This window comes from Lolium rigidum, chromosome 1 (assembly GCF_022539505.1).
Source record: "Lolium rigidum isolate FL_2022 chromosome 1, APGP_CSIRO_Lrig_0.1, whole genome shotgun sequence".
NCBI classification, from domain to species: domain Eukaryota; kingdom Viridiplantae; phylum Streptophyta; class Magnoliopsida; order Poales; family Poaceae; genus Lolium; species Lolium rigidum.
In genome coordinates, this window is record NC_061508.1 from 222,717,500 (window position 1) to 222,789,588 (window position 72,089).

Below are 72,089 nucleotides of genomic sequence, written 5' to 3' on the forward strand. Positions count from 1 at the left end.
TTGACACGTGTGTGCTCAAAAAATAAAAATAAATCCATCTCATGTTTGGTGGATAGTTTGGTCATGGAAGAAAATACCACGTCAAGCTCAATGCTCATGGACTTGTGCATGAATAAAAAAAAAGTCCATTACACGTGGTGGATTTCCTTCTCATTGGTGTGAGCCGATGTTCTCTTTGTTCTTAAAAAAAGCGCGTCAACTGCACGCAGCTTATGCAAATTGCTTAGTCCGGAACAACCACACGAAGGAGTTGCATCATAAGCTCTTTGGTTGGAGAAGAAAAGAAGTGCATACGCCATTCACGCACTACATGTTGTGTCCCATGCACCATGCATATGAGTTTCCCTGAAAACTGAATACTACATACGTGTTGACAAAGAGTAAAAATGGGGGCCCATGTACCCACGTGAGAAATTTATTGTTGTACTTAGAGAGTACTCTGCCTGCTTAGCCTATGTCTACGTTTTGCTCTAGCCAGATCGTATAATACGGCAGTATACTAATACAAGGGATTCCCTTTTTGCTGGTGATTCCTTCCCTATTTTCACCATCGAGCAAGTCATGGGTCATGACAATGCTTCGGCTCTTTTCCAGTTTGGATCGAACTCTCCGGTAGCAGTCATTGAACATGAGGGTAAGAACGACTACCACAAGACATATGATCCGATGTCCGTTCGTACTCCTGGAACCAAGAAGGCCGAGAAGCATGCTGCTGTCAAGGCCAAGGGAGGAATGCCAGGCCTTGCTCACGGAGGCTCGCAATATGCTATCAAAAATATTGATGCCATGCCGAGCCACCTTCGTCAAGCATAGAGAACACTAAAACTAAGCTGATGGAGGGGCTCGACATGGCTGCTTACCACTTGTCTTGGTCCATCCGCGATGGGCAGTCCAAAAAGAAAAATGCTAATCCTTTTCGTCTGAAACATGCCAATCCAAAGAAGCTACAGGCTCAGCTGAGCCGCGTGTTCTGAATTCTGGTACGCCGTCACTTCATGATGATGAGGGGGTACCCGGACCCTGTAAAAGAACATTACATTCTTTCCCCCGCTCAGTGGATCACAAGGCCACATCGGAAGAAAGAGCTTGTAAGCCAAGCAATCATGAACGAGTTTTAGACTCGCACTTTGAAGCGTGTCGCTAACTTTCCAGGATGTGACCCTTCCATTTGTAATACTAGTTAAACCACTTCAATCCATCCCTACTAGTTTCAGCTTGTCACATTATGGCCGGCGATGCAAAGTGAAAACAAGTTTGATGTACTATCTAATGAGGCCCAGTGCCTCGCTCAAATGATATGCAATACCAGCTGCAGCAGCTCCAACAGAGCGCTACAAGAACACGTACAAGGCCGTGAAACATCCTCCTCACAAGCTGGGGGCACACCAACACAACACGGTCCTGATCAATAATCACTCTCGACAGATTGTTCTTGCTGCTACTGCTTATCCAAAGTCGCTCAATTGAGAGCGTGCAGTCCTGCGCGTAGCGCATTAACTACCGACTACTGCATACTCCAATGGAAAAAAAATCATCTCATGGAGTCGTTGATGGTTGACTCTTCTAAGAGTACCACATCATACTCAAAGCACCTGAACTAATCTATGCTAACAAAAAAAAATCTACCACACTTGGTGGATAGTTTACTATTGTAACTTGATACTTGCTATTGGAGTTCTGAAATTCTGTCACATGGCGATGCACAGATTGAAGGATTTCCTGGCACATGTGAGTCCTTTCCAACTATCACTCATGAAGATCGGAGGCCATGAAGCATTTTCCGACTTCGTGTGCCTACTCAGTTCCAAGCACTGCCTCTTTGGCAAGTCTAGAGCAAGCAAATAAACAAATAATATGCGTGCTTCATACATGGATGGGGGTTTGTTCATATAACGGCCTGCTCCATGTCTGATATTAGATACCAAGCGCCGCCTTACTCGCAAAGGTGTCGATGTTACACTTATCTCATTCTCTAGTCGGCAACCATGACTCCAGGCCCGTGATCGCTCGTTTCTTGTTGGCACAGTCACCGACGTCACATGTGTTGCCTGAATTTATATTGCCACTGGCTCACAGGATGCCGACCGCGGCAGCCAGCACGAACTCTCCATCAAGCACGGCCTAGGTGCAGCATGATGCATACATCCACAGTGTTGTGCTAATGCTCATACCTAGAGATCATATATATAGAACTATGAATGAGCCGGATTCTCTCTAGTCTTTCTTTCTCTATGCCTCACGTAAGAAAGTGTATTGAGTTAAGGTAACCAATGACAAATGACAGGCTCAGTTTTGAGATACCGCCATGGTGTTGGCCAGTGCTAGCATATCTTTCCTGGCATGTTACATATAGTTGCCGCCAAGACCACATGATAGCATAGCTATTTGCCTAAGCGTCCTTCTTCTGGCGCTAGCAACATCAACACTTCTTTATGAGAAATGCAAACCCTTTTATTCAACTGGATGGCACCATAGCAGTTAGATGGTTGTTTGATGAAGTGGTACGATCTTTCGCCACACATGCAAACTTACGGGAGCAGTGAAGCATACCATCATGGTTAATATGGAACTGCTAAACACTTGCAATCCGCTGGCTGGCACCGTACAGACGGTCGCAGTGTAATTGATGAATTTACTTGGTGAAGTGCTATAATCCTTCACCATGCATACATATTTATGGCAGCAGTGAAGCAAACCATTGTGGTTAATGTGGAACTGTGAAACCCTTCGATTCACTGGCTAGCACTGTCTCAGTTGAGCGGACGCTATGTAATTAAAAAAATTATCCGGTGAAGAGGCAATACCTTCATCGCTGAAAAAAATTTGTGACGGCTTGAAGAAGACCACCATGGTTCATTTGGAACCGTGAAATCCCTGCTCAGTATATTGACCGGCGCATAATGGTGTAGGCTTTCACCGCAGATGCAAAGCTTTAGGTTCATGGAGTGGCAGTGTATCTGCAGCATGGACTCCTCACATGTAGCATGGTCTTTCGCTACAAACTTTCTTCATTGCAAATACAGCTGCTACAGTCCGCACTATTCCCTTTGTGGTGAATATTTGTGGTACAACCTTCAACATCGTTGTTGTGGCATGAGTTCACTCTACAACTACACGATATTTCTCTTGTGGCATTGTTTTTTGGCTGCAAATAATATCTACTCGTGGCTAACTCTTCTATGATAATATTCCACCTCCCAAAGTTGTGAAATATTTATGAAAAAAAAAGTCTCATCTATATAGGTTGGTCCGCTGGATCCTATACAGTGTGCCTCCCAAACCTGAACATGGATACTTCAGCCGTGTCCGCTCAATGGTCCCCAAGGATGGGTTCCCTTTACCCTCTAACGTTGCTAAAAATCAGCGCTCTGATCCAGTAACAATTTGCCGGCCTCGTCCAGCGTAAGCATTTGGCAACTCGGGCCATGAAATCGTATGTGGCACCCTGTACTGAAATTTCATCATCTGCCATGGATGTTTCTTGCTCAATTCTCAATGAATAAAAAAATTGAAGTCCTCACACGAGAGTAGCACTTCTTCATTTGACTCTTTTGGCGCCTCTATGGCTGGCCCGCTATACATGTATGTATGGATCTCCCTATGTTCGGGGCTCTCATGAAAGTAAGCTAGGTACATATATGTGCTTTAAAAGAGCATAATAATGTAGCAATGAGTCACACTACCTCGAGTTTCTTCTTATCTAAATTCCCCAAGGGGGCATGTCCTTGAGTACCGGCAGCTATATACAGTGTCTATTTTAATTCTTCTGCGACATGAGGATTGTGAATACCACATGTAGCCTTTGAGCTTATGTGTAGTGTCGCGGATACAATCCCATCTCACGTGCCAAACCCATTAAAAAAAACTGGTTAAAGGCCAAGCATTGGCTGATTTTCTTTTAATGAATCCAGTACCGTACCTGACGACTTCCCATTAATCGTCGAGTTGTCGACTTGTCTAATGAGGAAGTATTTACCATCGACATTGAGTCCCAATGGGATCTATATTTTGATGGAGCCTCTCGCACAGAGATGGATCCTGATGGTGAAACAAAATGAAGAGCGGGGGCAGGATTGGTATTCAAAACGCCCCGAGGAACCATACATCACTCTTTCTCCCTTCTTAAAGAAGAATGCTCCAATAACGAAACAGAATATGAGGCTCTTCTTTTCGTCCTTCTCCTTGCACTTTCTATGGATGTGCGTAACCTAATAGTATATGGCGATTCTCAGCTTATTGTTCGCCAAGTGAATAACATATATGAAGTAGGCAAACCAGAACTGGTGCCATATCACACGGCAGCCCAAATCCTCATGAAGAAATTTGAGCACATCCATTTATTGCATGTTCCACGAAGTAAGAATTCTCCGGAGGGTGCATTAGCTAAACTAGCAGCAGCGTTAGTGCTCCCATAAGGTGAGCCCGCTCAAATAAAAATTGAAGAAAGATGGCTCCTTCCTGCGGTGCTGGAGCTAATTCCCCATGAATATGAAGTGCACCTCGTTGTGGCCAACACTTGCGACGACGATGACTGGCACAAGCCGTTCATGGATTACTTTAATCATGGAACGCTTCCAGATGATGTAGTGGACCGGCGCAGGCTACAACACCGTCTGCCTTCCTATGTGATTAAAGCAAGGACGTTGTACCGACGCTCTTCTGGACAGGAGGTATTGTTGCGGTGCATGTTCAGAAGCGAAGCGGATCAAGTTTTGCAAGAAGTCTATCATGGTGTGTGCGGTGGGCATCAAAGTGGACCAAAAATGTATCATAGCATCAAGTTAAGCGGCTACTATTGGCCAGGGGTCATGGCAGACTGCCTTACGGTAGCGAGGTCATGTCATAGTTGTCAAATTCATGGCGTTATAAAACACCAAGCACCCGTTCCACTACATCTGACCGTACCTTCATGGCCTTTTGATGCATGGGGTATTGAGGTAGTCGGTCCATTTGAGCCTCCATCCTCTAGGGGGCACAAATTCATACTTGCAGCGACAGACCATTTCTCTAGGTGGGCTAAAGCAGTACCCTTAAGAGAAGTAAAAAGTGACAATGTTATAAACTTCCTTGAACGCAATATCATATATCGCTTTGGAGTTCCACATTGCATTACCTCCGGTAATGCCAAAGCCTTTAAGTCACATAAAATGGTGAAATTTATGTCCAAGTATAAAATCCAGTGGAATTACTCCACTGGATACTATCGTCAAGCCAATGGGTTGATTGAAGCTTTCAATAAGACCCTTGGACAAATACTGAAGAAAACGGTCCACAAGCATCATCGTGATTGGCATGATCGCCTCTACGAGGCCTTATGGGCATACCGTGTCACTGTTCGAACGCCTACCCAAGCAACACCATACTCACTGGTGTTCGGGACTGAGGCGGTTCTCCCTCTTGAACTAGAGCTACCATCTCTAAGAGTGGCTATCCATGATGAAATTACCCAAGACGAGTAAATCCGGCTGCAATACCAAGAGTTAGATTCCTTGGAAGAAGATCGCCTTAATGCGCTCCAAAATCTTGAACTGTATCGACAAAACATGGTTCGAGCATATGATAAACTTGTTAAGCCCCGAGTTTTTCGGAAAGGCGAACTGGTTCTTGTACTTAGGCGCCCCATTGTGGTAACAGGCAAAGCCAAAGGGAAACTTGAGCTTAAATGGGAAGGGCCTTTTGTTATTGAACAAGTGTACGATGGCGGTGCTTATCAGTTGATCAATCAAGAAGGAGAACGTCCAATGCCACCCATTAATGGGAGGTTTCTAAAGAAATACTACGTGTGACCATCTCCGCAAGTTTATTTTTCTCTTCCCTGTTGATTTTTTTTTCATTCTTTTCTTTTCTTTTTAAGAAAATCTTTTGAAAAATATGGACTCACGTCCTACAATAAACGGCTTCCCCTAAAACACACCATGCTAGTGATTGAAGACTTGGTCGCCGTAGGGTTAGTCTGAAGGTGACACATGTGTCATGTATTAAGTGGAGCGACATCTATACCTACTACACACGACACATGCCAAAGTGTATGCTTTCAGAAGGAATGGTGAAGATTACTTGGGCTACTTCTGTGCATTGAGGTCCCATACTCTTCATGTTTCTTGCCATGTTTCAGGCTCTCAGAGGCAGGACACCTCGGGGTAAACCATAGGACAAAAAGAGCAAGAAAGGCATACCTGGTCAACACAAGTTGAGTCCAGTGTGAGCGTCTTGACACCCCCAGGGTGTTTCTTCCACCACAGCCAAAATGCCTATGAGGGTCTATGTAGTCCACAGAGGTGTGCGTCTGCTCTTCGAATTCTGAAGATGGGTCCCCTAGCAACTGCCGAAGAAGGTCCTTCAAGAAGTCCAATCAAATCCTCTCAAAATAATGAGGAAACTACGTTAAAATTTCACGAAGTCCAAGCAATTCTCCAATAAAAAAAGCAAAGGAGAAAGAAAAGGAAAATAAGCCAATCAAAGAAGCAAGTCTCCATCAAGAAGTCGTGATCCGTAGGGGACTCATTGGAAAGGAGGAGGGAAGTAGTCGTGCACCACCCCTCAACAAGGCCGTGAAAAATAGCCAAGCCATTTATCCCATAACCATTTACGCAAGTCATCCTCTCCTACGTCTCTGCGTTTTTGAGACATGTGCAAGGGGCATGATGAAGTTGTGGGGCTACTCAGTCGCACGAACTCTAGAGTAAGAATTCCCATCCTTCTGAAAGCATCATGGAAGCATGCGGTCTTTCACATACACTCACGAAAACTAGATTATCAAGTTGCAACTGTCATGGTCCTTCGACGGTTCCTGATGATTAGCCCTTCGGTTACCTTTTCCGAGATCGCGTCCATAGCTGGTGTTCCAAGGGAAAGTCAACATCCCAAACAAAATAAAACAAAACCTTTTTTTTCTTTCTACTTGGTTTTCTTTTGCCGTGTTTCTTATTTTTTCTCATATTCTTAGGGAAAATGCTCTTTTCCTTGATATTTGTGGCGCGGATGTTATGTGTCACTTCTACATGGAAGCAACGCCATCCGTCGTGCATAATGTTGCTGCTAGTTGTACAGCAACTCAATTCCTACATGAATCTGTGCATCATGACTGGGGGCATCATCCCTCAAGCGATTATACACCGGCACTGGGGGGTCATCCCTCTATGATCGTATCAGCGACGCTGAGGGAATTATCCATCTGGCGATCATATCACTGTCACTGGGGGTGTCATCCCTTTTGTGATCATATCAGCGACACTGGGGGTGTCATCCCTCTGGTGATCATATCAGCGGCGTTGGGGGAATTATCCATCTGGCGATCATACCACTGTCACTGGGGGCATCATCCCTCTAGTGATCATATCAGTGACATTGGGGGAAGTATTCATCTAGCGATCATATCACCGTACATCACTTGGGGCATCATCCCTCAGGCGATTATATCACCGACACAGGGAGCATCATCCCTCTGGTGATCATATAAAAAACACTGGGGAATCATCCCTCTGGTGATCATACCAACACATTGGGGGCACTACCATCTCCTAGTCCATCAACATCGTCGATGACATTCCGACACTTGGCATATTGGGAGCAGCAAGGTGCGCCAGTGCGGTCAGTGCCAAGCTGTGAAACCCTTCGAGTCTGATGGCTGGCATCGTTCATTTTTGCGATCGCACCAAACTCGGAAAAGTAAATTATGGGAGCAGGAAGGCACACCAGTGCGGTCAGTGTCAACCTGTGAAACATTTCAAGTCCGATGGTTGGCACCGCATAACTTTTTATGCTCGCATTGGACTTGATAAACTATTTCTATGCAAGTGTCAATTTCCTGGCAAATAGGAGACTTGCACCATCGGCTGGCACCATGTTGCATTGGTCGCGATGGAAATAAATAAAAGTGAGATTTCTCTTTTAGCATATGTGGCATGAGTATTTCGCCGTATTCCATTGTAAGTGTATTTGCTCTTATGGATGTTTATTAACAAATAGCATGGATATGCACTATTGCAAGAAATATTATGCTTCTCATATTTTCATTGATATTTATGGTATGAGTTTTTCGCCATAGATCGGCATAATCTCCACATGTCAGTTCACATTGTGGCATCAACTTACACTACAATTTAGCTCTTGGTCGGGCCAAGGCTCTATCTGGGCCTGATAATTAAATCTCCCAACTGCAGTCTTGACGGATCAATGTCATAGGTTGCTATATGATGGCCATATTTTTGTTGAAGATATACTTGGGCATTTGCCTCCACTGTTTCTTGATACGCGGCAAGGACGCTAAAACATGGTCTGATGCCCAAACACAGTTTCTTTTCCCCCGAGTATAGTCCGGTACCTTCGCTACACGCACTACACTCGGCGGGGGGGATTTGTTTGATGAATTTTTGTACCAAAAGTTTCATATGATATAATTTAAATATAAATTAGTACAAGCTTTGTCTATGACATGTGGGCGCCACGAGATACAAAATATTTATAAAATATTATATATTTCATATTGGACTCATTTTGTAGACGTCGTTGTCTACATCATGATGGTACAAATGGATTCCAATTTGAACAATCTGTTTGAGAAATATAATCTTGAGACGGATTGAAACTGCAAATTAGCTAGCTAGCTAGTTAAATTTAGAGCACCACATTGATCGGACTCGATGCATGCAATCTTATAATATTCAGCTCAATGGCAGCAAAGATTGGACTACTACTATAGTCGTTAGCTTCCATGCAGGAGGAATGCATATACACAAGCCATTAGCTTGCCTGCACGCTGGTGGACACACGGCTTGACGTTTTTTACGTACATTCGGGCCGGTCTTCGCGACATGTACGCTGCTAGATATACGGATGACATCATAGATTGCGTCGGCGGCCAGCCATGCGAAGATAAGCACAATTTAAACGGTCACGCGGTTGAACCGAGCGGACGTGATTTGCAAGCCAGCGTCGGCCTATATAAGGCATACCGTCGCTCAGCCTCGAGGAGAAAAAGGAGGACGCGCAGGGAGGCTAGGGAGAGCAACACCGACGTCCTGTTTCCGAGCGCGCGCAAGCCTCTTTCACAACGCCGTAACCCCATCCTCATAGCATCATCTCGCCCATCCACACGCCGGATCGTGACGTGCCGGAGATCGCGCCGAGCTTCATCAGCATGCCGGTCGAATTACCGCCGGGGGTGCATGGTAAGTTTTATTAGATCAGATCGCTTTACCCATCTTTTCGTTAGCGAAGAGAAAATCAATCTATGGATGTCTACTCCTCTAGATGTTTCAATATGGAATCTAGAGGGTTCGTCATATATACACAACCATGGCGCGACTGCTCCATCAAAGTCGGCCGTGTGGATCGGTATTAACACCATGGTTCGACTGCTCCATCAATGTCGATCATGTGGTCCCAACGCTACTGTTTAAAACCATGGCTCGGCCGCCTTATCAAAGTCGGCCATGCGAAGTTTACAAGATCATAAACCATGGCTCGACCGCACCACCAACGTCGGCCATGTGGGATTAAAATCATCAACCGCGCTAGCTGTTCTAGATCATCCACATGAGATGCTAGATTCAGTTTTACATCTGTAATACCATCGCTCGACTGTTTCATCTATGTCGGCGATATACAATCTTGTTCCTGGTTAAGGAGCGAGATTGCTAAAACGAGTAAAGACATGCTACATCAATTGTCTAGCTCGGATCTACGGCCCAATCTCTACGAGATAATGATCAAATTATCATACCCATCTTATGTCTAGTGCCGACGAGGCTAGGCTATACCACGGCCAAGTGACGACGAGCGTCGATCACTATGCCATCAACACGTCTTAGTTTTGATGAGATTGTCACACCGTTGCTGGGCACCGACGAGGCAAAAGCAACCATATTTTGGCGAAGTCAGGGCCATATGACTAGGCACCGACGAGGCGAAAGTCACCCTCTTCATCAAATAAATCTCACTCTCAACTAAGCACGTCGCGATAGCATACGTGACCGTGTTTCGCCGTAACAAAGGCACCCCCATCTCATAATGATTATTTCAACGACGACGACCATGACGCAGCTTAATCGGAGGTATTCTGTAGGCTTGATCCTGCGGATGTAATTAACCGGTGGCTTTGCAAAAGCGCCGGGAATCAGCGGACTACACGCAATCTCTTCAGTCAGATCTCCTTAAACATTTTCGCGGAAGACAAAATAGGCAAACTCCTACGGGAGCATGTAACATGTACTTTGTATTCAATACAATGAGCAATAAAATACAGAGTTCCCGTATACCTGTGTGCGTTTGTCATCTATATATTTTGTTGTTACTTTTTCCGTCGAAACAGACGGGAGGTGACATAAGCTTCGGCTAGGCCGTGAATATGATAGTGTGTCAGGTTGGTAGCCATGACGACAATAGCAATGAAACCAATGGCAGCCGCGTGGAAGGGTAGGAGGGAGTGGGAGCTATACCTGGGCATGGGAAGCCCGGCCCGAACGGCCCGACCCGACCCGGCCCGAAAATCCCGGACCGGGCCGGGCTTTTTCTCTCTATCGGGCCGGGCTCGGGCCATCATTCTTCAGCCCGTAATTATATCGGGCCGGGCTCGGGCCACAGAAAAAGGAAATTACCATTAGATCGGGCCGGGCCGTCGGGCCAGCCCGGAAAAAATCGGGCTTTTTCGGGCCACGGGCCGGGCTCGGGCCAAAATTTGCTGAAAGTTGGTCGGGCCGGGCCGGGCTCGGGCCAAGGATTTCCCGTCGGGCTTTTTTCGGGACAGCCCGAAGCCCGGCCCGGCCCGAGAAATGCCCAGGTATAGTGGGAGCTTTCATGGCACCAAAAAAAAATCTTGGATAGTTGTCTCCCTATTTTGTATTTTCCCCTTCATTCTATAAATATAATGGATAGAGGGGTATTTTTTTTAGAGCGACTCACTAGTACGAATCGAGCCTTTTAAGCCCTCCATTTCACATGGAAGGACCTTTCCATGTGTGATGTGGAACAACAGTGATATCCAATAATTTGAGCCATGTGCGGGTTCAAGTAGTCCCCTATGCAGGTACAACACACACATAAGTGCTTTCTAGGCTGTAACATTAACTTTGCACACGGCTTTCTTCAAAATAATCGTCATCGTGAACGCACACCATCACAAGCGATTGGTAGGTGATCCATGATAACCCACAAGTATAGGGGATCGCAGCAGTCTTCACGGGTAGTAAAACCCAATTTATTGATTCGACACAAGGGGAGACAAAGAATACTTGAAAGCCTTAACAGCGGAGTTGTCAATTCAGCTGCACCTGGAAACAGACTTGCTCGCAAGAGTTTATCAGTAGTAACAGTTTTATAGCGATAGCGAGTAGTGAAATAACAGCAGCAGGGTAACGAGACAGCAGTAGTGATTATAGTAAACAGCAGGATTAAAATACTGTAGGCACGGGGACGGATAACGGGCGTTGCATGGATGAGAGAAACTCATGTAACAATCATAGCAGGGCAGTTGCAGATAATAATAAAACGGTGTCTAAGTACAAAGCAATCAATAGGCATGTGTTCCAATTATAGTCGTACGTGCACGCAATGAGAAACTTGCACAACATCTTTTGTCCTACCAGCCGGTGGCAGCCGGGCCTCAAGGGAATCTACTGGATATTAAGGTACACCTTTTAATAGAGTACCGGAGCAAAGCATTAACACTCCGTGAACACATGTGATCCTCACATCACTACCATCCCCTCCGGTTGTCCCGATTTCTGTCACTTCGGGACCATTGGTTCCGGACAGCGACATGTGTATACAACTTGCAGGTAAGACCATAAACAATGAATATCATGATGAAGTAATAACATGTTCAGATCTGAGATCATGGCACTCGGGCCCTAGTGACAAGCATTAAGCATAACAAGTTGCAACAATATCATCAAAGTACCAATTACGGACACTAGGCACTATGCCCTAACAATCTTACACTATTACATGACCAATCTCATCCAATCCCTACCATCCCCTTCAGCCTACAAGCGGGGGAATTACTCACACATGGATGGGGGAAACATGGCTGGTCGATGGAGAGGCGTCGGTGGTGATGATGGCGATGATCTCCTCCAATTCCCCGTCCCGCGGAGTGCCGAACGGAGACTTCGGCTCCCGAGACGGAGTTTCGCGATGTGGCGGCGTTCTGGAGGGTTTCTGGCGACTTCGACTTCTCTCCGTGCGTTTTTAGGTCGAAGGCGATAAGTAGTCCGAAGGAGGGCGTCGGGGGCCGACCGAGGCCGCCACACACTAGGGCCGCGCAGGCCCCTCCTGGGCCGCGCCGGCCTAGTGTGTGGGGCCCTCGGGCCCCCACCTGGCTTGCCCTTCTGGCCCCGTAAGTATTATGGGAAAATAGGACCTTCCGCATAAATTCCGAGGTTTTTCCTGAAAGTTGAATTTCTGCATAAAAACGAGACACTGCAACAGCTTCGTGGAAAACAGTGTTAGTCCGTGTTAGTTGCATCCAAAATACACAAATTAGAGGTAAAACAATAGCAAAAGTGTTCGGGAAAGTAGATACGTTTTGGACGTATAAACTCCCCCCAAGCTTAGCTTATTGCTTGTCCTCAAGCAATTCAGTTAACAACTGAGCGATAAAAGAACTTTCACGAACACATTTGTTCATATGATGTAAATATTCTCATGCTATGGCTAATACTTAGGCAATTCATAATAAGATACATGCAAATAAGATCATCTAATAGCTATGTCAATCATGGAAAGGTACCAACAATTAATAATAAGCATCATGAATCATATATATGAGCAGGATTGCAATGTTCATAAAAGAGTATGATAGAGTGGTATCTCGCTTGCCGATGACCCACAAGTATAGGGGGTGTATCGTAGTATCTTCGATAAGTAAGAATGTCGATCCCAACGAGGAGCAGAAGGTGTTGACAGGCAGTTTTGATGAAGGATTCACTGTAAATGCTCACAGACAAATATTCGGGGGGTTTTGATGTAACAGATAAATAAAGTACGAGTAAGTAAAATGCGAGAGAAATAATTGCAGCGAGTGGCCCAATCCTTTTTAGCACAAAGGACAAGCCGGTTTGTTTACTTATAATGACCAAGCGTTCTCGAGGACACACGGGATTTTAGTCTAGTGCTTTCGCTACATACAGTTGATTAATCTTCATTGTTTTGACAAGTGCTGTGTGGGTGAACCTATGCTAATGTACCGCCCTTCCTAGGACTAATACATACTTGTGATTATACCCCTTGCAAGCATCCGCAACTACAAGAAAGTAATTAAGATAAATCTAACCACAGACCTTAAACTCTGAGATCCTGCGATCCCTCCTGCATCGATATACCAACGGGGGTTTAGGTTTCTGTCACTCCGGCAACCCCGCAATTGGCAAACGAGTACAAGATGCATTCCCCTAGGCCAATAAATGGTGAAGTGTCGTGTAGTCGACGTTCACACGACACCACTAGAAGAATAACACCACAACTTAAATATCATAACATTGAATATTACTCAACCATAATTCACTACTAACATTTAGACTTCACCCATGTCCTCAAGAACTAAACGAACTACTCACGAGACATCATATGGAACATGATCAGAGGTGATATGATGATGAATAACAATCTGAACATAAACCTTGGTTCAATGGTTTCACTCAATAGCATCAATAACAAGTAGAAATCAGCACCGGGAGAGTTTCCCCTATCAAACAATCAAGATCAAACTCAAATTGCTACAGCGGTGACGATGTCCAGCGGTGGAGATGGCGGTGATGATGGTGGAGATGATGATGATGGTGATGGAGATGATGTCCAGCTCGATGACGGTGACGATGGCGTCGATTTCCCCCTCCGGGAGGGAGTTTCCCCGGCGGATTCCTGCCCGCCGGAGAGCTCTTTTCTCTCTGGTGTTCTCCGCCCCGCAGAGGCGGCTGTAACCTTTCGTGAGGATTCCTCCGTGGCTTAGGTCTTCGGGACGAAGGGTTTCGCGAAGAAAAGGAGGCGAAAGAGGCCGAGGGGGCCCAACACCACATGGTGGCGCGGCCAGGCCATGGGCCGCGCCACCCTATGGTGTGGGCCCACCTTGGGTCCAGCTGGCTCCCCCTTCTGGCTTCCTCCGTCATCTGGAAAAATAGGATTTTTGGTAAAACTTGCTTCCACAGTTGATCTTCCGAAATATTGCATCCCGACGGTGCTTTTTCCAGCAGATTCCTGGCTCCGGTGCTCGATCCCCAAATAATCATGAAACATGCAAAATAGATGAAATAACATAAGTATTGTGTCCCAATATGAAATATATCAATGAATAACAGCAAATTATGATATAAAATAGTGATGCAAATTGGACGTATCAACTCCCCCCAAGCTTAGACTTCGCTTGTCCCCAAGCGAAACTGAACTCGGTAAACAGGACCGCATGTTTATGGAGTGAAGAGTCGATAAACAAAATACGGACAAGAAGCATCATATTCATTCACACAAGACATTATAGTAAACAACTTCCTCATATAACTCAACTTGAAACAAGTATAAGGTAATCACAAATAAAGGTGCATAAGAAATCATAATTGGTGATGGCAAACTTTGTTCTTGGTCAGAGAACATTTAACAGATTATATTTATCTATTGAGCAGCGCTCTCATATTAAAGCTTATGGTAAACTTGCATACTCAATCATATTAATCATTGATGACTTTCAAAGCTATATTCATTCAGGGTAAAACTTGTACTAAACAAGAAAGAATAAAGACATGATGAAGCAAATCACAATATAATAGTTTGATCACAACAACTCAAATGCTTGCTTGAGATGGAGGGAAATAGGTTTACTGACTCAACATAAAGTAAAAGACAGACCCTTCACAGAGGGAAGCAGGGATTAAATCATGTGCTAGAGCTTTTCCAGTTTTGAAATCATATAAAGAGAACTAGCAAGATCCGGCACGGCGGCACGCCGTGCCGAATGTGGCTTAGAATAAACGATGGTCTTTTTTACATGGTCTTTTTTTAGAGTGTGTTGCATACTAATATTTAAACTGGCTGTGAGAGAAACCGTGCACGTGGGACCATCTATGATTTGCCAAATTATGTTGAACGTGCATGATTTGCTAATTTTTTTGGTTCCTTAGAATGTTAGTGGTACATTATTGGCTAAGTTGCAGTTGGTTTTTTGGTATATAAGTATATTGGTATCCAATGTGGCAAATTGTTTGTTTTGCTAGTGGAGAGTTCTTCCTCCAAATTCCAACAGAGTTAATTACTCACTAAATGAGGTTGATAAAATGAAGAAAGAAGTTGAGAAGTTCGTATGATTATAGACATCACAGCAATATTCAGTGATAAACAACAGAGAATAACTTAGACAATTATACATAGTCATTTCGTTGTTTAACTTACATCATGAGGATAGCGTGCATGGTTGGTAGATATCTCTTCAGGTAGTTGTTCGCGTTAGGACCAATGGCATTCATACTATTTATATCTCTTTCTTGTATAACAGGATCTGTGCATTATTTTCCTAAGGTTATAATGGTTTCAGCTAATTGCTTTTATAAATGGGGTATCATTAGGAAATCACCCCTTGAGTAGGGTTATTGCATTTTCATGTATGTTCAATTGATTACAACATAACAATGAGGTTGCAACAAAAGTCTCAAACCAGGGCTTAGGGCTCCCAGAATAATTGCATCACAAGAGGCATTTGAAGGTCGGAAACATGTGCATACTACAGTTTGCACAAGCAGCACTAACGAATTGGTTGTAGGGCTTGAGATGTCAACTACCAAAACAGAGGAGAAGGTTCCGTTTCGTCCATCCTTAGGTTGTCCCGAAACTTTGACCCCGCCTCCGCCTCTGCATTCGCCTAACCTCTTGTGCCGCCAGCGCCATCTCCACCTCCGCCGCCCACTCTGTTGCCAGAACGCCCTTGCGTGCATTACTGAGGCCTTTGCGTGCCTACATGCCCTTCACGTCGCCCACAACTCCACCATGCTCCGCCTCTTGGAGACCGCCCGTCTGGGCGATGAGGTGTCGATGCTGCGGGATGGGGACACAGATCCCAAACGCACCTGCTTCATCTTCGGCGGCCGCATGCTCAATGACGACCCTGCCACGTCCTGCAGCAGGCTGGACTCAAGAGCAATGCCAACATGCTCTCCGCCCTTGCCTCCCTTTATTGTGGCAAGGCCATCACCGCCTGCTCAGGAGGAGCATACCAGTAGGCTTGTCAGGATGGGTGGTGTGTGTGTGTGTCAGTCAGCACCAGGGGAATTATCTGCATAGACGAGATTGTTTTAGGTTTTTAAAAATTGGCTATCATGTCTCAACTGCAGTTAAGTATGTGTTCTCTCTTCTACCTTTCGAGGCTGATCTTTCCTCGGTTGTACAGGTTAATTCAAGAGCATCACTTACACTCTCGAGTACGTTTGGACGGATTTGTGTAACCAAGCTAAGGATCACCAAGGTGAGCTTGGTTTTCTTCTCCCGTATGGATGAAATTATGTCGTGTTTGCTGTATTGCTCATAGCACCTGATTACTCTATCCACAGGCTCATGAGAATTTTGCGACGTGATCATATTTGTTCAGTAGCATGATATTTCTGGATGGCATGATTAGTTTCCCCAATTTCTGATTCTAGATCCTATGTTATCTACTACATTAAAATTTTCTTTCGTCCCGCTAAAAACTTAAACTGAAATTCTTCAGTTTGTAGGAAATTTATTTCGTGATATATATAGATTTTTGCTAGGGCTCCGTTTCGTGATATATATATAGATTTTGTAAAAAAAAAGCAGTAATACACAATTGATTGATCGAGTTTGTAATGGGAAGCTGGGAAATTCCGTGCTCTACGAACTGAAGCCGGGTTCGTAAAGTGTTCATTATGAAAAAAGAAGTGTTAGGAGCATTATGTTAGTGTTGACCAACACACACTACTAGGAAAAGGCTTACCGCCGGCGTCCTAAAATGGCTTACCGCCGGCGCCTTCGCATTCGCCGGCGATCACCTCGCCGGTGGTAATGCCTCATCGCCGGCGCCTTCCAATTCGCCGGTGGTAAGTAGCCGTTACCGCCGGCGTTTTACACACTCGCCGGGGTAAGCGTTTCCGCCGGCGCCTTCGCATCTCGCCGGGCTTGGATGTTACCGCCGGCGCTTCCCGTTTCGCCAGCCGATAACACCGACAGGAGCATCAGGTCCTCACCGCCGGCGCTTCCTATTTCGCCTGCGGTAATACCGACAGACCATCAGGTCCTTACCGCCGGCGCCTTCCCATTTCGCCAGCAGTAATATGAACAGGAGCAAAAAAATAAAACTCGAATTAGACAATATATACACCAGAATTCATAGCATATACACGTAATATACATGCAAGTACAAGAATGACAAGCAAGATATACATCAGATGCAAGATAAACATCATTGGCAATACACATCATTAGAAAGTCCCGAAATGTCCACAACATGCATGCATGCATCAATAACACAAGTGTCGACCATATGGTTCAACCATCACGACTCGAAGTAGCACAAGATACACAAATAGATATAAGTCCACTCGACGACCTAGCTAAACAACAATGACATAATAAACTAGAGAGACGGTGGCGGCAAGCATCATCACGATGAAAGGGGTCCTCCACATCTCCCTCCTCTCGTCCCGCTCGAAAGTTGGCGTATCGAGTTTCCGCCTCCTCCAAAGTGGTGTACCCCTTGTAGCTGTTGCCGCTGAAACGGTGGACCTGCCTCCTACAGTCTTCCCAGTCCTCGTAGACTCCAGGAACCCTGCCGTGGTAGACGACATAGTACGTCATCTATGCAAACACAGAAAAAAGAAATGAAAGTTGTTAGTACATTAGTAGAGAGAGATATAACATAGAGTAGTGCAAAGAAAAAGCATGGAAATTACTTAAGTAATTTTATGACTAACATTTGCAAAGGACAAAAGTGTTTGAGTCAAGTCGGCTTCGGCGGGAAGGGACGGATGCCCTCGAGCGTGTTGAATGTTCTATCGTCATATCCATCTTCTAATCGGCCTTCTATCTCGGCCTTAGAAAGTTCGGGACCATAGTGAAACAAGCCACCATTACCGCAGACATCCCTCCACAGCATTGTGCAAATGGTCCGCTGGATGGCACGGAACTCGGCTCTCACGTTTTCATCGGTGGTGTCCGCCATGTTCACGGACATCCGCTGAAGACTGGATGGCAACAAGAGATCGTTCTGAGACCTTACAATCGACCTCATCTGTAGGATGGCAAACCATGCCTCCATCCCATTGTCATGCGCCGATTGCTTGAGGCAGGGGAACTTGGTTATGTGGTTGCACACATAGCAACCTTTCACTTTCTTCTCATGCCTGATTTTGTCGATGCCAACCTCGGCTATGAAGCCGCTGAGGGCTTTATCAAGTGTAGACTTAATGTCGGTGAAGTCCTTGTCCGGATCAAGCCCGGAGTCGAGGTAACCGACATCCGAATGATACGGGTAAAAGAGGAGGAGGGTGCAGTACTTGAATCTGCGCAAAATGGAAATAAACCATCATACTCGATCAACTATGAAGGAAATTCATGAAAGAATGTAATAAAGGGTACTCTAGTAACCAAATACTTACTCGCGGAAATATGGTATGACAAAGCATTTCTTATCCTTGTTTAACACCAAGAAATCCTTGATGTACTTCGCTAGAAACGCTTGTTCGTTCGGACGACAGCTGGAGTCATGTAGAAGGGGTCCATGATAGCGATGTGCGCTGTGTTCTCCATGGCGATATCGTGCGCCATGCCGAGCGATAGGAGGCGGACCAAGTTTCGGTCGAGCTGTTGCATGTTCAAGAGCCCGAAGATGTCTTCATATCGAATGAACATCAAGTCCGCAGGGTATGTGGTGACAAAGCCAAAGCCGTGGGCACCTTCGCCGTCAAAACCGGGTACGAGGGATTTCTATCTCGAAGAAGTAGGTCCTCCTTCATTAGAACAAGTATCATGCAAGCTCCTCATATCCGGCGTCACCTGCTGGACAATGTGTGCCTGGCAGCATAGGCTGGCCTATGTGATGCATCTTCCTCCACGGGGTCGGCAACTTGTCATTAACCACTTTCTTGCTTGCGGCAACATCTCCGGACTTCTTCCGCTTCCTGGCCTTCTTCTTACTGCAATTGGGAGTGGCGTTTTGTTTCATACCCTCCGTGGTCGCACCAAGGAGTGTCCTCGGGGTAAGCCCAACTCGGGGTGGAGCGGTGAAGGCGGTAGTGTCTTCCCTGCTCGGGAGTTTCTTGTGAAAGGAACAACTTCTTCTTTAGCGTACGATCGGCGGGTGGCTTGTAAGGAGAAACCCCGTCGCCCTCCATCTCGGCGATGAACGTATCGATTGGAGCTTGATCGATGTCCAACGCGTTTCCGTGCCGACTCTCGGGCTGACCGTCGGGCTGGCTATCGGGCCCAAAAGGACCACCAGCCGGTGGAGGACTCGGGGCAGCCGTCGCATCCCGAGGAGTGACCATGCCATAGCTTGCCTCCGAACCCGAGGCGGCGTTGTTCAGCCGAATTAGGGCTTTCGGCCATAGAAGGATGTGATTCTTGAGGTCCCCGAGAGTGAGCGGGGTTTCCGTTTCCGGGGTTGATAAGGAGGATGGAGGTCTTGGCATCCCGGTAATGACCGGTTCACGCGAACCCGGCTCAAGCTATCATCCATCCTGACGCAGTGGAAAATCCGCTGTGTTGGCAGGATGACACTGCCGCTCGCTACAGCCTTCAACTTGTTGTCCACATTCAGTAGCAAGGTGCAAGGAGTCGCGTTCGCCCGTGAAAACATGTGTAGGTCGAGAGGGGCGACGACAAAGTAACTAATTTGTAGAGCTTGAGAGACTAAATTAATTACCGTGAGGGCGTCGAGCTCGGCTCGCGTTGAAGGACCGAGGCCAGGCGTGCAGGTGACTGAGGGGCTAGTACCGGGGCCCCCGAGTCCGGCGAATCCTCTCTAGCGCCGACATTGCCGGCGGGTGGAGTCACCAAGTTGGGTGTGCATTGAGCGTGTCTAGTTGGAGGCCGGTTGTCCGAGTTGCCGGCGCCTAGGCCGATAACCGGCATCGGTCCCTTACCGCCGGCGTCGAAGTAATTCTTCATCGACAAGCACAAGATCAGGGATGATTTCATTGACCCCGTTGGCCAGCGCGTCATCGACCTTGCTAGCAACCTCGGCACCGACGCGTTGCTGAACCTCGGCACCGACTCGTTGCTCGAACCTCGGCACCGACGCGTTGCTCCATGGTTGCTTCCAAGTCGGCCACCTTTTTCGAAGAGCCTCGTGCTCCCGGTCCTTCCGCGCCCGCCGCGACTCCCTAGTGCTTGCGGGCACGTCCAAGCCATAGTCGGCAAGCTTGCGACCTCCTCCGGCGCCGGGGACACGGTGGGGCTTGTCCAAAAGCGGCCGCGCCTTCACGGTGTTCGGACCCTCGATAAAAGGCGTGTCCCACGGGACTTTGCCGCCGACGTCCGGGACGAGGAGCCGCCTGATTCGGCGGCTGCTTGTTCCGTCAACCGCCGAAGTAACATGAACAATTTTAGAATGTAATGGACTTGGTGAGCAGTATCAAATTAATAAGCTGGTAAATTGCTTACCACTCGCTTTCTCAAGTGCCATCACCTTCGCGTCGGCGACCAACTCAACTCCCACCACCACATCAGGTTTCGTGACACGTTTCCCACCCAATTCTCGATGGTATCGGGACCTGAGATATGCCCTGAAGAGTGGGTCTTTGTACTTGGCAAAAGGGGGCTCGAGGCCAACATTTATGTAGGCCTGGTCCTCCTTGTCCCATACCGGTTGCTTGCCTTCGAAGCCACGGCAACCGAGATTGTGGTGACCGATGTTCTTATCCGCCAGCCTCCTTCCCCCAGTGTCGATTGTCGTTTGGTGTACTCGAGCTCCTCGTTTTCCAAGAATTTATTATACCGCTCCAGCGTCATCCGCGGGAAGTGGCGCCGGATCTCTTCCCAAGTCTCATTGTCACCAAGCATCCCCTCAGCATGGTTTTATAACCGCCGAGGTTCTTGGAGAACTTAGAGAGGGCTCATCTGTTCACGATGTTATCCTTGGGATCCTCGTTCCCGTATTCCACAGGGAACTCATACCGTGCGTGCAGCCGCGCAAGGAGTTGGGCCTGCGGATGCTCGCTTCTTCTTGGTTCGGAGTTTCGTCTCGTTGACGTCGACGACGTCCCGAAGGATTGCTCCCAGCTTGGAGGCCGTACCCCTTCGCCACGTGCTTGGGCTCGGTAGGAAGACCGGTCTTGGCGTCCACCGTGGTGATTATGTCGCGAGTGGTGCCGACCCCGTTTGGGCGCCGCTGCTTCCGTTTCCTCTTGGCCTCGGTAGTAGTATCCGAGCTACCCCCGGCAACGCCCCTGTCGGTGGTCTCGTCGGCAGCGGCCCTCTCATCCTCACCTTCGTTGTCCATCTCAGCATCCTCCCCCTCCGAGGACTCGTCATCGCTGCCCGGAAGTTCCTCCAGCTCGATCCGAGACCATGAGCTCGTAGTGCTCATCCAACTTCCGCTGAGAAGACCCGTCAACGTCTTCGTTGGGGTCTGCAGAAGACGACATCGCTAGCTATATGTACCTAGCACTGCACAAACTAGCATACAGTAGCATCAAAAGTAATCAATTAAATAGCCAGCCAGTAGCTAAAATAGCCAGTAATTAAACTAGCTAAAACAACCAGTAGCATCAAAAGTACTCAATTAAACAGGCAGTAATTAAACATAATTATAACGGCCTAGGATCTTATGAAGGTAGTTACATAGCACTTGTTCTAAAACACTACTAGGTGGAAATCCACGGTGAAAATTCGGCATGACCTTTGCTAAAATGGTCATGCCGGAGTGCCAGAAATTCGCCGGAAAGGAAGTTAATCGACATTCCGGCGAAACATTGGCACTCAATGTACCTGCAGATCACATTTCTACACTCCAGAATAAATGAACTGAACACCCAGCTTCTCAGGAAATCAACATCACAATTTAGCTCTCATAAGATTCACAGGAAGATGTTCATTCTTGCACAACCACTTTAAGATACTGAAACAGGGGTACCATTAGCAATAAACTGAAACAGGGGTACCATTAGCAATAAACTGAAACAGAATAAATAAACTGAACACATGCCTAGCTAGTTGCAGAGTCACTGGTCATGTTTAATTGATTATGATAGTAATACACAATTAAAACGGCTTAAAATTGGATAGCATAACAAACTGACTGCTGGACTCCATTGGTCAGCACAAGCTACACAGGAGAACATATGGTATGTTTGATAACAAACTGACTGCTGACTGCCTAGCTTATTTTTATTGTTTGGATTGGATGGTTACCAAATTCTGGCATATGCCTGTGCTACCTAGCCTAGTTCTTTTTCTTTGACAACATTGGCCAACCTTAAACAGTAGGGAAAAAACTCCCTACTAGTTCAGTGTGATGGCCAAATCACATACAAAGCAGGAGCATATATTGTTTTTTTTGACACTAAACAGTAGGGAAAAAAACTCCCTACTGTGTCATTTTTCATTTATATATAAGCAAGAGTCAATATATAAGGAGCATATATTGTTGTTCTAACACAACAAAACTTTTCTCTTTAGTGCAAGCATCTAATAGTAGTACTGGCTTTCAAGAACAAAGACCGAAAAAATAATCACGAGACAAGATTATGCAAAGATCATTGGATTAAACTTCGTCTAGAATTCTGCACATGCACAAAACACCCTAACAACAAATAAATTTTCTGGCAACAGATGCAAGCACGACCGAAATGATGTCCAAGTCCAGAGCAACTACCATTTGGAATCAGAGCTATCACACATGCATATGTAGAGAAGGTAGTAAGCACAACTACTCTGGCATGTCAAAACCTTTCTTTTTTCACAAACGAGACAAAAACGTGAGTGAAAATGGAAGCCCCTGGACTACTAGGTTCCAATTCTTCTACAATAGGAGTAGATTATTACAACTAACTTGATTAAGTCTGAAACACTAGAGACAATGATTTCATCAGCTAGAACCAACAGAGTTGCAGCTACATACAGGTAAAGTTTCAAGGAAGATTCAAGAGTGTTCAAGCATCCCGGTAGTAATTATAAATCAAGATCATGATCAATTACACATGTCCAGAGCCATGAAATTAGTACAATGTGAACTCGGAGCACAACTGTAACAGGGGAAAACAGAAATTTTTGCCATCGTGGTTGGCGTCTCCCTGGAGCTCGAGAACGGAACGGAGGAGGATGAGGACCTCCTCATCGAGCTTCTTTGTCGCGCTCGGGGAGAAGTCGGGGAGAAGGGGGGTTAGGGGGTGGGGGAGGGAGCAGAGACGAACCTAGCACGGAGGTGACGGTCGAGCGACCTCCTGCACGACGCGGACGAGCTCGATTGTGAGCAGGCGAGGCAGCCGAGCTCCTAGGTGAGGAAGACGATCCGAGGAGCGGTGGATGCGGAGGCGGAGCGCTGTCCGCGCCGCGTCAGCGAGTGGCTGGGCGTCGCGTAGGCGAGCTGCTAGTGGCCGACGATGGCGGCCTCCTTCCTCCTGCTGGTGGCCGACGAACTGGTGGCACGGAGGCGGAGGTCTGGGGGAGGCGGCGACGGTGAGGAAGGAGGAGAGGGGAACGACGGTAAGGGAGAGAGGGAGGAAGGGGAGAGGGGCGCACCTGCGGTGGAGGGATCGACGACGGCAGGGGCAACGACGGCGGCAGATCGACTGCGGCAGGGGCAACGACGACGGCGGATCGACTGCGCGCGTGGTTGATTTGGCAGTGGGGAACGACGGCCACACGCCTAAGTCCTGGAACGCGTACCCCCGGCGTTTTGCGAAACCGCCGGCGGTAAAGTTTGAGCCACTAACAGGTGGGCCCAAGTGCATTTACCACCGGCGAAATCGACCAATTCGCCGGGGATAACAGGTGACACCGTATTAATTCCGTAAACCCCGTTAGTTATACAAAACCGATTCGCTAGCGCAGTGGTTCCGAGCCGCTTCGCACAGCTGAAGCACCTAGTGGTTCGATTCCTGTGAGTGCAAAAAAGGCACCCTTTTTTTCTTTTCTTAACACCTTTTTTTATTGTTTCTAGTTATTTAGATAAATTGTAAAGTTCTTTGGCAACTTTTTTTTCTTTTCTTAAGACCTTTTTTTTATTGTTTCTAGTTATTTAGATAAATTGTAAAGTCCTTTGGCAACATCCGATAAAATAAAGCAATGAAGGATAAATTGCGAGACATAATTTGATGATTTTAATTCTTGAATGACTTCAAAGTCCTTTCGAGGATATCCGATAAAAAACCAAGACATAAATTTAGGATACACTTGAGAAGGACAAATGGTTGTTCGAGAGATAATTATTATAAATACACAAATGACTTCAAAGTCCCTTCCGCTTGGTCCTTGTGACCCCACCGGTATCGTCGCGACTCCTTGTGTACGGAGGAACACTTGACCTAGGTAGCGTCGTCCTTCTTCTTCTTAGTGTGTAGGTTCTATCGTCTTCATCGGGTTCATCCATCATTGGGTCTCCGACGAGGCCGTCGAAGTCTTGCTCGTCGGCAACTCCATCCATTCCGACGAGGGCCCTTTTTCCTCTCCTTACAACAACACGGCTGGGCCTTGACGGGTCAGTTATGAAGAAGCATTGCTCGACGTGCTTAGCCAATACCCAAGGCTCATTTTGCGCAGTGGGGTTCTTGGTCTTGGATTTGGGGGGCAGTCGCATGGTGGTGACATACGCATCTTCTTTTGTGACGTCCGTAGCCCATCTGACACGAAACATCGGTAGCTTCTCCCCGACGTAGTCGAGCTCCCGCATTTCCTCGATCCTTCCGTAGTACCTTTTCTTCTCTTCACCCGTGTACGATTCCATCGTCACACCCGAGTTCCGATAGTCGCTTCGTTGTCTCTCTCCTCTCGTGGAGAATGTGTAACCATTGATGTCGTATTTCGATAAGTCATAAGGTTGGGGGCGGGCCCACAAGACAAGGCTAATATCATTTTGTCTACGCCGCTTGCCATTGGTGGGGGATTGGCATCAATCTGGTCTTTGAACCAGCTCGCGAAAGAGGAGTTGTGCGCTCTAAATACCTCTTCTTCCGTCATCGGCTTGTCGCCCCGCTCTTGATCATGTTTATGTGCCGATCCACCCAAGGCTCTACCTCGTTCATGTGCCGTAGTGCTACTAAGTGGGCCTATTAAAGTCCTGTTCTCCTATCATCTTGATCCGCGTCGAGTTCCCTCCGCCGCGCGTTGTGGCCTACTCCCTCGAATCTGCCGAGGTGCTTGTTGGCGGGCAATCCAACCGGATGTGGGTCGTCCTCGTTTAAATAATTCTTGCAGAAAGAGATGCACTCCTCGGTGAGAAAGCCCTGGACGATGCTTCCATCCGGATGTGCCCTGTTACGAACGTATCCTTTGATGAAGCCATTCATCCTTTCTAACGCCATCATGTTGTGAAGGAACGCGGGCCCAAGATCCTCGATATCGTCCACTATATGCACCAGCAGATGGACCATGATGTCAAAGAATGCGGGCGGGAAGTACATCTCCATCTCGCATAGGATGGTGACGATCTCTTCCCTGCAGCCTCCCGAGTTTCTTGACGGTTATCGACTTTCGAGTGATGACGTCGAAGACGTTACATAGGTCGGTCAGCGTCGCACGAACGTGCGGTTCCATTATCCCTCGGATAGCAACCGGAAGTATCCGCGTCATCATGACATGACAAGTCATGAGACTTCATCCCGCCGAAGATTTTTTTCGTCGGGTCCAGCCATCCGCGTATCAGCCCCGCGTAGCCTAGAGGAAATTTGACTTCTAGTAGGCACTTGAAGAATTGTTCGAGCTCATCGGGATTTAGAGTGAAGCAGGAGGGGCGAGGAGTTTCGCGCCGCTTGGCCACCCTTTTGCGTTTGCGACCAACCGTTTCCTCCTCCTCGGTTTCCGGTCAACCTCGGGCGAAATGAAGCTCTTTTCCGATATCAAGGGCCATCAGGTCGTGTCTTGCTTTCGACCCGTCTTTGGTCCTCTCCGGCATGTTGAGCACGAGGCCAAGCAAGCTCTCACACACGTTCTTCGTGATATGCATGACATCAAGGCTATGAGGCGTACCGAGGATCTTCCAAGACGGCAAGTCCCAAAACACGGACCTCCTTTTCCATACCCCCAAGAGCGGCCCGGGTTCCTTTTTCTTTCTCTTGTCTCCTTTCTTCCGCTCTCGGATCTTTATCTTACCCGCCGGAGGGCGCTCTTTCCAGCTTTTTCAACGAGTATCTATCTCTTCGCCGCTTCTCCTAGGTGGAGGTCCCTCGACCTCATCCTTCCCATTGAACAGGTCTCCACGCTTCCTCCACGGGTCATTCTTGGGAAGCCACATTCGATGCCTCATGTAGACGGTTTTTGAAGACCCGGATCCTTGCCCAAACTCGTAAAAATGGCGTCTTTTCCATGCACCTCACACATGCCTTGTGTCCGTGGCACACCTGGCACGCGATATATCCGTATCCAAGATAGTCCCGCACCGTCGAAAACAAGTGCGGCTTTCATACGGAAAGTTTCTTGTCCGTAGGCGTCCCAAGTTTCGTCCCTTCCTCCCACAGAGTGACTAGCTCCTCCTTCAATAGCTCCGCATACAGTGTTGATATCGCTCCTCGATCGCGTCGGCCCTTGGATTAGCATACTCATGTGTATGTACTTCTTCTTCGTGCATAGCCATGGAGGGAGGTTGTACATCCATACAAACACGGGCCAGTGTGCCGTGCTTGCTGCTTTGGTTCCCAAACGGATTGAGTCCGTCGGTGCTCGCACCCAACCTCGATGTTCCTTGGTTCTTTCCCGAATTCTTCGTAATACTCATCGTCTAATGTTTTCCACCGGCTTGCATCCGAAGGGTGTGTTAGCACTCGGGTTTTCAACCCGTTCTACATCACGCATCACCGCCTCCTTTCTTTCCGCGTGCCGCCGCATGAGCTTTGCTTCCTTGGGGTCCACGAAGTACCGCTGCAGACGGGGCGTGAGCGGGAAGTACCACACAACTTTTCGAGGAGATTTTCTTGTCCCTCTCTTGTATCGATATTCGCCACACTGTGGGCATTTATCGAGATTGGCATGCTCGTTCCGATATATTACGCAGTCACTGATGCATGCGTGGTATTTCTGGTGCGGTAAATCGAGAGGGCACACGATTTTCTTGGCCTCCCGTAGGCTACCGGCACACGTGTTATCTTTAGGAAAGTGGATCTTCAAGTATCCGAAGAGTTCGTCCACGCTTGTGTCCGTCCATTTGTGCTTTGCCTTCATCTCCATAATATCGAGAGCGTATCTCGGACGGCTCTCCTCCGTCCCACGAGCTGCATCGTACAACGGAGTTCTCGAGTCTACCTCGAGTTGATCTAGCTTAGCCTTCCGTCTACCAGCGATTTTGGGGTCGGTCGATGTGTTGCCGAGAAGAAGTTCCCGAACATGACGGTCCCGCACGGCCGCGGTTAGCGGGGTATTTCTACTCATGTCCTCGTCGGCCGCATGCTCTTCCCGACCTTCTTGATCACCATCAACGTGTGCGCCATCCTCTTCAACCTCGTCTCCATTGTCGTGTGGGGCATCCTCTCCATCACCTTCGTTATCATCATCTCCACCATCATCATCTCCATCATCATCACCATCGATATCATCATCTCCATCATCACTCATCCACCGAGTATGCCCCTCCATGAAACTATACCCGAGCAGGTGTTGATTCACTATGCCCGAGAAGGGGTCAAACAACGATCCTAGCTTGCATCTTCGACAAGGACACATTATATCCTTTCGCTTATTTCGATACATGTCGGCCGTCGCGCGTTCCACGTATCTATCCACGACGCTTTCCCTCATCGCGATGACCATCGCCGCCTACAAGACAAGATAATTGATTACACCGCCGTCTCGGTTTTCACGGAAAAATTCGGCATGACCTTTGCTAAATATTGTCATGCCGGAGTTCCAAAATTCGCCGGAACGGAAGTTAATCAATATTCCGGCAAAACATTGGCAACTCAATGTTCCCGCACGCGTAAACAAATGCAAAACAATGCATTTACATATATGGACCACCTTTTGCCACCACTAGTACTAGTGATATAACCGCGAATTTTCGCCAACATATGAACATTCCACTCATTTAGTTATGTACCTATTAGTTGCCGCGACGTCCAAAAGCACCCGAGAGATGCCACACGTCGACTTTAATGCTTGAGAGATCTAGAGATCTAAGAAATGGAGAGATCTAGCTAGATCTAGTGGAAAAGGTGGTGGGAGGACATAGATCTAGATCTAGATTATGCAAATCATGCTAGAGGGGCTAGGTAGTGCATGATTTGCTCAAATACATCATATTTTATTGGTTGAAATAGCTAAAATGGGTGGGGGAATGAGCTAACTAGTGCTTGGGTTGATTTGCCATCACATATGAGTGTGTGTGGGTGGTGGTAGGTGGCTGGTCGTCCTAAATGGACATGCCCGGGTTACCGCCGGCGCCTACAACACAAAATGCCAGCGGTAGGGCACGTTACCGCCGGCGCCTACAACATAAAACGCCGGCGGTAAGTTAAGGCCAGGTGGCCCACCCTGGCTCGGCAATACCGCCGGCATCTCATCGCGCGCGTTCGCCGGCGGTAGAGCCCGAGATCCCCGGCGCTTTGGGCCCAATACGCCGGCGGTAAGGCTAGGCCCAAATGGGACCCCGCGGCCCATTGCACCCCCGGCGCCTCAATTTTCGTTTCGCCGGCGGTAAAGGAGCTACCCCCGGCGCCGTCCTACGTGTTCGCCGGCGGTACTGTTAGGCCCCCCTGGAAGGTATTACCGCTGGCATCTTCAGCTCGTATTTGCCGGCGGTAAGGAGTGCGGCTATAAGCCTTTCCCTAGTAGTGACAGCAAAAGAAAGTGGTCATTGCAGTCGATACCATACTGATCACTGGATCTGTGTGTTCTCCTTTATAGCTTAGAATGTTATTTGTTCCAGCTGGAGATTAGGTGGAAACGGCTTATTTGTCTCAGGATCACTCTAATATCTTATAAATTTTTCTGTTTTCCTTTTCTAAGCAAGCAAACATTATTGATGCAAGACTGCAGGTTTAATTCTCCTTTGGGGCCCAGTTTAGAGCATTCGGGCAAACAAGGATATCAATTTATTACTTAACGTTAAAAATTGGTGGTATATACTATATGTGAGTATGAGGGGGCTACGAGGTGTGTGCTTTGATTAATAGCATACGTCCAGTACATGTGAGTTTGTTTGGAACTTTCGACTTGGGACACATTTGTTTGGCAGTTTAAATCAAAATAGTTTATTCTCCGTGACAGTTGATGTTTGTTCTTTCAGAGAATGGCACGTTCATATTTCGTCCAGCATATTGTTGTAAACTTTAATATGTAGTCCAAGGCTTAATTCAAAATAGTTCGTTCTCAGTGACAACTTTACGTTTGTTCTTAACAAAATGGTGAGTTCATATTTCTATCCAGGATATTGTCGTAAACTTTAATATGTAGTCCAGGGTACCACTATATATTTCCTATTTGACATACATGAATATAATGCACTATATCATGGCATTGAAGATGTAGCAGCAGGATTGAATCGTAAACATACTGCAATGATTTTTCACCATTCAGGATACAATTTTTATGAATGACCCACATAATGTATTCTGGGATAGAGCAAACATGCAAAGTGATATGGTCAGTTCTTCCTCTGTTCACATTTCTTTACTGTCATCTCTGTTAGATTCTAGAATGAGAAACCTCGTGTTCAGTCGGAGAAAATGACTGCCGGTTTTGGAGCCAAAAAGTTAGCCCATGTGTGTGTGGGTCGTTGCCCCCAGCTGGACTCCGGTAAGATGATCAAACTCCAGCCCTTACATATTGTGATTGATTTTTGATTTTTTTTGTTCGTACTGGTTCTTGATTGTTCCTGGTTTGTTGGCCCTTCGTTTCGTTCGTCCGTACCGTTCGTCTGCCCCGCTAGCAAAAGCTTTCAGTTGTATGCAATAGCATCCTGGTATTAGCTCCTGGCTGTTTGACCAAAAGAGCTTGTAACTTCTGTCAGTTGTGCACACAAAGGGCGCATGTGCTCCTGCGTGTTGGTAAGTGGACACCCCACTATTTCTCCACAACCTCTTTGATTGAAAGACTTTCATGATTTGCAAGTTGTGTAGTGTTGCCAGGGTAGTGTTCGACAAAATTGTTAGCATCACAAACTTAGTTACTAAGTTGTGTGCTCGTACCCATTTATTTTGAGACTTGAGATTCGTTTGATTTTACTGTCCCAGGTTCTTCAGTATAGAGCTTCATGCAAGTGTTTGGTTGTTCTGATCATGTCACTGGAACTGATAAAATTTTCCTTCCATGACTCCATGAGGCTTCACAAGTTTTATGCAAAGTGCAACAAGTTTAGGCTGCACATACCCTGTAGCTATGCACGTCCATATATGTGCTCAATTTGTTGGAAATTCAAGCATTGTTCCCATAGCTAAGCTGAGCAGGAAAAACTAAGCAGCATCACGTTTTGTATAAAATAGTACATCTTTCGTTTTGCGATGTAAAACAGTAGCTAACCGAACTATTGTGCACTAAAAGTTCCAATCTAGCAAGCCACTATTCTTTGTACCAAAAATATGGTATGCACAATGCAACGCGCCAACGCTTGCAGCTGTGTTATGTGCCATCTCCGCAACTTCTGGTCTAGAAGCTCTCGATCTAAGATCAACATTCCTTGCTTAATTTAACAATGACACTAGAAAAGAGGTATGGGGTACATTATACCAATGCTTCTGGTATGCTTCTGGATCAACGCTCTTGATCTAAGATCAACACTTCATGCTTCTTTCTACAAGTTTCAGTAGTTATATGCTTGTAATATACTGAAACTTGTATGTTGAGCTGCAGTTCCAATACTACACACATTTAGTCTTGACTAATTCATGCTTGTTATCAGCCTTCACCTCTCCATTGTAGCTGCACGTACTTGAATCTTGACCGTGAAGCAGCAAGGATGTATCTGGGTTAAAGTTGAGGCTTATTGAAAGAATTGATAATGGGGCATCAATATACTTTGTGAAATGTGGGCATCAATATACTTTGTGCAGTGTGGGCAGTCTGGATGGCCAGAAACAAAAAAGCATGATGAGTATTACAAATGCCTATAAATGGGTGGGAAACATGGCATCAGGTTTGGTGTAGACGGCTAGCTCATGGTCGAAGGAGGAATGACTACCTATAGTCATCAAGTGGAGTCGTTGCCCATGTTAATACATCTTTTAACCCAGAAACACAACAGGGTGACGGGAGTAATTGTACGAGATGAATTAGGTCATGTGATTGATGTAATGAGCAGATGGTATAATGTACTCCCAAATGGCATATCTGGTGAGGCTTATGCTTGCTGAAATGGTATTGACCTGATATGTAGCATGGACATGTTGAAAGTGATAATGGAGACCGGCAACCCGAAGTTAGCTCTTTTGTGGAAGAGTTCGCGGTGTATTAAATTCAGGAGTCAAGTAGAACATGTACTTGTTTTGATGTATGTCATGTAAAGAAGGAGGCTAACATGGCAACTCATTATGGGGCCAAATTAGACTCTCCATCCTAATGTTGTAACCGTTGGATCAAGTGTTGGAGAACTGACGTGAGAAAATCCAACGGCCAATAATTGATTGTGCATCATGGTGATGACTTATCTGATTTCAAAAATAGGCATATTATATAGTGGTAGGTATTATTCTGATTTCAAAAAATGAAGACCATAACAACTTTCAGCAGTTCAGTTCACAGCAACGCACCCCCTCCCTGTAAGGACGTCGATGTCTTTATACACCTGAACCTTTATAGCTTGTATCCAGCATGACTCATGATGAAACGTGTAAAATGAAGTTTTGTCTTTTATCTTCTTAAATACTCCATCCATCACATAAAGGATGTCTCAGATGTATCTGAATAAATTTGCAATTTAGATAAATCTGAGACATCTTTTACGGGACGAGAGAGTAAGAAATATAAGGCCACAAATTTGAGCCTAGCAAGCTCGAAAAGAAGACATTATTTTTAGACATGAGAACGAGACAATGTTGTCTTGTTATTGCGTTCAGTATTATCATGTTGTAGTAAATTATGATATTCCTGATTTATTTTCAATTTTTATAGTGAGTTGTGAATTATATACGTGTATTGAGAAATAAAATTTGAGTACCCGTGGAAAAGCACGGGCATTTGAACTAGTAACATAATAATACTACGGATGATATCTATGGTAATAGGAGTCAGTAAGACAATTTCACCAGTGCGGATATTTCTTTATTTTCGCCAATCAGGTCTGCTATCTGTCAATGGAGATAAAATATAGGTGACACCGGGAAAACAGGAGATTGAAATTAGTGTTTTGGTATGCTGATTTATGGTTTGCTTAATTGACATTTATTTTAGGTGTTTACCTGCCAAGGTGGAGCTTCTTACTTGGGCAGGAATAATTCCTTGTTGGCTTTCTTCTCTTCATGTGCTACATTGCACAGAGTGGACGGGCGATAAGTACATGGCATGAGTGGAATCAATTGTATATTACCACTGAAGAAAATAGATGTGAGAGTGTACCTTTTTTCGGCCCATGTAGCCGTTTGTGCTGAATTTTTTTTCTTGTACTCTCCCGTGGGTCTCATGTCCTGATAGGGCAAATTTAGCGTGTTAGACAAATTTGCGCAAAATTCATGAAATTCATTGCTGGTCCCATATGCTTTACCTCTGCTAAATCTGTGTGGACTATTTCCATGACATCCAAGTCGGTGTATCTTCTGGGGTTCATTCATCTTCTGCCAGTGTAGATCTTTGGTTGTTCGCTCTTGGATCAATAGGCACTATATAGCTGCTGCTGAATGCTATGGCTGGGCATCTTTCCTAATGCCGGAACAACAACGACGACATGCTTTTTTTCCAACATTGCAAGTTATGGCAGGTGGGACATAATCTGCTTGATCTCTAGTAGTCTCCACCATTTAGTATTCTATAACCATGTACTGAAGTAAGACAGAGCTCGTACAGTCTTCACCAATATGCAAGATTATATGCATATGACTAAAATGTATGACTGTGGAAGTCATTTTAGATCATAGAATTGTTTAGATGGATCATTTCATCACGCCTTGGTGGCTAGATCTTGCAATTGTGTAGGGAGAGCAACTAAGAGGACATGTAACATTGTTGGATAAAATCTCTACTATGCATGAATATAATATATTTATATTACTGCTATTATCTCCGATCGGTAATGTTATCATGTATGGGCTTGGAGCCTTTAATTTATAGGAATTCAAATGGAGTGCCTAGATGTTATGGAAAACGCTGAACCATAAGATGGGCCACTTTGCTAGAATTGGTTAACATATATGAATTAATAATTTTTGGGTAAAAATTAATAGTACCAAACATAGTGTTTTTGGTTAATTTTTTTCCTACCTTTTTTCCTAAGTGTTTAATTACCGATGTAAGATAAGGCCAAATCTATATTTCCTGCTGCAGATTATTGCAATTATAGCCACTTTAAGTGATCGTTTCAAGAGGGAACCTGCATGCCGTATTGGAGAGAAGATGTACCAAGTTATTTTTGGTAAATAAGAGATAATATGGAAATATTGTTTCAGTTTAAACACCATTGATCCAGCAACGGAAAATTTGAAAATTGGTAACATTGACACTCTGTGCATAGCGCACTTTCTTATTCAGGCAAACTACAAACAGAAGTCAAGAGAAGCCAAATTCAGAGTACTGTACTTTTGCTTTGTGCATCAATCGATGCATGTCCTCAAGAATAGTGGATGCTATATACTCAGATCTGCCAAAAAAATATTATGTTTTATTCTAACAGGAAGACTGAACACTCAGGCTAAATATGCAAATCACATGTATTTTCCATCATTATAGATTCCTACACTGGCCGTCGATTGGCAGCTATTAAAATTACTTAAAGATGGATGGTTTTTTATTTTTCTAGAAGTTCTAATGATTGCCTTTCTTTGATAAAGGCTCATGTCAGTAAGTCATGTATTAGATTACATCTTCCAAATATAAATGTTTAGTCTGATACCTATATAATCATATATCAGTAGTGTTGACGGCGAAGCTTTCGAAGGCAGTGTCTATTCAAAATGTAGTAGTAGTTATTGGAAGAATTAACTTATGTAGCATCAAAACTATACTGTCAATCTAGGGAACATGAGTCACCAAGGCATGAACATAGTGAGGCACAAAGTTGTTGCAACAATGCACAGATCATCCCTGTTTTTGAGGTGTCCTAATGCATAACTGGAAGACCAAGAAACTAAAGAAATCAAGAATCGATTTTCAAGCGCCACCACCATATGAACATGCATGACCCTCACCTTTGATCATCCAAAGAAGGTGAATCATGATCCTCATCCTTGGCTTTGCCATCATCTGGATTGACAGAAGACGCGACACTGCATATGAACTGAAAGAGCAGAAGCTCAAGGGAATGAACCCACAAGAAGAATAGATCTAATATAAAAGATTAGGCCTAACTGGAAATGAATTCACGATTGCCTCCATTATAATTATAAAGAAAACGTAACATACTGAAGCAGGTGAGAGATCTCTATACATATTCAAATTATTATACCAAAAACTGACTTACAAATACTGGAGGAAATGTGAGGTCTCTGGAAGCGAGATAAGATACTCATATAATTAAATAGAAAGAGATGAAAAATTGAGTCAACTAAGCAAGACATTAACATGTGAACCTATGCATGTTTCTAAAATAACGGGGTACTTTTAGAGAGTGTAGCAAAGTAAATTCAAACATAGAAGAATCTGCATTAGTATGTGATTACTCTTTTACGAACTGATATAGTAGAAAGTTCATACCTCATCAGTACTATGAACTCTAACCTTTGACATGTCAGGTACTGCAATTCGAAAGGAAGAGAAGAAAATGATGGACGAACTGTCTTTCCTGATCCGATCTAAGCATAGCTGTCAACTCTGACAGCCAACGATTATCCCAAAACAGACCAACTGAGGGGTAGGCACCATAGTTTTTTTTTGAATAAAATACAAAGCCAGTAGGATAATCCATAAGAGGAGAGATTAAGCCCATAACTAAAAGAACTTATGAAGAAAAGACAAAGATTCAATAGTCGGGTAAATTTAACCATACAAACACTTCAAAATCATCAAAACGTGTAATAGCTATAGTGGAGACATTTACGACTACTATACTCAAATGCTTTCTTGAACTATGTACACATTCTACTCTTCTGATCTGAATGGAAAATCCAGAGTACAAAATTTAGCGAATATGAAGATTTAATAACTGCACTATAAAAATATACATGGACTGATAGTATGGTTTAGGCAGATAGAAACAGTACTATATAGAACTTGGAACATCAATAATAGAAGAAAATGCTATTGAATACTGGGAACAACTTCTCTAACATTTGAATTGAACAACATAAATAAAACACAGTTAGTTCAAACGAAGGAATCATAAACAGTATGAATGATTTCATTTATATTCTTGCCTAATGCACCTTTGTGGAGAATACTTTACGCAAACAATGTGACAATCATTTAGACTGCAGAAACGAACCCTAAAATAATATTCAGGAGCAACCATACATATCTTCCAATAAAAGAATTACTCCACCTTTAAGAGCATGCCTATTATCACCAAGAAAATGAAGAATTAGAGAGTACCATAGGAATAACCGAAAGCGTGGTTGTCTTGCAAGATGAACCAAACTGACAGGTCCTCAACTGATTACCTTCTCACAAACCCGTGTAGGGGAGATCTCCTGGACAACATTTTTTCTTACCGAAGAAAGAGAAGAAAGGAAATTCTGGACACGCCACCCAACCGCTTGACTCAATTTTACAACAATCAACCTTAGGCAAACTACAATGCTAGAGTCATGCTACAAAATAAATCAGTATCACATATTTGTCAGGTTGTACCTAATAGGAAAATTAGGTCACTCTTGTGATGTTACTCCTACTATTACTCTCAAAACAAAATATGTTGGTTCAAGAGACTAATTACCTGTCCAATCCTTCATTCTTTCTCCGTAGAGAGAAAATTAGAGCAGCAAAAAAATGATCGAGTAGTCAAAAGTTCAGGCTCTATCACCTTATTTGATAGAGGTATGTCTATGTCCTCTATATGACCACACTTCATGAACCAGGGCAACCATGCAGGTTCAGTTCCAAATAATTTGAGTTCATTTGGAATTAAAATAAACCAGAAAAAATGGATTCCTTAAAACAGAGCAACTTGTATAAGCAAAATAGTAAATTAGAAAAGATAAATTCCTAGGACATAAACAGAACGTAATAATGTTTATTTGATGCTTATTTAAATAGTTTCATATGTACTATATATTGCTCTAAAGAATAGTATGCTAAGACACTACGTGGCAATCATATTAGCTTCTCGTTCAAAAATAACCGGAGGTTTTCCTGATTGGCGAACTATTTTTAGGAAAAACCGAATCAGACTAACAGTACGTCTGTACAATGTGATATCCAGATTAGAAATTCCAAGTGTATAATTAACCATGGCGTAGGGAATAAGTCAGATAATTTTTGTTTTGACTCTACCAGGGCACACTTTGATGATTGGGTTGCGTTTCATTTTTCAAAATAATACCAACATGTTCCAACCAAAAACTTGTCTGGAAATGGAGATAGAAGATACCACCTCCTACTATTTTGTACACATGAAACTAATCGTGATCCTTAAGAATGTGCAACATTAGGCTATTATTCTTTTCATCAGTTATTCAAAATATAACAAGAAAGCAAACAACCTCCCACACCTCACCAATTTATCCAAATTCCCAATACATTGTAAGAATACAAGTACTTCAATCAAACAATCATTTTAGAAATGACATGGCAGAAAAAAAAAACCTTAAAATGCTTAAACAATTCTTAGCAGACCATCTGGTTGATGAACCTTCAAATACTCTACCTCCCATCTATTTGGAAGTGGTAAAATTCTGCTAATGAAAATTGAAGAGATAAACAATGATATGTGGATTATGTCCACATTGAATATATATTACTCTGCAGCAAATGAATAAAGGATTGGCAATATTGGATATAAAATTATTCAAGCATGATTAGCTAATCTGATCAACACAACTTCTGCCATGAGAGTATGTAGAGCTCTTAATGAATGGAACACAGAGAAGTAGTCAACATTGATAAAAGGGAGTTTTATCCAACTTAATTTACCAATAACCAGTCGCATAAACTATTGGACTGATTGGTGAGAAGTATGTTGAATGTTGCTTTCCAAGCAAGCTTTGTCTGCTAAGATAACCAAAGTTTTCTTCTACCCACAGATAAGATAATTGTAATCCGAAAGAGATAACATACCTAGTTCGTCAGAACAAGGTACCAGATGTGTGGACTGTGGAGTCTGGATACCTCGTCCTGCAGCCTGGATAAGACGAAACATCCATAGCACTTAAGTGACTGTATAGAAGATTTAAAACTTGAAAATTATCCCTTGAGAAAAATGACACGATGCGTGGACTGTGGAGTCTGGATACCTCGACCTGCAGCCTGGATAACGCATACATATTTCCGTTGAAAATGAAATATCATGACTGAACACTTGTATCATTTGGCTGAACAAACAGCCATAGCCCTTAAGTGACAGTAGAGAAGATTTAAAACCTGAAAAGTATCCCTTGAGAAAAATGACATGATTCATAAAGTCCATGTTTATTCCCCAGCAGTGATTGCAAATCCGTGAATCAAAGACACCTGTAAGAACAGAAAAAACTACTATTGAGCATACCCCCTATTAAAGGGCTAACTACAAAACTGAAGTAGAAAGCAAAAGAGCTGTGTTGTTTAGATAGCTACCAAGAAGAAGACACTAATATAGTCATTCAACATAAGAAATTAAGGCTATTGAAATAGTGAGGATGCTATTAAGAAGTACGTTTTAATAAACTCTACATCCTCGGATTTAATCCGTGTTAGCTGTTTGATCCTAATGGGTGTGCAGATAGTTAAAACTTGGGTAATCAGACAAACAACTACAATAGTAGTATAATAGTTTTTATTACAACGCATCAATCTAGCGCTGCTGTCAAGGTTGTTTGCAACCATACATTCACATGGGAACAAAATTGAAGAATCCATGAGAAGAATGTGAGAAAATAGAAGCGGTGGGAGGGTTTCTAATTGTGTCAGAAATTCGTGAAGGGGTTTTTTGCAAAATGTCCACCACATCATGTAAATCGGGCCGGAGGGAGTAGTAGAAAGCATGTCTATCGATACCCAACAACTTCACAGGTATGGAAGTGCCAATAAAAAAGATGAGGTAAACAAGACCAAGCAATGATCTCCCAAAGTGGAAGACATAATTGTCCCATGGCTCAGCAACTTCAACTCTCATAGAAGTGACGAACTGGTGTCTCTCACACTCGAGCAAATGGCAGAGCAAAAGTAACAATAAAAAAATAATGTTACTTCATCGCAACACAGAGGTCAAAGTAAACTAACTGACCAATTCAACACAAATAAAATAAACATTAGGAAACCCAATTGAGTTTTACCATATATACTATAGGATTCCTTTCTGAAATAAATCTACAATATTCATTGATATTATCAAGTTGAGTGTGAAAGGACGGCAAGAGAGAGAGAGAGAGAGAGAGAGAGAGCAGTCAGATGCATTTAACAATTATCTTTACAACCGTACATGTATATTGAGAAGAAGCAATGACTACTTAACATATAGAAGGACCACTTCCTTCATAGCTCTGCACAAACGCAAATAACAGAAACTACACCTGTGATGGGCCCAACCATCACAGTTAACTTACAGTGCTATGAATCAATTTCATGTACTCAATATTTAACTATCAGACCAAGAAGAAAACTACCTTCCATCGAAGTCATCAATAACAAACTGTCAAACAAATAATGAGGTAACTTGTCCACCCTTATATACTGCAAAAAAATTAAGCATGGGAAGACCGCATGATAAATGAATTAGATTGCAATAACAAAGTAGTAATGTGAGAATCGACCCCCAATTCGGTACTACATACACTATTGCCATTTGCTGCTTGAAGAAGTCACGGAAAATTCATGCTACACAGGTAAATCCGGCATGGAAATATATATGTGCAACACTAAACACGTTCTGACCATCTGAATGTTACCCTTTACTCACTACTGGAACTACATAATCCCAATTGATAAACCTTGGAAAAAAATTGATTCGTAGTGGCAAACATGAGCTTATGAAACTAATGGAACAATCAACAACAGCAAAATTTGCAGGCGAGAGTGATCTACAATAGGCAACTGAACCTACAAAACAGCTCTGTACCTCGAACAAAATAAACCACGTTCTTTTTTTTTTTGAGGAATAATAAACCACGTTCTCTTTATATTTCACTCTCGAGGAGATAAAGATTTCGAGATTCTAGATTTAATGAATATTTGAAACTTTCAAGAGAACACCTGCCCTGCACTCCTGCTCAGTGAAAGCAAAACCTTGGAAAAAGTAGCTAGGAGAAGATGGGCAGTGCCGGCTGAACACAGTGGCCTACTTGAACCCAACCCACAGCCTGGATAGCTAGGTTGATGTTTCAGAGCTTTCCCTGGTTGTATAATTGAGAAAAATCCACATGCATTGAACAAATTTCAGTACAACGAAACTCCAAGAAAACCTTATCAATTCTTTGTTGCCCTCATCAAAGAGATCAGCTGAAAAGAGAAGATCATGTCTCCAGGCCATGATGTAGCAAGAAGAAAACTGCACTGTTAATTAGTATTTGACCAATAGTATAGTCCAAAGACTAAAGGTGGATGCAACTAATTAGTAACTGAGCAATAGTAAACCTCCTGAAAACCCAGCTACTACATTAAGCTCAGACAAAGTTTATTGGATTAGCTAACCTTCTTATGTATCTCTTGTATAAAAAAAGGGGATAAAGATTAGCAAAAAAATTAGAAATAGCAGAAAATAGGTAAGGTCACAAGTTTCAGTGGTTCGAAAACCGCTCTATCGTTTCAATTCTCCATGCTTATTATTCTACGGTCTAACAAAAAACCAAGAAAAAATACCTAATACAATTGTAAGAACAGAGACGGCGTCTCAGAATCAAAATTACAGTACTAAACATTGAGGAATTTGCTCCTTATATAAGATAAAAAATTGTATATCCTTTCCATCCTTATAGAAAGAAGCAGGGAGATTAACCAAAACGAAGAAAATATAAATAAGGAAAAAACAGATTAACAATACTCATATGAAACTTGAAGCAACACAACTATGGCTCTCCTACGGAAACGCTATTAAGAGAAGATAAGAAAATAACTGCTGAGAGATCTCGCCTCAGTAACCAAAGACGTGTATGTCAAATATAATTGAACAGCGAATAATTTTTGGATCTGCCTGTGCTGCTGTGTAAGTCACCTCACTTTCATCTGCCTTCTTGAACCTCGTCAACAATATCCTCGAAGGCCGTGAGGAGATACATAGAGTTAAATAAGAATTAGACATTGAACATCCCGCAAAGCCTACAATTACAAAGATCAATACTCAAGCGACTGTAAAATTTTGATACGCTCACACATGAGACATACATGATTTTTCGGATAGCCTGATACGCTCACACATGAGACAGAGATCATTTTCGGATAGCCTCTAAAACTGTCGATGGATAAGTATATTCCAAATACTCTTGGCTAAAATAGAGAAGAGTGGGACATAACATTATGGAATATGAACTTACTTCTTTGGATATCCTCCTAGATCGTCTTTATTAGGGTTAATTTTCTGTCATCCCCATGCGGAAGCTTCTACCAGAAAACTGAATTCTGCATATAAATTTACACTTAAGCTCCATCTCATAAACCTAAAATAATTTTCAACTTCCTGACATGGTATTAAGAACACAGGAAACACACATGTAAGTGAAAAGTCAACCTCACGGGAAATTAATTGTGGAAGAGACGATCCAGGGAAATTAACAAACCTTGGTGGATTGAGAGAATGAATCATTGCAACTCGTGTTCTTCCTTGCCCATAACTTATTCCACATGTGCAATTCCCTAGTGGATAGTATTGGACGCGGCCGTCAGGGCCAACAGAGGGAGTTTCCCTTGCTGTGCTTGTACAGAGACGTGCAGGTCGGCCGGCCGCGGATCCTCGCGTGGCAGTGCTCTGCTTGTGCACTGCATGTACGCGATCCTCGTCTTCTACCGCAAATCGCGGCTCTCTACCTCGGCACTCCCGTCCGCGCTGACGGAGCGGCTGTGCCCGGTGGCTTCTGGCCATGGCGACGCCGCCATGACTCTCAAGTGCCTCGCCGCGCCGAAGGACCTGCTCACCCGCTCACACTCATCGCCTTCCCTCTAGGCCGCTCCTTCAATGCCGCCTCCTAGGTCGGGTTCTCCGCGCGCCTCCTCGAGGTCCTCTCCCTTCTGCCTAACATCTCCTGCGACGCTGAGAAACTCACCAAGATGGAGCTCCGCCGTGCTGCTCCTTGACGCGGTCCGTGGTGACGGGAAACTGAAGAGGAGGAGGCGGCGACGCTGGAAGTGGAGGGCGCCGCGCCGTTCGCGCCGCCCGACCGCCATCTCGCGCGTCGGCACCGCCCATGTGTGGTCAGCCGCTCGCCGCCCGCGGCCGCCCTCCTGGCCGGCCGCGCTTCGCTGGCCCGTCGACCTCCCGCCGCGCTGTCCTTCCGCGCGCCCCGCCGCCCATCCTCCGCCCTCTCGCGCGTCGGCGCCACCCATGTGTGGTCAGCCGCTCGCCGCCCGCGGCCGCCCTCCCGGCCGTCCCCGCGCTGCGCCGGCCGCGCGTCGCCGTCCTGACGACCTCCCGCCGCGCCGTCCGTCCGCGCGCCGTCCGTCCGCGCGCCCCGCCGCCCATCCTCCGCACTGTTGCGCCGCTCGTGCCCACAGCCCGCCGCGCCGCCTGACCCCCTCCCATCCTCTGCGCCGTCGCATGCAGATAAAACAAGGAGGAGGTGGCCTACATGTTCACAAGAAAAGAATGAATATCGAGTTGAGAACTGAGAAGAGAAAGGAGGCAAGACATCAGAGTCAAAGCGGTGCTGATAAGCTGGCCCACCACAAACAGCAAAAGCCACACTAATAATGCACCAAAGCATGCATAGCAGATGTAGGTAAATGCTAGGGAGCACCAAACCATACCCAGTAAAGAATCTATGTAGATCAAACTAACAAGGAGACATACGTGTCAGCTTAACACTAACCTGAAAAATAATCTAAAATTAGGAGAAAAATCGAAGTTGTTGTACTTTAGTATAGTAGTTATAAAAGTAAAGTTTTGAGAGGTGTTTGTTGTTGTCAACGACTGGTAGCGGGTACTCTAACCCCCTTGCCAAACAGACCTCCAAAGAGCGGCTCCCATGAAGGACGTTATCTCTACCAGCAAGGTAGATCATCCCCCTTCTCTTTTGTTTACACATGTATTTTAGTTTATTTAAGGATGCCACTCCCCCCAACCTTTGCTTACACAAGCCATGGCTAACCGAATCCTCGGGTGTCTTCCAACAATCTCATACCATGGAGGAGTGTCTATTGCAAAATTAAGTTGCTTACTGATGAATCAGGGCAAAACATGTGAAAAGAACTATTAATGAAAGTTGATTAATTGGGGCTGGGAACCCCGTTGCCAGCTCTTATTGCAAAATTATAGGATAAGTGGATGAAGCCACTAGTCCATTAATGGAGGCTGCCTAACAAGGTCGAAAGATAAAACACCACATACTTCCTCATGAGCTATAAAACATTGACACAAATAAGAAGTAATAAATTTTGAATTGTTTAAAGGTAGCACATGAAGTATTTACTTGGAATGGCGAGACAATACCATGCGGTAGGTAGATATGGTGGACACAAATGGCATAGGTTTGGGTTCGAGGTTTGGATGCACGAAGTATTCCTTCTCGGTACGAGGTCTTTGGCTAGCAAGGTTAAATAGCAAGCATAGGAGTTGAGGGAAACAAACAAATATACATGTGATAGAAACAATCATGCATCTTACTTGTAAGCACAAACAGTTTTAACTTCGAATACTAAGCTAAGGAGTCGATAAGAAAGATAATAACATCTTCTACATTTGTTTCCTCTATTCTTCTAAAACTCAAAGTGTTGTTGCTATTGACCATTGCTAAGTTTGCCAAAACCAAATAGATTTACTTAATGCTCCCAGAGTGGTACCAATACTAAAATCAAGATCAATCATATAGTAGAAATTGCAAACTAAAATAAGGTGTGCAATATGTAAATGATAAGACTTCTCATTAATATTCCATAACGATAACTCACACCAAGGGATACATAGACAAACTAAAGGAGAGATACTTCCACATTGCAACTCATCTCATACGATAACTTCCCTACTCATGATATGACACTACTTGATAGTAAAAAGTAAAAGGTAGTGATAATGTGATACCGCGGCACTCCCCCAAGCTTGGAACAAACCAAGGGGATGCCAATACCGATGATGGATTACTCCTTTGGTGATGGTGGTGATGAATTCCCCACAAGCTTCTCCACAAGCTCCTGAAGCTCGTCAATCTTGTACATGAGGTTGCGGATCATCTCCGAATTGTGCTCGACGCGATTGAGAAGTATGTCCGACGGCGAGTCCCAATTCTTGGAGTTATTTCCCCAACCTTCAGCTTCAGGCTTCGTCCTTCCTGCATTGTTAGAACGATCTATATCCCAATTGCTAGGCAATGCTGCCTTGGGAGTCCTTTCAATTTGATTATTGTAGATTAGATTGCGGAAGGGATGGTGAATGCCTGAGGAAGATGTCCTTGGAGCTAGGTAATGACGGGGAAGTCCTCCTCCGGTCCTAATCCGTGCGCTCTTCTTGGTGTTGAACGAGTCTGACACCACTCCGATGCTTGCAATTGTGGTGCGCGGGCGCTCTTGCGGAACTTCTTCGACTTCCTCTTCATCCTCCTTTGCTTCTTCCTTGACGCTCTTGTCCGCTTCTCTCCACTCACGATCTTGATTATCTTCATCCGGAAGCTCCTTGCCCTTGTTCTTGGAGACCATGGTGCTTCTAAACTGAAAACAAATCTCGGCGAAACTGACTCGAAACAAAACACGTCGAGAAAACGATATACGGACCTCCAGGGGTCCGGGGGATTTTATAATAAAAAATTTCAGAACAAACGGAAAGTACCAGATCGAACTAGAGTCGGAAAGGGGCAACGAGGCGGTGCCACCATAGGTCGGCGCGGGCCCAGGCTAGGCCGCGCCGGCCTGTGGTGTCACGCCCTCGTGCGTCCTTTCCACTCCGTTTCGATCTCGTAATTTTTCTTATTTTCCAAAAACAGCAAAAATAATGTTCGGAAAGTAAATCGCGAACTTTTCATTACCGATCACTGTTACCTATTCAAAGTCGAGTTACGGCGGATCTGTCAATTTGTCCTTTGATGAAAGCCTCCGGTGTTTCCACTCGAATAATATCAACATCAACATTATAAGAATCACACGAGATATAATGCTTGAGTCTTTGTCCATTCACCACTTGCGTAGCATTGCCTTGGAGAGAGCTAATTTTAATTTCTCCCGAACGATACACCTCCTCAACAACATATGGTCCTTCCCATTTCGAGAGTAATTTCCCTGCAAAGAATCCGAGACGAGACCGATACAATAGGACTTTATCCCCAATATTAAACTCTCTTTTGATGATCCTTCTATCATGCCATTTTTTAACTTTTTCTTTAAAGAGTTTAGCATTTTCATAAGCTTCACTTCTCCATTCATCTAGAGAACTTAATTGTAGCAACCTCTTATCACCGGCAAGTTTAGGATCTTGATTTAATTCTCTAACGACCCGATAAGCTTTGTGTTCTAGTTCTAAGGGTAAATGACAAGCTTTTCCGTAAACCATTTTATAAGGTGACATTCCCATGGGGTTTTTATAAGCGAGTTCTATAAGCCCATAGTGCGTCTTTCAATTTACTAGCCCAATTCTTTCTAGATTTATTAACGGTCTTCCGCAAGATAGATTTAATTTCTCTATTTGATAGTTCTACTTGACCACTACTTTGAGGGTGATAAGCGGAAGCAATTCTATGATTAATACCATACTTAGCAAGAGTTTTTCTAAAACCTCCATGAATAAAATGAGAACCTCCATCAGTCATAATATATCTAGGTACTCCAAATCTAGGAAAAATAACATCTAAAAGCATTTTTAAAGAGGTCTCACCATCGGCACTTTTTGTAGGTATGGCTTCCACCCATTTAGTAACATAATCAAGAGCAACAAGTATATGAGTGTTACCTTTTGAAGAGGGAAAAGGTCCCATGAAGTCAAATCCCCAACAATCAAACGGTTCAATAACAAGAGTATAATTCATAGGCATTTCATTGCGTCTGGAGATATTACCAACCCTTTGACATTCATCACAAGATAAAATAAACTTCCTTGCATCTTTGAAGAGAGTTGGCCAATAAAAACCTGATTGTAGAACCTTTTGCGCGGTTCTATCTCCGGCGTGATGTCCTCCATAAGCACTGCCATGACATTTACTCAATATCTCTTGTTGTTCATATTCAGGAACACACCTTCGCAGAATACCATCCACTCCTTCTTTATATAAGTGTGGGTCATCCCAGAAATAATGCCTCAAGTCATAAAAGAATTTCCTCCTCTGCTGAGCTGAAAAGGTTGGAGGCAAGTACTTGGAAACAATAAAGTTAGCATAATCGGCATACCAAGGACTGTCTCGCGAGCTCACCTTTATTACAGACCAATTGTTCGTTTGGAAAACTATCATTAACGGGAACGGGATCATAAGCAATATTTTCCAATCTAGACAAATTATCGGCAACGGGATTATCGGCACCTTTCCTATCTACAATATGTAAATCAAATTCTTGCAAAAGAAGTACCCATCTAATAAGCCTTGGCTTAGCATCTTTCTTTGTCATAAGGTATCTAATTGCAGCATGATCGGTATGAATTGTAACTTTTGAATCAACAATATAAGATCTAAATATATCACAAGCAAAGACTACAGCTAACAATTCTTTTTCGAGTAGTAGCATAATTTCTTTGAGCGAGCATCAAAAGTTTTACTAGCATAATGAATAACATTTAATTTTTTATCTACTCGCTTGTCCAAGAACAGGCGCCTACAGACAAAATCACTAGCATCACACATAATTTCAAATGGTAAATTCCAATCAGGAGGTTCAACTATAGGAGCAGTTGTTAAGGCTTTCTTTAGAGTTTCAAAAGCTTCCTTGCAATCATCGTCAAAAACAAAAGGTACATCTTTTTGAAGAAGATTAGTAAGAGGCTTTGAAATCTTGGAGAAATCTTTAATAAATCTCCTATAAAACCCAGCATGACCAAGAACACTACGAATACCTTTAACATCCCTCGGATAGGGCATCTTCTCAATGGCTTCAACTTTAGCTCTATCAACTTCAATACCTCTCTCGGAAATTTTATGTCCCAATACAATTCCTTCATTAACCATAAAGTGGCATTTCTCCCAATTAAGAACAAGGTTAGTTTCTTCACATCTCTGCAAAACTTTATCAAGGTTTCGCAGGCAACTATCAAAAGAATTCCCATAGACAGAAAAATCATCCATGAATACTTCCACAATACTCTCACAAAAGCCATGAAAAATAGCAGACATGCATCTTTGAAAAGTAGCAGGAGCATTACATAAACCAAAAGGCATACGCCTATAAGCATAAGTTCCATAGGGACAAGTAAAAGTGGTTTTCTCTTGATCTTTAGCTTTAACGACAATTTGCGAAAACCTGAATAACCATCAAGAAAGCAAAAATGAGTATTTTTAGATAACCTTTCTAGCATTTGATCAATAAATGGTAAAGGGTAATGATCTTTCTTAGTAACTTTATTAACTTTTCGATAATCAATGCACATTCTATACCCTACAACTACTCTTTGAGGTATGAGCTCATCATTATCATTAGGCACAACGGTCATTCCTCCTTTCTTAGGAACGCAATGCACGGGACTAACCCATCTACTATCGGCAATAGGATATATAATACCAGCTTCAAGAAGTCATAATACCTCATTTCTTACCACATCCTTCATCTTGGGAATTAGACGACGGCTGAGGTTCAACAACGAGGCTTCGCATCATCTTCCATATTAATGGCGTGTTGGCAAATAGAGGGAGAAATCCCCTTCAAGTCATCAAGAGTATAGCCAATAGCACCTCGGTGTTTCTTCAATATTTGCAATAATCTTTCTTCTTCAAACTCTGTAAGCTTAGAACTAATAATAACAGGATATATTTTCTTATCATCAATATGAGCATATTTAAGATTATCAAGCAAAGGCTTTAAATCAAAAACAGGATCTTCCTTTGGTGGCGGTGTTGTACCCAAATCTTCCACCGGTAAATCATGCTTGAGAATAGGTTGGCGAAGAAAAATCTCCTCAAGCTCATCTCTTTCTTTCCTAAAAACTTCACTCTCGCTGTCCTCCAAATGTTGTTGCAAAGGATTATTAGGAACAAGAACAATAGATGCACACTGCTCCATTTTAAAATCATTACTAGGCAAATCAGCTTTATAAGGAGTTTTGGTAAATTTAGAGAAGTTAAACTCATAAGATTCACCAGCAAATTTAGTCAAAATTTTCTCTTTCTTGCAATCTATAATAGCTCCACAAGTATTTAGAAAAGGTCTACCAAAAATGATAGGACAATAATCACTAGCGGCAGAACCAAGTACCAAAAAGTCAGCAGGATATTTAATCTTACCACATAGAACTTCCACATCTCGAACAATACCAATTGGAGAAATAGTTTCTCTATTAGCCAGCTGAATAACCACATCAATATCTTCAAGTTCACAAGAATCAATTTCGTCAATAATCTCCGTGTAAAGCTCATAAGGTATAGCACTAACACTTGCACCAATATCGCATAAACCATAATAGCAATGATCACCAATTCTAACAGATATCATAGGAACACTAGCTTGTTTGGGTTTATTAGGATGTGAAACAATATTAGAAGCATCTTCACAGAAAATAATATGACCATCCTCTACATTTTCAGTCACAAGATCTTTAACTATTGCGACAGCAGGTTCAACTTTTATTTGTTCTTCAGGTTCTATAGGTTTCTTTTCACTTTTATGAACCACACTATTTATAACAGAGTACTCCTTCATTTTAGCAGGAAAAGGAGTTTTTTCAATATAAGCTTCAGGAATAACACGATCAGCAGTTTCAACTACAACACACTTATTAATAGATGAATCAATTTTATCTTTATACGGTTCATGATACTTATCAAAATTCTTCTTAGGCAATTCATAATGAGAGGCAAAAGCTTTATAAAGGTTTGAAGCAACTTGAGAATCAAGACCATATGTAGCACTCATATTACGAAATGTATCAGTATCCATAAAAGCTTCAATGCATTTATAATCATAAATTATACCGATTCTCTATCTTTGTCGTTCTCCCAACCTTCAGTATTTTCTTGGATCCGATCAAGAAGGTCCCTTTTAAACTCTTCTTTATTGCGTGTAAATGATCCAGAGCAAGAAGTATCCAGCAAAGTCTTGTCTTGAAAAGAAAGTCTTGCATAGAAATTATCAATAATAATATTACCAGGAAGCTCATGAATGGGGCATTTGAGCATTAAAGACTTCAATCTCCCCCAAGCTTGGGCAATACTCTCTCCATCATGAGGCCAGAAATTATATATGCGGTTCCGATCTTTATGAATTTCACTTGGAGGATAAAATTTGGAATAAAATAAAGGCACAATGTCCTCCCAATCAAGAGAATCACCATTCTTCAGACAATTTATACCAATGCGCCGCTTTACCGGACAGCGATATAGAGAATAGCTTCTTCCTAACTTCATTCATAGCAATACTGCACATTTGAATAACCCGCATAATTCATGCAAAAACGAGTAAATGATCACCGGGATGGACAGCTTCCATCCCCTTCATAGCGGTTATCCATAACATGTTCAATAATTTTCGTAGGTATCTTATATGGTATTACTTCCTCACTCGGCGCCTCATCCACTACCGTTGCGGTAGTAGTAGATTTCCCAAATAGAAGCTGAAGAGAAGATCTCTCCATAATGACTTATAGCAACGAGCGAGAAATAAAATCAGCACAAACGAGTAAAGGTTTTCCTTACCAATTCCGCTTACCAATAGCGCTTCACTCCCCGGCAACGGCGCCAGAAAATAGTCTTGATGACCCACAAGTATAGGGGGTGTATCGTAGTATCTTCGATAAGTAAGAATGTCGATCCCAACGAGGAGCAGAAGGTGTTGATAGGCAGTTTTGATGAAGGATTCACTGTAAATGCTCACAGACAAGTATTCAGGGGGTTTTGATGTAACAGATGAATAAAGTACGAGTAAGTAAAATGCGAGAGAAATAATTGCAGCGAGTAGCCCAATCTTTTTTAGCACAAAGGACAAGCCGGTTTGTTTACTTATAATGACCAAGCGTTCTCGAGGACACACGGGATTTTAGTCTAGTGCTTTCGCTACATACAGTTGATTAATCTTCATTGTTTTGATAAGTGCTGTGTGGGTGAACCTATGCTAATGTACCGCCCTTCCTAGGACTAATACATACTTGTGATTATACCCCTTGCAAGCATCCGCAACTACAAGAAAGTAATTAAGATAAATCTAACCACGAGCCTTAAACTGCGAGATCCTGCGATCCCTCCTGCATCGATATACCAACGGGGGTTTAGGTTTCGTCACTCCGGCAACCCCGCAATTGGCAAACGAGTACAAGATGCATTCCCCTAGGCCCATAAATGGTGAAGTGTCGTGTAGTCGACGTTCACACGACACCACTAGAAGAATAACACCACAACTTAAATATCATAACATTGAATATTACTCAACCATAATTCACTACTAACATTTAGACTTCACCCATGTCCTCAAGAACTGAACGAACTACTCACGAGACATCATATGGAACATGATCAGAGGTGATATGATGATGAATAACAATCTGAACATAAACCTTGGTTCAATGGTTTCACTCAATAGCATCAATAACAAGTAGAAATCAATACGGGAGAGTTTCCCCTATCAAACAATCAAGATCAAACCCAAATTGCTACAGCGGTGACGATGTCCAGCGGTGGAGATGGCGGTGATGATGGTGGAGATGATGATGATGGTGATGGAGATGATGTCCAGCTCGATGACGGTGACGATGGCGTCGATTTCCCCCTCCGGGAGGGAGTTTCCCCGGCGGATTCCTGCCCGCCGGAGAGCTCTTTTCTCTCTGGTGTTCTCCGCCCCGCGAGGCGGGCTGTAACCTTTCGTGAGGATTCCTCCGTGGCTTAGGTCTTCGGGACGAAGGGTTTCGCGAAGAAAAGGAGGCGAAAGAGGCCGAGGGGCCCCACACCACATGGTGGCGCGGCCGGAGCCATGGGCCGCGCCACCCTATGGTGTGGGCCCACCTTGGGTCCAGACTGGCTCCCCTTCGGCTTCCTCCGTCATCCGGAAAAATAGGATTTTTGGTAAAACAGCTTCCACGAGTTGATCTTCCGAAATATTGCATCTCGACGGTGCTTTTTCCAGCGAGAATCCTGGCTCCGGTGCTCGATCCCCAAATAATCATGAAACATGCAAAATAGATGAAATAACATAAGTATTGTGTCCCAATATGAAATATATCAATGAATAACAGCAAATTATGATATAAAATAGTGATGCAAATTGGACGTATCACTTGCCCATATTTGATCAGCAAAACATAAATGCTCAGGCACCTCTGAAGTTCATAGAAAGACTAGAAATAGTGATTGTCAAAGATAAAAGCATCAAAGTTATACCACAATCAATCATATTTTGAGACAAGCATATTACACTAAGAATGACAGTTGTGCTCTCAAGAAAGTGCTCAAAGAAAGGATGGAGACACAACATAAAAGTAAAAGATTGACCCTTCGCAGAGGAAATCAGGGATTAACATGCGCTAGAGCTTTTCATTTTTAAAACAGGAGTAAAAAAATTTTGAGAGGTGTTTGTTGTTGTCAACGAATGGTAATGGGTACACCAACTACCTCGCCAACCGGACTTCCAAGAGCGGCTCCCATGAAGGACGTTATCTCTACCAGCAAGGTAGATCATCCCTCTTCTCTTTTGTTTACACACGTATTTTAGTTTTATTATGAGTGACACTCCCCCAACCTTTGCTTACACAAGCCATGGCTAACCGAATCCTCGGGTGCCTTCCATCAATCACATACCATGGAGGAGTATCTATTTGCAAAATTAAGTTGCTTACTGATGAATCAGAGCAAAACATGTGAAGAGAGTTATTAATGAAAGTTAATTAATTGGGGCTGGGAACCCCATTGCCAGCTCTTTTTGCAAAATTATTGGATAAGCGGATGTGCCACTAGTCCATATGAAAGTCCGTCAAGAGTAAATGACAAGGTTGAAAGTTAAACACCACATACTTCCTCATGAGCTATGAAACATTAACACAAATTGAGAAGCATTTTGAAGGTTTAAAGGTAGCGCATGAGAATTTACTTGGAATGGTTTGAAATGCCATGCATAGGTATTTATGGTGGACACTCGGAATAACTTGGTTTTCATGTGTTTGGAAGCACGAGCAGCGTTCCCGCTCGGTACAAGTGAAGGCTAGCAATAGACTGGGAAGCGACAAATCAAGAGAGCGATAGCATCGTCATAATCATGCTTGCGGCAAAATAAATTAGCCGAGGCATAAAAGTGATACAAGAACTCTGAAGCAATGTAAATCATTGAGGCTTAATTGAATCTTGTTCAGTCATATGCATGCGTGAGCATGTGCCAAGTTAATTCAAACGAATTATTCAGAGGAGGATACCACAATATCATACCTATTTATGAATAAAACAATGCAAGCAAACATTCATGACATGCTACTCATATTAATAAATTGGAGCTAAACATGAGAGATCATGAACTACTAGACTTTCTTAAATGACATATACCTCACATGAACTAACCAAGCATGCTCACATGGATGAGTATATGTACAAAAATGAAAACAAATAGAGTTCATACCGACCTCTCACCATAATCAGATCGTCGAATATCGTCATTATTGCCTTTCACTTGTGTAGCTTGGATAATATGAAATGAAAACCACGCTCCAGCCACCGAAGACCATTGAACTCATAATGAACTTTACAAAACCAAAGAAGAACAGAAAATATTTTAGGTGTTTTCGAATTTGGAAATAAGAACAAAAGGAAACAAGCAAATAAAGCAAAATCTTTTTGGATTTTCTTATAGCAAACCAATGATAGCAAATAAAGTAAGATGAAATCAAGAAACTAAAGTAAACAAGTGGTGAAGAGAAACAACAGAAATATTTTTGGTCTTTTTGTGTTTTAGGAAAGAAACATAGTAAGAATAAGAAAATGAAAACTAAAAGAAACACAGAAAAGCAAGATGGCAGAAATCTGCCAAAACTTGACAACGAATACGATAATCGATTTTAAAGAAATTCTTAAGTCGCTCAGCTCGAAAAGTGTTCAACTAATGAAAGTTAGATAACAACCTGGGGAACATGCACAAAAATTGGCAGCTCAAAATAACGTTACGGCTGTGCGCACGAATTATTTTAGTAACGAGTCCAGTAATCTGTTTTCGAGCAGCACTTCCCCAAATCTCATCTCCCTCTCATTAGAAAACCACTGAAAGAAACTAAACAAGTATGTACAAGTATCCAGCAACCATAATATGCAAAGAATGAGTGATGCCGGTATACCTCCCCCCAAGCTTAGGCTTTTGACTCTTCTTGATCACATTATATCACCCTTCTCTCTTGACCCTTGAAAACTTACGCCACACCAAACTTCTCGAAACTTCATTAGAGGGGTTAGTACTCAAAAACTTTAATCCACTTTAGACCTTTAGTGACACATTGCAAGAACTCAATAAAACATTAGCTACAGACTCTCCACGTCTAGAAAGCCTCACTTAAAGTCCACAAGAGACAATGCAAAAACGTAGACGGAATCTGTCAAAACGAACGACCGAGTAAAGACGAATTTTTAAGAGGTACTTCCGTTGCTCAAATCGGAAAACTCAAAACTAATGAAAGTTGCGTACATATCCGAGGATCACTCACGTAAATTGGCAGATTTTCCGAGTTACCAACAGAGAACCCTACCCAAATGCGTGACGACAAGAAATCATGTTTCGTGCGTAAATCCAAATCTAGCATCAACCTTCTATTAGAGACTTTACTTGGCACAATAATGCATTAAAGTAAAGATACAAATGTATTGCTACGAGTAAGTAAAACAAGTGGAGGAAGAAAGAGATGTTGTTTAGTTCCTCTATGCATATAAAATGAATTTGTTAACAAGGTTGATCAAGTCTTGCCACCAAATAAATTTTACATAGCATATGAAGAAATAAACCTCAAATCAATCATGTTACCTTGTATTGTATTGATATGGATCCAATCACAAGAGTTTGATATTCTTCTTTAGGCTCATATATTGGACAATCAGTAGTCCCCACTTTAATAGTTCTCACATTAGAAATAGTATTAACTCCACATACTTTATCAATCCTCTTGGGGAAATAGACGGTGTGCTCCCTATCATCAACATTGAAAATAACCTTTCCTTTATTGCAATCAATAACAGCCCCTGCGGTGTTAAGAAAAGGTCTCCCAAGAATAATAGACATATTATCATCTTCGAGCATTTCCAACACAACAAAATCGAGTTAATATCAAGCGAGTTATTAGTAACTTGAACAGGAACATCCTCACATATACCAACGGGAATAGCAGGTAGATTTATCAGCCATTTGCAAAGATATATCGGTAGGTATCAACTTATGTAAGTAAAGTCTCTTATAAAGAGAAAAATGCATAACACTAACACCGGCTCCCAAGTCACATAGAGCAGTTTTAACATAATTATTCTTAATAGAACAAGGAATAGTAGGTATACCAGGTCGCCCAACTTCTTTGGAACTTTGCCATTGAAAGAGTAATTAGCAAGCATAGTGGAAATTTCCTCATTGGGGATTTTCCTTTTGTTAGTAACAATATCTTTCATATACTTTGAATAAGGAGGCAATTTAATAGCATCGATCAAAGGAATTTGCAAGAATAAAGGTTTCATCCAATCACAAAATTTATTATAGTGTTCTTCTTCCTTTGATTTTAGTTTCTTAGCAGGAAAAGGCATTTGCTTTTGCACCCAAGGTTCCCTTTCATTACCATGTTTCTTAGCAATAAAATCTTCTTTAGTGTACTTTTTATTTTTATCTCGCTTTTCAGGTTCATCTTCAACTTCTTCTTTATCAGAAATATCATTCTTATCATTACCATTATTATTATCATGTTCATTACCACTTTCAGTTTCAGCATCGGAAATAGAAATACTATTAGGATCATTAACAGGTTCAGAGGATTCTACAACATTTTTATGTTTCTTCTTCTTTTTCTTAGAAGGAGCACTAGGTTCAATGCGTTGAGAATTTTGTTCAATTCTTTTGGGATGCCCTTCAGGATATAGAGGATCCTGGGTAGAGACACCACCTCTAGTTGTTACTTCAAAAGCATGTTTCTCTTTAGAATTATTTTTTAATAAGTCATTTTGCACTTTAGTAAGCGGATCAATTTGAGTTTGAACCATTTGAAAATGTTTAACAAGCATCTTAACATCATTGGAGGTTCTCTCCACAATATCATGCAAATTGCTAATAGCTTGAGAATTTTCCATTAGATGATTCTCTACTCTCATATTAAAATTTTCTTGCTTAACAATATAATTATCAAACTCATCTAAGCATTGCGCGAGAGGTTTTGAATACGGAATATCTTCCCTAGTAAAGCGCCGAAGGGAGTTTACCTCAATCATGGATGAAGGGGGAATTATCTCACATATATCTTCTATGGGGGGTAGATTCTTCACATCTTCGATTTAATACCTTTCTCCTTGAGAGACTTCTTGGCTTCCCTCATATCTTCATCATTCAATTTAATTAAACCCCTCTTCTTCAATATTGGCGTTGGAATTGGTTCGGGCGTAGTCCAATCATCATGATTCCGGCCTATTTTAGCCAATAATTCTTCGACTTCGTGCTGGAGTTCTTTTCCTGAAAACACAACCAGCACAACTATCCAAATATGCCCTAGACTCAATGGTTACTCCACTATAAAATATATCAAGTAGATCATTCTTTTCTAAATCATGTCCAGGTCGAGCTGCGATAAGAGAACAAAATCTTGCCCAAGCCTCAGGCAATTTCTCTTCATCTCCCTGGTCAAATCTATAAATTTTCTGTAAAGCAACATGTTGAGCACTAGCAAGAAAGTATTTTCGAAAGAAAACATCATGCAAATCAGTTGGACTTTTAATAGAACCAGGAGGCAAATTATTATACCAAGTTTTAGCATCATCCTTTAATGAGAAAGGAAAAAATTTAGCGACAAAATAAGTACGCATCTTGACATCATCAGAAAACAAGCTACTCATAGAAGAAAGTTCAATCATGTGTTCTACAGCACTTTCTTTTTCAGTACCACAAAAGGGTGCTTTCTCTACAATAGCTATATGAGATAGATCAAGAGAAAAATCATAATCTTTATCCTTAATGCATATAGGAGATGTGGCAAATTTAGGATCCGGAGATAACTTATGTCTAACAGTATATTGTGTGAGAAACTTTTTAATTTTACTTGCATCAGGCAGTAGCATTGCATCTATTAATAAGATCATCATTAAGCTCCACATAATCTTCCCCGGGATCATCACTAGAATAATCAAGTTCGGGTGAATTAACGAGTGTAGTAGCATCGGGAGTTTCAGTATTTTCAATTTGTCTAGACCTAGCAATTGTAGCATCTAGAAAAGATCCCAATGAACCACTATCATCAAGCACAGCGAAGCATCATCAATATTATAAGAATTTTCAGATTCAGCGAAGTACCAGACAAGTGAAGCATGTGGTGGTGAAACAAGTTTATCAATCACAGATGGTGAATCAAGAGCAGCAGAGGTACTCAGAGTTGTACTTTTCTTGTAGTGGATGGTAATATGGCGACTTTAGGATCGCGAGTTTTACCCATGATGGAGAATTTGCAGCGAACAATATCGATCCAAGTGAACTTCCAAATAAAGCTATGCTCCCCGGCAACGGCGCCAGAAAACGGTCTTGATAACCCACAAGTATAGGGGATCGCGACGGTCTTCGCGGGTAGTAAAACCCAATTTATTGATTCGACACAAGGGGAGACAAAGAATACTTGAAAGCCTTAACAGCGGAGTTGTCAATTCAGCTGCACTCGAAACGAGACTTGCTCGCAAGAGTTTATCGATAGTAACAGTTTTATAGCGAGTAGCGGTAGTGAAATAACGAGCAGCAGGGTAACGAGAGACAGCGAGTAGTGATTATAGTAAACAAGCAGGATTAAAATATCGTAGGCACGGGGACGGATAACGGGCGTTGCATGGATGAGAGAAACTCATGTAACAATCAAGCAGGGCATTTGCAGATAATAATAAAACGGTGTCTAAGTACAAAGCAATCAATAGGCATGTGTTCCAATTATAGTCGTACGTGCTCGCAATGAGAAACTTGCACAACATCTTTTGTCCTACCAGCCGGTAGCAGCCGGGCCTCAAGGGAATCTACTGGATATTAAGGTACTCCTTTTAATAGAGTACCGAAGCAAAGCATTAACACTCCGTGAACACATGTGATCCTCACATCACTACCATCCCCTCCGGTTGTCCCGATTTCGGTCACTTCGGGGCCATTGGTTCCGGACAGACGACATGTGTATACAACTTGCAGGTAAGACCATAAACAATGAATATCATGATGAAGTAATAACATGTTCAGATCTGAGATCATGGCACTCGGGCCCTAGTGACAAGCATTAAGCATAACAAGTTTCAACAATATCATCAAAGTACCAATTACGGACACTAGGTACTATGCCCTAACAATCTTACACTATTACATGACCAATCTCATCCAATCCCTACCATCCCCTTCAGCCTACAGCGGGGGAATTACTCACACATGGATGGGGGAAACATGGCTGGTCGATGGAGAGGCGTCAGTGGTGATGATGGCGATGATCTCCTCCAATTCCCCGTCCCGGCGGAGTGCCAGAACGGAGACTTCGGCTCCCGAGACGGAGTTTCGCGATGTGGCGGCGTTACGGAGGGTTTACGGCGACTTCGACTTCTCTCCGTGCGTTTTTAGGTCGAAGGCGATAAGTAGTCCGAAGGAGGGCGTCGGGGGCCGACCGAGGCCGCCACACACTAGGGCCGCGCGGGCCCCTCCTGGGCCGCGCCGGCCTAGTGTGTGGGGCCCTCGGGCCCCCACCTGGCTTGCCCTTCTGGCCCCGTAAGTATTCTGAGAAAATATGACCTTCCGCATAAATTCCGAGGTTTTTCCTGAAAGTTGAATTTCTGCACAAAAACGAGACACCAGAACAGTTCTGCTGAAAACAGCGTTTGTCCGTGTTAGTTGCATCCAAAATACACAAATTAGAGGTAAAACAATAGCAAAAGTGTTCGGGAAAGTAGATACGTTTTGGACGTATCAATCCACCATGTGTTAATCTTCAGCGACACTTGCTTTAATGTGGGATCTCCTCGGCAATGTCCATGGCTTATGGACTCGTATTTTAGGGAAGAAGGTGGCGAGTTCGTCAGGCACGATTTACCGAGGTTCAGGCCCCCGGAGGGTAAAATAATACTTCCTATTTGTCTGCTCTTGATTGATGATGAAGATTAAAAGGTTGTCGTGATGGCTATGTTGTTCTGCCTATCGATTAAACTCTCCTTCTCGGTGATCCCTCCTAGCCCTTATAAAGGAGGCTAGGTATCGGGTATCGTGTCCGGGTCAGTTACATGTTAGGGTTTACTGATATGGGCTAGTCCTTGTTCCACACGACATGTGTATGGGCCTTGAAGCTTTCTGATCACCAACTGATCTTCGACTTCTTGATCCTTAACAGTTCATCAGGTGCGAGAAAAGTAGCTGCTTGTGACGGTAAAGCATGCGTCCGTTGGAAACCCCAAGAGGAAGGTATGATGAGTACATCAGCGAGTTTTCCCTCAGTAAGAAACCAAGGTTATCGAACCAGTAGGAGATGAAGATCACGTGAAGGTTGTTGGTGAAGGAGTGTAGTGCGGCGCAACACCGGGGATTCCGGTGCCAACGTGGAACCTGCACAACACAATCAAACTACTTTGCCCCAACTTAACAGAGTGAGGTTGTCAATCTCACCGGCTTGCTGAAAACAAAGGATTAAACGTATGGTGTGGAAAATGATGTTTGCTTGCGAGAAAACAAAAGAGAACAATGATTGCAGTAGGTTGTATTTCAGATGTAAAACAATGGACCGGGGTCCACAGTTCACTAGTGGTGTCTCTCCAATAAGATAAATAACATGTTGGGTAAACAAATTACAGTTGAGCAATTGACAAATAGAGAGGGCATAACAATGCACATACATATCATGATGACTACTATGAGATTTACTTAGGGCATTACGATAAAGAACATAGACCGCCATCCAGCATGCATATATGCCTAAAAAGTCCACCTTCGGGTTAGCATCCGCACCGCTTCCAGTATTAAGTTGCAAGCAACAGACAATTGCATTAAGTATTGTGCGTAATGTAAACAATACAAATATCCTTATACAAAGCATTGATGTTTTATCCCTAGTGGCAACAGCACATCCACAACCTTAGAACTTTCTGTCACTGTTCCAGATTCAATGGAGGCATGAACTCACTATATAGCATAAATACCCCCTCTTGGAGTTACAAGTATCAACTTGGCCAGAGCCTCTACTAGCAACGGAGAGCATGCAAGATCATAAACAACACATATATGATAGATCAATAATCAACTTGACATAGTATTCCATATTCATCGGATCCCAACAAACACAACATGTAGCATTACAAATAGATGATCTTGATCATGATAGGCAGCTCACAAGATCTAAACATGATGGCACAATAGGAGAAGACAACCATCTAGCTACTGCTATGGATCCGTAGTCCAAGGATGAACTACTCACGCATCAGTCCGGAGACGGGCATGGTGATGTAGAGCCCTCCGGTGATGATTCCCCTCTCCGGCAGGGTGCCGGAGGAGATCTTCCGAACCCCCCGAGTTAGGGTTGATGGCGGCGGCGTCTCTGGAACTGTTATGGTATTTTGGCTCTCGGTACTAGGGTTTTCGGGGACGAAGGAATAAATAGGCGAAGGGGCAGCGTCGGGGGAGCCAGGGGCTCCCTCCCCACGTCACGGCGCGGCTATGGGCCCCCCGCGCCGCCATATAGGGAGGGCCCCCTGTTGGCCTTCCTCGACTCCTCTTCGGTCTTCTGGAACACTCCGTGGAAAATAGGGCCGTGGGCTTTTGTTTCGTCCAATTCCGAGAATATTTGTAAAACAACTTTTCTGAAATCAAAAACAACAGAAACAGGAACTAACACTGTGGCATCTTGTTAATAGGTTAGTCCCAGAAAATGCATAAAAACATTATAAAGTGTGAATAAAACATGTAGGTATTGTCATAAAACTAGCATGGAACATAAGAAATTATAGATACGCTGGAGACGTATCAAGCATCGCCAAGCTTAGTTCCTACTCGCCCTCGAGTAGGTAAACGATAAAAAGAATAATTTCTAAAGTGACATGCTACCAACATAATCTTGATCAATACTATTGTAAAGCATATGAGATGAATGAAGTGACTCAAAGCAATGGTCTATAGTTTGCAAACAAAAAGATAATGACTAAACAACTGAATCATATAGCAAAAACTTTTCATGAATAGTACTTTCAAGACAAGCATAAAAAAGTCTTGCATAAGAGTTAACTCATAAAGCAATAGATTCTTAATACAAGGTTTTGAAGCAACACAAAGGAAGATTTAAGTTTCAGCAATTGCTTTCAACTTCAACATGCATATCTCATGGATAATTGTCAACACAAAGTAATATAATAAGTGCAATAAGCAAGCATGTAAGAATCAATGCACACAGTTGACACAAGTGTTTGCCTCTAAGATAGAAAGAAGTAGGTAAACTGACTCAACATAAAGTAAAAGAAAGGCCCTTCGTAGAGGGAAGCAGGGATTAAATCATGTGCTAGAGCTTTTCAAGTTTCGAAATCATATAGAGAGCATAAAAATAAAGTTTTGAGAGGTGTTTGTTGTTGTCAACGAATGGTAGTGGGCACTCTAACCCCCTTGTCAAACAGACTTTCAAAGAGCGGCTCCCATGAAGGACGTTATCTCTACCAAGCAAGGTAGATCATCCCTCTTCTCTTTTGTTTACACATGTATTTTAGTTTTATTTATAGATGACACTCCTCCCAAACTTTTGCTTTCACAAGCCATGGCTAACCGAATCCTCGGGTGCCTTCCAACATTTCACATACCATGGAGGAGTGTCTATTGGAAAATTAAGTTGCTTAACGATAAATCAGGGCAAAACATGTGAAGAGAATTATTAATGAAATTTAATTAATTGGGGCTGGGCACCCCGTTGCCGGCTCTTTTTGCAAAATTATTGGATAAGCGGATGTATATGCCACTAGTCCATTGGTGAAAGTCTGCCCAACAAGATTGAAAGATAAAACACCACATACTTCCTCATGAGCTATAAAACATTGACACAAATAAGGAGTAATAAAGTTTTGAATTGTTTAAAGGTAGCACATGAAGTATTTACTTGGAATGGCAGAAAAATACCACATAGTAGGTAGTTATGGTGGATACAAATGGCATATGTTTTGGCTCAAGGTTTTGGATGCACGAGAAGCATTCCCTCTTAGTACAAGGCTTTGGCTAGCAAGATTGTTTGAAGCAAACACAAGTATAAACCGGTACAGCAAAACTTACATAAGAACATATTGCAAGCATTATAAGACTCTACAGTATCTTCCTTGTTGCTCAAACACTTTTACCAGAAAATATCTAGACCTTAGAGAGACCAATCATGCAAACCAAATTTCAACAAGCTCTACGGTAGTTCTCCACTAATAGGTTTAAACTACATGATGCAAAAGCTTAAACATGATCTACTTGAGAGCTCAAAACAATTGCCAAGTATCCAATTATTCAAGACAATATACCAACTACCCCATGAACCATTTTTTGTTTCCAACCAAATAACAATAAGTGTTGCGGCTTTCAGCTTTCGCCACAAACATGAAAAATAAAACGAAGAACACAAGTGTTCAAATGAAAAAGTGGAGCGTGTCTCTCTCCCACACACGCATGTTAGGATCCGATTTATTAAGAAAACTTAAAATAACAAACGAAAATAAAAGCACACGGACGCTCCAAGTAAAGCACATAAGATGTGACGGAATTAAAATATAGTTTCACTAGAGGTGACCTGATAAGTTTGATGAAGAAGGGGATGCCTTGGGCATCCCCAAGCTTAGACGCTAGAGTCTTCTTGAAATATGCAGGGATGAACCACGGGGGCATCCCCAAGCTTATACTTTTCACTCTTCTTGATCATATTATATCATCCTCCTCTCTTGATCCTTGAAAACTTCCTTCACACCAAACTCAAAGCAATCTCATTAGAGGGTTAGTGCATAATCAAAAATTCACATATTCAGCAAGGACACAATCATTCCCAACACTTCTGGACATTACCCAAGGCTACTGAAATTTAATGGAGCAAAGAAATCCACTCAAACACAGTAAAAGAGGCAATGTGAAATAAAAGACAGAATCTGTCACAAACAGAACAGTCCGTAAAGACGAATTTTTTCGAGGCACATAACATGCTCAGATGGAAAAGCTCCATTTGAATGAAAGTTGCGTACATATCTGAGGATTACTCATGAATTTTTTCAGGATTTTACGTTTTTTCTACAGAGAGAAAATCTCAAATTCGTGACAGCTAAAACTCTGTTTCTGCGCAGAAATCCAAATCTAGTATCAACTTTCTATCAAAGATTTTACTTGGCACAACAATGCAAGAAAATAAAGATACAAAGGTATTGATACAGTAGTAACAAACACCTTGACTCAAATATAAAACAAAAATTGCAGAAATAAAATAATGGGTTGTCTCCCATAAGCGCTTTTCTTTAACGCCTTTCAGCTAGGCGCAGAAAGTGAAAATCAAGTAACATCAAGAGAAGAAGCATCAACATCATAATTTGTTCTAATAATAGAATCAAAAGGCATCTTCATTCTCTTTCTAGGGAAGTGTTCCATACCTTTCTTAAGAGGGAATTGATATTTAATATTTCCTTCTTTTATATCAATAATAGCACCAACAGTTCGAAGAAATGGTCTTCCCAAAACAATAGGACAAGATGCATTGCATTCAATATCCAAAACAACAAAATCAACGGGGACAAGGTTATTGTTAACCGTAATGTGAACATTGTCAATTCTCCCCAAAGGTTTCTTTATAGAATTATCGGCAAGATTAACATCCAAATAACAACATTCCATAGGTGGCAAGTCAAGCATACCATAAAGTTTCTTAGGCATAACGAAATACTTGCACCAAGATCACATAAAGCATTACAATCAAAATCATTGACCTTCATTTTAATGATGGGCTCCCAACCATCTTCCAACTTCCTAGGGATAGAAGCTTCAAGTTTTAATTCCTCTTCCCTAGCTTTAATGAGACCATTTGTAATATGTTTTGTAAAGGCCAAGTTTATAGCACTAGCATTAGGACTTCTAGCAAGTTTTTGCAAGAAGTTAATAACTTCAGAAATGACAATTATCAAAATCAAAACCATTATGATCTAAAGCAATGGGACCATTTTCTCCAACACTTTGAAAAATTTCAGCACTTTTATCACAAACAGTTTCAACAGTTTCAGGCAATTTTGCACGCTTTGTAGTAGAAGTAGAAACATTGCCAACACCAATTATTTTACCATTGATAGTAGGAGGTTTAGAAACATGTGAAGCATCAACATTACGAGTGGTGGTACGTAATAGTCCAAACTCTAGCTATATTATTCTCTTTAGCAAGTTTTTCTTCTCTTTCCCACCTAGCATGCAATTCAGCCATCATTCTAATATTGTCATTAATTCGAACTTGGATCGCATTTGCTGTAGCAAATGACTTAGTATCTTTAACTTCATTAGGCATAACTTTCAGTTTCAAAAGATCAACATCAAGAGCAAGACTATCAACCTTAGAAGCAAGAACATCAATTTTACCAAACTTTTCCTCAACAGATTTGTTAAAAGCAGTTTGTGTACTAATAAATTCTTTAAGCATGACTTCAAGATCAGAGGGTACACTCATACTATTGTTGTAAGAATTACCATAAGAATTACCATAACCACTACCACTATTAGAAGTATATGGCCTATAGTTGTTGTTACCAAAATTATTCCTATAAGCATTGTTGTTGAAATTATTATTTTTAATGAAGTTCACATCAACATGCTCTTCTTGAGCAACCAATGAAGCTAAAGGAACATTATTAGGATCAACATGAGATTTACCATTAACAAGCATAGACATAATAACATCAATCTTATCACTCAAGGAAGAGGTTTCTTCAACAGAATTTACCTTCTTACCTTGAGGAGTTCTTTCAGTGTGCCATTCAGAGTAGTTGATCATCATATCATCAAGAAGCTTTGTTGCAGCACCCAAAGTGATGGACATAAAAGTACCTCCAGCAGCTGAATCAAATAGGTTCCTTGAAGAAAAATTTAATCCTGCATAAAAGGTTTGGATGATCATCCAAGTAGTTAGTCCATGGGTAGGGCATTTCTTTACCAAAGATTTCATTCTCTCCCATGCTTGGGCAACATGTTCATTATCCAATTGCTTAAAGTTCATAATGCTATTTCTCAAAGATATAATTTTAGCAGGAGGATACTATTTTCCAATGAAAGCATCTTTACATTTAGTCCATGAACTAATACTATTTTTAGGCAAATATAGCAACCAATCTTTAGCTCTTCCTCTCAAGGAGAAAGGAAACAATTTCAGTTTTATAATATCCCCATCTATATCCTTATACTTTTGCATTTCACAAAGTTCAACAAAATTATTAAGATGGGCAGCAGCATCATCAGTACTAACACCAGAAAATTGCTCTCTCATAACAAGATTTAGTAAAGCAGGTTTAATTTCATAAAATTCTGCAGTAGAAGCGAGGTGGAGCAATAGGAGTGCATATGAAATCATTATTATTTGTGCTAGTGAAGTCACACAACTTAGTGTTCTCAGGAGTACTCATTTTAGCAATAATAAAAATAAATAAAGCAAAACCGAATTAAATAAAGTAAAACAAGTAACTAATTTTTTTGTGTTTTTGATATAAAGAAAGCAAACAAGATAGAAAATAAAATAAAGCAAGACAATAAACAAAGTAAAGAGATTGGGTGTGAGAGACTCCCCTTGCAGCGTGTCTTAATCTCCCCGGCAACGGCGCCAGAAAAGTAGCTGCTTGTGACGGTAAAGCACACGTCCGTTGGAAACCCCAAGAGGAAGGTATGATGAGTACAGCGGCTAGTTTTCCCTCAGTAAGAAACTAAGGTTATCGAACCAGTAGGAGATGAAGATCCCGTGAAGGTTGTTGGTGAAGGAGTGTAGTGCGGCGCAACACCAGGGATTCCGGTGCCAACATGGAACCTGCACAACACAATCAAACTACTTTGCCCCAACTTAACAGTGAGGTTGTCAATCTCACCGGCTTGCTGAAAACAAAGGATTAAACGTATGGTGTGGAAAATGATATTTGCTTGCAGAAAACAAAAGAGAACAATGATTGCAGTAGGTTGTATTTCAGATGTAAAACAATGGACCGGGGTCCACAGTTCACTAGTGGTGTCTCTCCAATAAGATAAATAACATGTTGGGTAAACAAATTACAGTTGGCCAATTGACAAATAGAGAGGGCACAACAATGCACATACATATCATGATGACTACTATGAGATTTACTTAGGGCATTACGATAAAGAACATAGACCGCCATCCAACATGCATCTATGCCTAAAAAGTCCACATTCGGGTTAGCATCCGCACCCCTTCCAGTATTAAGTTGCAAGCAACAGACAATTGCATTAAGTACTGTGCGTAATGTAAACAATACAAATATCCTTATACAAAGCATTGATGTTTTATCCCTAGTGGCAACAAGCACATCCACAACCTTAGAACTTTACGTCACTCGTCCTGCATTCAATGGAGGCATGAACCCACTATCTAGCATAAATACCCCCTCTTGGAGTTACAAGTATCAACTTGGCCAGAGCCTCTACTAGCAATGGAGAGCATGCAAGATCATGAACAACACATATATGATAGATCAATAATCAACTTGACATAGTATTCCATATTCATCGGATCCAACCAAACACAACATGTAGCATTACAAATAGATGATCTTGATCATGATAGGCAGCTCACAAGATCTAAACATGATGGCACAATAGGAGAAGACAACCATCTAGCTACTGTTATGGACCCGTAGTCCAAGGATGAACTACTCAGGCATCAGTCCGGAGGCGGGCATGGTGATGTAGAGCCCTCAGGTGATGATTCCCCTCTCCGGCAGGGGTGCCGGAGGAGATCTTCTGAACCCCCCCCGAGTTAGGGTTGATGGCGGCGGCGTCTCTGGAATTGTTCTGGTATTTTGGCTCTCGGTACTAGGGTTTTCAGGGACGAAAGAATAAATAGGCGAAGGGGCAGCGTCGGGGGAGCCAGGGGGCTCCCTCCCCACGTTACGACGCGGTTGTGGGCCCCCCGCGCCGCCATATGGGGAGGGCCCCCTGCTGGCCTTCCTCGACTCCTCTTCGGTCTTCTGGAACACTCCGTGGAAAATAGGGCCGTGGGCTTTTGTTTCGTCCAATTCCGAGAATACTTGTAAAACAACTTTTCCGAAATCAAAAACAGTAGAAAACAGGGACTGGCACTGTGGCATCTTGTTAATAGGTTAGTCCCAGAAAATGCATAAAAACATTATAAAGTGTGAATAAAACATGTAGGTATTGTCATAAAACTAGCATAGAACATAAGAAATTATAAATACGTTGGAGACGTATCAGTGCGCCTCGTGTTGCGCCGCACTAGTATTATCAATGATTGGCACCTGAAGGGTCGTTCCCATGCCAGCTCCCCTCTTGTTTTCTTATCATCATCATCCCAAACGGTAATAAATAAAAGTTGCGTGTAGAAATTTCCTGAGTAGCCTCTTTACCTTCCTCCCACGTGCAACATACGTGTCGCCGAAGACTCCGCTTCATCAGTTGCGCTACAGAAATCCCCGTGCCGCCACCCTCTTGGCACACATCACCAATACAACAAACACACACCACTTTGACATGGTTCACAGCAATAAGACCGGTCGCCTCTTTTGCTTCTAGCAGTGCCGGCCAGCGCATCGTCGCTGTGTTGAGCAGGCACCTCCGGGGGTGGAGAAGGGATGACAAGCATCTCCAGTTAGGGAGAAGAAGCCCTCTCGCGTACTGACCTAAAAGCTGGCTCCTTGTACTCCCACTGGTCCTCTGACGATGACAAAGGCAAAATGAATTTGGAGGATGACGAAGATGCGGCGACTGCGATGGGGGAAGACGAGTCGCTGCAACTCAAATGGTTGGAGCTGGCTGAGCGGCAGTACGAGGAGGAGGAGGAGATGCTCGAGGAGCAATAGGTGATGCTGGCGTCCTTTGTGTACAAATTCGAGGCTAGAGAGCGCGCGGAGATGGACGTCAATATCACCGCTGCCAACGATGTAGAGGCCTCTACCTCCGGTGTAGCGGCAAGCTTGTCCAGCTGCAAGGACGATATCATCGACATCTCTGATGATGAGGAGTAAATTTAGGAGTTATATATATTAGTAGTTAAATATTTGAGATGTCCTTTTGTTGTCTTCTAATTTGTAAATTTATATATATTGAAAAGGTCGGTTATGAAGGAAATCGATAGATTTAATATTGCCCATGTTTTTAATAGGAAAAACATATTGCGATACTGTAAAGTAAACATTTGAGTAATAAACATCTCCCATGATTTATGAGTGAAAAAGTGAATGTGTTCGCATGTGTCACACACAGATTCAGCTTTGTTTCACAAACATCGATTCTATGAAAAATCGTTTGTGAATACTCTGGTCGTGAAATATTCCTGCAAGTTCACTGTTTTCGTTCGAAATACGAACTCAAAATATTCCCGCAGTATACATCCTCACATATAAAATAATTTGCTAACTCTTCCCGCTGGCGGCCTCCCGCATATGTACCATGCCACACTGCGAATCAACTCTAGTTGGCATTGACCTAGCACCATCAGATGCGGAGGAGGAGCATTCCTCACAGCACAACGGTGTCGGGGAAGCATCATCGACCTCATGAGATCTGGCTCGGAGGAGGAGCACGCTCTAGGGCGGGATCTGGTTGGGATGCAGGAGGAGGACTTGGAGGAGCAGATGGTGGTGGAGGATTCCACCACGTCGGCTCGACATGAGGAAGAAGTTGATCATCGCAGGGTGGAAGACTCCTTCGACACTCTCCGCGAGGACCAACTACGTGCATGGCTGCGCACCAAGAAGAAAGGTAAGAAGGCCGTTCGCACAACGGGTGTTTCATAATTTCCCAGCGACGAACTTGAGGAGCTGTTAATGACCATGCTAGCAAGGCGCAGGGAAGCAGAAGCATCAGGCTCTAGCGAAAACTTCGCTGACGATGCCGAGGCATCAGGCTCTAGAGAGTGCGTAGCCGTCGATGATGTAGAGGCATCCGACATTAGCAATGGTGTTGACGTCAGCGACGTCTCCTCTTGTGACAAGGAGGACATTTAGTATAGTGATTTATGGTTTTATTAGGCCATACATATGTCTTTTTGTAACAAGAAGGGCAACCATTTTTGATAGGTTTCCTTCCCGTCTAAGCCTAAATATACTATGAACTCTTCTTCAAGATGAACCGTGTACATTGTGAAGGAAATTCATTCCCTTTTATATATGCGCAAATAGTTGTGCAGAGGAAGGCAAAGGCTGAAGGTGCACAAATAATGCAAACAGCTTTCCACGGATAACACGTTTGTGATGCTGGTGGAGGTGCCGATATAAATCACTCGTGTGCGATCTAATGCATACGACCTTCCCAACTTTAAACCGTGTGTGATGCATCTGAAGCGTACACAACTTACTCAGTGTAAACTGTATGTCAAAGTGGGCCCATCTGAAGTGCGTCAGCCTTCTCCGCAGCTGTAGCCGTCTCCAGTGCGTCAGCCGTCTCCGTCGCCTCTCCCGTCTCCAGCGCATCAGCCTTCTCCACCCCCTCATCCCACTAAGTCCCAGAGCCAAAAGCGGAAGCATACCATCACCGCTCCGGCAATGAGTCGTAACCGATCACCCAAACGTCGACAGGATCCCCTCCTAAGAGTACCTAAGGTTCCTCCCAAGAGACATTACGACTATACATAAGAGGAAAATGCGAAGATCTCAAGGGAACAATACATGTAAAAGAATTTTGGCAAGAAAAATACCGAGCCCGAGCCTCGTATACCTAAGGAAAAAATGAGGAAAATGATGAAGAACATTTATCAATCTAAGCCAAAGCTTTCATCAAAATATGACCGCTCTATTCACAAGTCAAATGAGGCAGCAAAGTTGCGGTCAAGAAGTAAGGCAAAAGGGAAATCAGTTTCCCAGCTCGGAGACCAGAAAAACTCGTGCCCCCCCGCTCCAAGTGTATCCCGATGTCCTGGAGTGCCTTGATCTGGAGATGGTAGTGTTAGAGTTTATGTACCTATACGTATTGTATACGTATACAACACTTATGTAATCCTGTGTACACTATAAATATAAGAGAACCTCACCCGACGGAGCACGTCGGGTCAGCTACCAAATCATCTTTTCTCGATACTTTTCATGGTACCAGAGCCTAGCGGTTACGCCTAGGGTTTGCGCCGCCACTTCAAGCTTCCGCCGCCGCCGGTGCACCTCCTGCGCCGCCGTCTCCTAGGCCGCGATGGCCTCTTCTTCCCTTCCGACGGGACCCGTTGACCTCCCCGCTTCCTCGTCGGGAGAGTCCGCCCCGCAGGACATGACAACGATCTCCGCCCCGACGACCGTCTCGTGCGCGCCGCCGCCGGTTCTTCCAGGCGCGCCGCCGCCGGTTCTTCCAGGCGAGCCGGCTGCTGCCGCTCCCTCCGCGCCGGCCTACACGGGGACGGCGGCCATCTACACGGATGCCTCCCTGGTTGCCGCGTCCCTCGGCCATGGCGCCGGTATGGCCGGCCCTGGAGCCGGGATGGCTTTTCCCTCCATGGCCGGTTATCCAGGGTTCTTCCCTGGGTACCCGGGGTACTCCATGACAGGCTATGCGGGCTATGCGCTGCCTCCGCCGTCTGCAGCACCAATTGCGTCCTCGCCGGGGTTTGCATCGCCGTCTTCAGCGCCACTGACATTGGCGTTGCCCTATGGCTCTACCACAACTCCGCCGTACGGCTCTACCCCGTCCATGCCAGCGCCTACTCTCCATCATGGCCTGCCACCTGTTGTGACAATTGCCCCGTCAATCACCATTAAATTGACGAATGAGAATTATCTCTTCTGGCGTGCTCAAGTTGGTCCACTTCTCCGCAGTCACTTGCTCATGGGCTATGTTGATGGCACGCTTCCATGCCCTAATACCCATGTTGTTGTTCCTCACGCCGGTGGTATGCATCATGTCCCTAACCCGGCGCATCAGCATTGGACTCAGCGAGACCAGTGCCATTCTTTCTGGGTTTGTCTCCTCGATGACAGAAGGTGTCCTTGGTATGATCATGTTCTCGGGCACTTCTCGTGAGGCTTGGGAAACTCTCGGTGGAGCCTTTGCCTCTACCTCTATTGCTCGGTCTTCTGCGATTCGACAGGAGATGGCTGAACTGAAGAAGGGTAACAAGACCATCAATACTTATTTTCATCAGATGAAGGCGCTCTCGGATTCTCTTACTAGCATTGGCGAGCCTCTGCGTGATGCGGAGCTTGTCTCATACATTCTCGCTGGACTTGATGAAGAGTATGATGCTCTCTATGAGGTGGTGACCAATCGCACCACCCCTATACCGATTCGCGACTTGTTCTCGCAACTTCAGAGCACAGAACAGCGCAAGTTGGCTCAGCGTCGCTCAGGCAGTTCCTCGCATTACCCTGCTGCACATGTGGTTACACCTTCTGCGCCACCTGTTGCCTATGGAGCTGGTCGGGGTGGACCCCGGCCCCCTATGCCGTCCTCCTCCTCAGGGAAGACACCATCTCCATCCACCACATCCAAGAGTGGCAGCCGTACCCCTGTTGTTTGCCAACTATGTGGGGTTCCTCGTCACACAGCATCCAGGTGCTATAAGCGCTTCAAGCGCGACTTTCTGGGTATTGGTAATGATGGGAGTAATACGGAGAAGCAACTTGCTATGGCGATGTCTGCCTCTCATGGCTCTCAGGGTGTCTCTCAGTCCGTAGACCCGGCGTGGTATGCGGACTCCGGCGCTACACATCATATCACTCATGAGCTGGACAAGCTCACCACCCGCGAGGCTTACCATGGCACCGACCAGGTCCACACAGCTAATGGAGCAGGTATGCATATTCATAATGTTGGTCAGGCTATTTTATCCACTCCGTCTTCTAGGTCTCTAGCTCTCAATAATGTCCTTCATGTTCCTAAAGCCACCCGTAATTTATTGTCTATGAGTAAACTTTCCCATGATAATAATGTCTTTATTGAACTCCATCCTCATGATCTTTTTGTTAAGGACCTGGACACGAGAGCACCCATCCTTAGAGGTTGATGCAGCGGAGGTCTCTATGAGATTAAAGCACCTGTCATCAAGCAAGTCCTTTCCAGTGTCAAAGTTTCGCGTGATATGTGGCATCATCGCCTAGGACATCCAGCCTTACAAGTCGTTCAACATGTTCTTCGTAGTCATGAGTTACCATCTACACATGAGTCCAATAAAATTGAGTCTGTTTGTGATGCCTGTCAGCAAGGAAAGAGTCACCAGTTGCCCTTTTCCTTGTCTACTCGTGTAACAAAATTTCCATTAGAGATTATTTATTCCGATGTATGGGGTCCTGCCCAAACTTCTGTTAGTGGACATCGCTTTTATGTGAGTTTTGTTGATTCTTACAGTCGTTTCACTTGGCTCTATTTACTCAAACGTAAATCTGATGTCTATGATGTGTTTCTCCAGTTCCAAAAACATGTTGAACGCCTCTTAAATCGTAAAATTATTCATGTGCAAACTGATTGGGGTGGAGAGTATGAGAAACTCCATCCTTTCTTCCACAATTTGGGTGTCTCACACCGTGTGTCCTGTCCTCATACACATCAACAAAATGGCACTGCTGAGCGTAAGCACCGTCACATTGTTGAAACCGGTCTTACTTTACTTGCACATGCATCTGTTCCATTATGCTATTGGAGTGATGCCTTTGCGACGGCTTGTTTTCTTATTAACAGACTTCCTAGTCGCACCATCGACATGAAAACGCCTCTTCAGAGGCTTCTGAATGAAACACCTGATTATACCTTTTTTAAGGTCTTTGGGTGTGCCTGCTGGCCTCATCTTCGACCATACAACAATCATAAACTTGATTTTCGCTCGAAGAAGTGTGTGTTTCTGGGCTACAGTTCTCTTCACAAGGGATACAAATGTCTTCATGTTCCGTCTAATCGTGTCTACATCTCTAGGGACGTCATCTTTGACGAGAATGTTTTTCCCTTTGCCCATATGCCAAACTCTCAAATGTCACCACCTGTTTCGGAGTCATCACTACTCTCGGCTGACCAATTTATGGATATTGCACATGCTTCTCCTTTGCTTGCTGACCATAGTGCAGGTGTTGGACGCGGAAATCGCTTGGAGGTTTTAATTCCGCAGCCGCCGGTGTTTCACGACGATCACACCGTTTCGTTGCATGGCTCCGCTCCGGGCTGCGTGCAGCCATGCATGAGCTCCACCATGCCTGTCCCCGTCTCGGGCTCAGCAGCTG

General features: G+C 43.5%; 3 long non-coding RNA genes across 3 annotated transcripts; 1 reads left to right on the plus strand and 2 right to left on the minus strand.

Moving 5' to 3' along the window:
* The first annotated feature begins 16,216 nt into the window (after positions 1 to 16,216).
* LOC124683205 lies at positions 16,217 to 29,436 on the plus strand. The gene is made up of 2 exons (XR_006996596.1): positions 16,217 to 16,444; positions 29,119 to 29,436. It is a non-coding gene; the product is annotated as an uncharacterized LOC124683205 (long non-coding RNA).
* A 4,076-nt stretch (positions 29,437 to 33,512) lies between these two features.
* Positions 33,513 to 34,776, minus strand: LOC124690609. Its single transcript, XR_006998783.1, has 2 exons — positions 34,413 to 34,776; positions 33,513 to 33,598 (listed from the first exon to the last, which is right to left on the minus strand). It is a non-coding gene; the product is annotated as an uncharacterized LOC124690609 (long non-coding RNA).
* Positions 34,777 to 40,627: 5,851 nt separating this feature from the next.
* Positions 40,628 to 41,263, minus strand: LOC124683206. Its single transcript, XR_006996598.1, has 2 exons — positions 41,064 to 41,263; positions 40,628 to 40,905 (listed from the first exon to the last, which is right to left on the minus strand). It is a non-coding gene; the product is annotated as an uncharacterized LOC124683206 (long non-coding RNA).
* Between the last annotated feature and the right edge of the window lie 30,826 nt (positions 41,264 to 72,089).